The sequence below is a fragment of the Solanum lycopersicum genome, chromosome 4 (assembly GCF_036512215.1).
Source record: "Solanum lycopersicum chromosome 4, SLM_r2.1".
NCBI lineage: Eukaryota > Viridiplantae > Streptophyta > Magnoliopsida > Solanales > Solanaceae > Solanum > Solanum lycopersicum.
Window position 1 is genome coordinate 46,623,208 of NC_090803.1, and position 72,089 is coordinate 46,695,296.

Genomic DNA, 72,089 nt, shown 5'->3' on the forward strand with positions numbered 1-72,089 from the left:
CAAAACCTTACTTTCTCACATATTAATTGTTTAATATTTATAAATTTTGTTTATAACTTAGTCTCATGCTTAATTATAAATAACACTTGATTGTTTATTATCGCTGTCACCTAGCCTCGCATGTTTAAATTAATAAAATAGCCTTAATTGTTTTATACTTGTTATCACTTAGCAAACATATTAATGAATAATAATGAAGTGACCTTGATAGCTACTTGTAACCCCCACATAGATTGCATGAGATACGGCCAGGACCCACACTTGTGGACCTCGAGGGATGCCTAACACCTTCCCCTTGAGGTAATTTGAACCCTTACCCTAATTCTCTGGCTCGTTGACCTTAGTTAGACTTAATTAGGTTAGATAGGTGCCCTAACGCGCCTTAGTTCGTTAGGTGGCGACTCCAAATTCAAAATCCCAAAAGAGTTGTTAGGTCGTGCACAAAACCCGCTTTCCGCGAAAATGGGGCGCAACACAAATCAAGGAAACAATTCAATTCCAAGCTAATCATCACTACATATAATCATATAAAGGCTTATGAAAAGGGCTCGTTATCCCCCACTTGGGAACAAGCCACACATGTCTTTATAAAATCAACTCCTCATCATAAGGAAACACCAAAATCTACAAAGCAAGTAATAATCATAAGAAATTCTGGAAATTTTCATAATTTAATAAAGAAGCACATACCTGAAAGGGACATGAGGTGATCACTCTTGATCACCCTTGGATTTGAGAGAAAAAAACCTAGCCTTGGCTTTAGGAACATCTTCCTCACTATTGGTAGCAATTATCTTGCTTTCCCTCACATTAGTTCTTGCCTTAGGGAAATCCCTCATCATATGACCACTCACCATATCCATAGAAAGAATTACTACCAGTCAAACACTTACCCTCATGCTTCTTACCACACCAAGGGAAAATAGGTTTGGAATACTCATTCCTCTCTTGAGGTCTAGGGTTAGACACCCTTTCATCCTCATACGTAGAAGCACTAAATGACCTTCTGCAGAAAACTTTTGTAGATTCTTAGAACAACCCTGTCCATCGGAACTCTCCTTGTCCATGATAATTCTCTTTTTCTCCTTCCTAATCTTGTATTGTTCTATTTGTTGAGAAAACACCATAAGTCGGGAGATATACATATCATAAACAAGTATGGCCATACAACATTATTCTTCTACTAGTTCGGAAACCCCTGTCATGAACCTATTCATCAAGTCTCTAGGATTTGCCACCAAACTTGGAGCATACTCAGACAAAAGAGTGAACTTCAAAGCTCCTTGACAATCAAACTACCTTGCCTAATGTTTATGAACTACTCCAACTTATCCTCTCTCAATTCCCTAGGAAAAATCCTATCAAGGAAAGCCAACTTAAAAGTCTCCCACTCTATAGTGCCCACTCTTAAATGTCTACTATATTCTTATTCTCATACCAAATTTGGGCAACATCTTTCAATTGATAGGTAGCCAACTCCGCCTTTTCAATAGAATACACTCCCATGATTGCAAGAACCTTATACACCTTATCAATAAACCAATTTGGATCTTTCTCAACTTTGGAGTCATGGAACTCTGGTGGATTCATTCTCAAGAACTCTCTTACTCTAGTAGCACTCATTTCTCCTATAGGATTTGCCGTATCCACCTCGCATCTATTATCTTGGGCCGTTAAGTCTTGAGCCAACAAAGTCATAGAAGCGGTAAATTCCTCAAGCATAGCATTCCCTATTGGAGGGTCATTAGGAACTTGAGGAGGAACTTGTTCTTGCACATGGGTAGGCACATTCCCTTACACTTTGGGAGGAATCTATTGCTCCCCATTCCCTTCTCCTTCCCTTCTATAATTATCCCTAGTGTTAGCTATAACCTACAAAATATCAGGCAAACATTAAAAGAAGGGCTTACTCAAGCCAAACTCCATGGCACGACTTTAAGAATAAAGAAGTGAAACTTTCCTTAGCACCCCATAGCCTCATACTAATAGAAGTTTTGCGACTCACACCGATGAATAAGACTCTACTAGACATGGTTTTGAAACATCCTAAGACCATTTCATAACCTTTTGCTTTGATACCAACTTTCTCACAACCCGCATGTACACCCTTAAAGTTAGGGCATTGTTAGGTCACAACATGGCGTACTTGACCTCTCGGAGGTCTTGTACAAGACCTTGAACATCATTAATTGCATATATATGAAAAGTAAATGGAATTAAACTTTTATTTCAAAATATAATGTGGAAGTCATTTTATAAAACATCTAACATATGTCTCAAAAACCATCTATGACATCATGAGTACAATAGTCTTGTGTCACTGTCCATAAAATTCTAAACATGAAAGAATATAAAAGACAACGTAGTAGTTATGTCCTCAGATACTAGGAGGACTCACCAGTCTTCTTTTCTTTCAAGCCTTAAAAACTTTACCCTTGAAATCAACTCAATATCCTCAAGACCCTACATGAACAATATGTAGGCAATATATGTTAGTATGATAAGTACTAAGTATGGAAACTATCATTAAAAACATAAGATATCTCAAAGGGTTAGTAAATAATAGACATAATCTTAAGAGCGAAAAGCATAAGCATAACATGAATAACAAAAGCGTAATACAGCATCATAAAGTATATAAGAGTTCATATTTAAATAATTGTCCTTTTTACTTAAATGAACTACTCACAAGCCACCTCCACGTATACTAGTGCAAGACTAAGGTAGCAGCTCAGACTACTACAAAAGCTAGTACATCTCTTTGGTCATTCTTGATCATAGTCCACTTTCATAATTAATATCTAAGTTCATCATATCATATAAGAACTATGCCCCTACGTCACCCCAAAGCATACTTGTGCAATGCATGTGAAACATCCCATACTACCTCACACACTAAGCATATCTTGAAGTAACCCTATCTTTATTCATATCATCTTAAGATTTATCTAATATACCTACTTAATATTGACAAGTAACTATCATCTTAAGTCAATCATGTCATGGAAAGTAACAATAGCACTATTCAACCTAAGCATACATCATGTAGTGGTAATGTCATAGGTAGCTTTAAGTCATACTTGTGTCATGTATGGATAGCATCCCATATTACCATCCATACTAACTACTCCTCTAAACTATCTTACTCCAATCTAACTTTTCTTGTAACTTTGTCTATTAAGCTCAACATACTACCATAATAGACCTACTACCATGGAAATCATCTCGACATACTAACCAAGCTAACTAAAGGAAGGATACAACCATTATAGCCACCATGCAACCAATCATGTAGATGTAAGCTAATCATAAGGGAGCATGAATCCTTAACCCTAAGATACCATGAGAAACTAATCTCAAGCTATGACATGAAATTCACCTTTCATGCAAATCAAGCTACCATGAAATGCACCTTGAATGCAAGTCAAGCTAATATTAGGAGAGTATAGGCCTTTCCCTTAATGCTACCATGAAATGATTTTGGCCTAACCAAGTCAAGATAACATGATCAAGTAAACTTACAACACAAGACCAAGCTAATCATGGGAGATCTTGCTTACTCCATCCCAAGTTAACATGAGAACCACCATTCCCAAGCTACCTTGATCAAGCATCCTTGCAACACATGACCAAGCTAAACATGAGAGAACTTACTTCCTCCATCTCAAGCTACCATGAATTTCACCACCTCAAGCAACCATGAGTAATTCAACTCAAGCTTCCATGAGACTCAACATCTTAAGCTATCATGAGTATTTCAACTCAAGCCTCCTTAAGATTTACCATCTAAAGCTACCCTTGAGACCTACCATCTGAAGCTTTCATGAGACGACCATCTCAAGATATCATGAGAATTCACATCTCATGTTATCATGAGAATTCATATCTCAAACTATCATAAGAATCACATCTTTAGTTATCGTGAGAATTCAAATCACAAGCTATCGTAAAAATTTATATCTCAAGCTATCATGAGATTCACATCTCAAGCAATCATGCTTTGGTCTTATCTGACCAAGTCTCTTACTCATGAAGTGATCATATAACTCAACTTCAAGATAATCTTAGTCAACCATGCAATGATTCATTTTAGGTTCTTAAGTCAACCTAGGGTTCATCTATGTGACAGAACTTGCTTCTCCTAATCATGTTCATGTCTAGGTGTAGAAGAGAAAGGAAACATCACCACAATCATCCTCATCATGACTTTAACCCAAAATCCCTAACATCAACGGCATAACAACCCATAAACTATTACTACCTTTAATTCATTATGATTAATTTCAGTTTCATACTTTGTTCATTCAATTATATTATTAAAAGATAATTCTTGGTATGCATGATCACATAGGTTCAATTCAAACTTTAAAAGTCAAGACCAACCTAGATCAATTAAGCGTAGTTCGATTCATATCTAGGTGATTCAATCATGATTAAATACCATAGAATACAATTGAATTAAGAAGATTAATATAAAACCTTCATCTAGTCTCTAATGGCCTAAAATTACCATGATAACCTTCAAATTCAATTACCATACTTCACCATGAAAAAAAACATATAATCATCATATAAACATAAGTGAATGTTACCCAGTATTTGGGATCACTAACACACCTTACCTAGAATGCAATCGCAACCCTCACTAGATTGGGGTTCTTTCGGTTCACAATTTATGGGAAACTAAGGGGCTTCATGGATGGAAGAATCCATGAATGAATAAGTTTCACATACCTTAGATTAGAGCCTTTATCTTAGCTTGAATCCTTGGAGATATCGTCCTAAGATGTTGCACCTCATTCTTCTTCTTCTCTAATGGTGTTCTTGACAATTCGAATGTGAGAGAGAGGTTTGGATTTTGAGTCTAGAGTCTAGGAGGGTCTTTTATTGTTGAAATACTGCTAAAATACATAAAAGCACCTAATTTAACCTCTCATGCATTTATTTGGACATGGAGTGAATTTCCCAATTCACCCTTAACAGTAAATTGTATGAAATACGGGTTGCATCGACGAAAGGCCACCGGCGGGGCGTCGACAAGACGACGGACCGTACTGGCAACCGTTGTCTTGGTCAGAGACTGCTCCAAGGAGCCTCTCACTCAAGAGGTTAAGTGTCAATCTACGCCCCTCCATCGACGGGGCATCAACCAACACACGAGACGTCGATTGCCTCGTCGATTGACACTGCCCAGACGTTGTCTAGGCCATGGTTGGGGTCCTCTTTGAGGGCCTTTGTGAGGCCCTTGGGGAGTCGTGCTTGAAATATCAACCCCAATTACGTTCGCCTAGATGTTAGGAACTATCCCTATCAATTTGAGCTAAAACACTACCTAAAACCTCATGAAACATACTAAGGCACGCCAGCACGTCTCAAGGTTATCTTTCAAATGTCACCAGACGTTCTTGGATGTTTCACCTCCAAACTCTCTCAAACTCCTATGTAATGCCTCTAAACACCATAATTGACCATTTTAGGACCTTATAACCTCATGACACTCATGTTAGGCTCTAGCTACAACTAAATCTCATTTGAGGTGTTACACTGTCCCAACAAACCTCTTTATTATAAAGGCTTTATAGACTGTCAGATAGTTAGTTTTCAGTCTCTCATCTTTGTATTTAGATATTTTTTTATGAGACTTAAGTTCCATTTTCCCAACTTATTATTCTTTCAGTTATTAAATGCGAATGTTTTATTGAGTTAAGTCTTCCGCTGAGTTAAGTAAGCCAGTCCAAGGATCCATCCGAGGCCAACATTGGTCTTCGAGTGCCAGTCATGTACAAGGTGTAGGCTTGGGGTATGACAGTTAAGGTATCTAAGTGAAATTTTCTACCAACTTTTTAGGGGGTCTTTGGCCTAAAATATAGGCTTGAGTCATCTACGGCCTCCTAAAGTTATCCGCATATTTCATTTAGACATCTTAACTTAAGCTAGTACCTATGGAACACCTAAGTTGTTCAAAATGTGTACTTATTAAACACAGAATGTTGATATGGCAAAAAAAAGTGAGTTTCACCCACTTTTAGCGCGTGAAGAAATCTGAATTAAAAAAAAACTTACTCTTTTTCTTCTTCCATTCAGAGTTGACATTATAAATAATTAAAATAATTTTTTAAATATTTTAGAAAAACAATAATTTTTAATCCCAAAAAAAAACCCAACGCCGCTCCCTTTTTATTGCTTTTAGTCTTCTCCTTCCCCACCTAATTTATTTCAAAAACTACATTTTGTATCTATTTTTTTAAAAAAAATCAACTAATTGGATTTGCAAAAAGAAAGAAGAAAGAAGATTTTTGGACATCATAGTCAACAATATGGTCGACGATCCGTTCAACTTCATATCTGACAACCTCCAAACAAACATTACTACTCAAATTAAAATATAATCTATTTAATTTATAAAAAGTAATATCAGAGAATTCCATAAAATTAATTTGGATCTTTTCGTTCCCTTTTACAATTGATTGTGAAATGGTTATCTATGAACAAACTCCGCTTCTTCATCACTCTTGTACGAGTCTCTCTTTGTATCTTTCTCTCGTGTATTAGGTATGAAAAATATGTTGTTAAAGAAAAAGAATCTATAAATAATTTGATTAAGATACCAAATTTTGTGATATTTGAAAAAAAAATAATACAAAGAAGAAAAGAAGGTCGGCGGGGGGGGGGGGGGGGGGGGGAGAGAGGGGATTAGCATGGGGCTGGTCGTAGAATCGATAGAAAATACATTTGAAAATTGAAACAATTTTTTTAATTAAAAATTATTTTCTATAATTTTTGAGGTCCACTAGTCACATGTCATTTTTTCATTGATCATTTTGTGATGTTTTCGAGAACATATCATATACACTTTACATTTAATTGTTTATCAAAAAATTGTCTAATAGGAACAAGTTTTATATAATAAAAGTATCCAATAAATAATAATTTTAATTAAAATGTCTAAGTGAATTGTGTAAAAAAATTTAAATGATCGTGAATGACTTAGATCTACACGTACAACACACATGTTTATGAACTAGTATACATTGATAAATAGATATTTGTTTTTCTTGATAAGTACAAAGAAAGTGAACAAAAGACATGTTATAGAAGTAAAAAATAAATAAATAAGTTAATCTCCCACCGATCCCCCAGGGACCCAAACCTGGCTACAGCCACCTCCTTTGAGGTACAAAAGCAAATGTCAAACAATGTCAAGTAGAACAACTTTACTTTTTCTCATTATATTATTGTTAATATAATATGCTAAAAGGAGCAGCAGCAGCCCCTAACTTGTAAATATATACTTTAATCTCTTCTTACTCAACCTCTTCACCAGGAATAATTCTCTCTTCTTGTTTTCTTTGTCAAACAATTTGATTTTTCATTTGACTGCTGTATCGACCAACCCCATCTGCCAACTATCATTTTTATGTATAGTTGATAAGCTGTGATCAAATTGTTGATAATATTTTTGTGGGTTTTGAGGTTTGTCAATTTTTCGTGTTGTAATTGGGAAAAAAATGTTAGGGAGGGAGTGTTGGTGTTGGGATAATTTATGTGATTATTACCCTGTTGTTGAATCAAAGAAATTTTCTTTGCCTTCACCCCTTCCTAAATGGCCTCAAGGTATGTCTTCTTCAAATTTTGTTGTTTTTTTGTATGTTTTATCAATTTTTGTTGTTCTCTTTCATAAAATCCCTGTTTTTCAGTCTTGATCTTTTTGTCTGTCTGCAGTGCATGTTGAATATGATGAAAGATCAGTTGTTATTTGAATAAGACATTAATATATATGGTTCTAATTTCTTTAGTTGAACTCAATTCTTGTTTACTTATATCTGTTGTGCTTATTTATGATCAAAAGGGTCAACAAAATGAAATTATTACTTACTCTTAAAATCCTTATTGGGAAGAAGAATTTTGGACAAAAGATTATTGTTTTGGAATTTCCTGCTGACTTTTTGTTTCAAGACTTGGTCAAATATGGTGTTCTATTCTTGAAAATTCATTAACTTGGTCAATTGTTTGGCTAGGAATGGGAGATGTGACTTGTTTCACTGTTTTAGATTTTCTGAGAGCTTTCACATTTGACTAAATTTAGATAACTTTGATAGAGCTATTTCGATTTCTGTTTCTATGTATTGTTCCTCGGACATTGCTTAACATTATTTTGTGGTAGTTACTGTTTCTTATTCAGAATGTTGTGTCTTGTTTGTGGGACGTATGTGAATTGAGAAAAAGAGAAGCTCAGTTTGCTAATGGGGCATATTTTGTTTTTATAGGCAATGGATTTGGAACAGGAAGAATATGTTTAGGGGAAATTGAAGTTGTTCAAATCACCAAATTTAAGAAAATTTGGGGTTGCGGCTCATCGTTTGGAAAATCGGACTGTGTTTCGTTTTATATGCCGGATGGAATTCCAGAAGGATATTATATCCTTGGTCACTATTGTCAGCCAGATGGTGAGCATATAACCGGTTATGTTCTTGTTGCCAAAGACTTATCTAATGTCCAAGATTCAGCTTCAAAGCTCCCGGCTCTTCAAAAGCCTCTGAATTACACTTTAATTTGGAGGTCGGACTCGCAATACAATGGAGGTGGTTATATTTGGATGCCAAATGCACCAGTTGGTTATAAATCGATAGGATGTTTGGCTTCTGTTGAGCCTAATGAACCTGATCGTGATGAAGTTAGATGTGTCCGAGCTGACCTGACGGAAAATTGTGAGGCCTCTGAAATGATATTTAGTTCAGATTCCTTTTTCCAAAGGAAACAATTTCAAGTTTGGAAAACTAGACCGTGCAAGAGGGGCATGCTTTGTGCAGGGGTTTCTGCTGGGACGTTCTTCGGTAGTACAAGCTTCAGTTCTGGAGATGAGCTTGATATTGCATGCTTGAAAAATCTCGACTCCTCTCTACACGCAATGCCCAATCTCGAGCAGATCCATGCCCTCATCAAGCACTATGGACCAACAATGTATCTCCATCCAGATGAAATTTATTTGCCTTCCTCAGTTGCATGGTTCTTCATGAATGGAGCTCTCCTTTACAAAGATGGAAGGAATAATGGTACAGTCATCAACTCAAAAGGCTCAAACTTGCCTGCAGGAGGATTAAACGATGGTCAATATTGGCTTGATTTGCCAAATAAAGATGATGCAAATAGAACCAGTGTCAAATGTGGGAATATCGAGAGTGCAGAGCTCTATGTTCATATCAAACCATCGATAGGAGGAATCTTCACAGATATTGCAATGTGGATATTCTGTCCTTTCAATGGACCGGCTACTGTCAAGATTGGATTATTGAGTTTTACTTTGAATAAAGTAGGAGAGCATGTTGGTGATTGGGAGCACTACACACTCCGTATCAGCAACTTTTCTGGTGAGCTCTGGAGTGTGTATTTCTCAGAACATAGTGGTGGTGAATGGGTAGATGCCTGCAAACTGGAGTTCATAGAGGGTAACAAGCCAATTGTATATGCATCGAAATATGGCCACGCGAGTTTCCCACATCCTGGCTGCTATCTTCAAGGCTCTTCTAAACTCGGTTTTGGACTGAGAAACGATTGCGCCCGTAGCAAGTACTATGTGGACTCTAGCAGCAAATATGAAATTGTAGCTGCCGAGTACCTTGGAGAGGGAGTTGTTGCAGAACCACCATGGTTGCAGTATATGAGAGAATGGGGTCCAACCATCATATACGACGGACGATCAGAAGTGGAAAAAATAATTAAGCATCTTCCTTTTTTCATGAGATTTTCAGTGGAAAGTTTCATTGAGCTATTTCCAACTGAACTTTATGGTGAAGCAGGGCCAACAGGACCAAAGGAAAAGGACAATTGGTTGGGGGATGAAAGATGGTAGGTGGTTTGACATAGCTGCTCATGTCCAAAATGCACTTGGCAACCATTTGATGTACACTGCAGTAGGGGGGTTCAAATGAAAACCTTTCTTCTGCATCTGTATCCAATTCTACGTAATAAATTGTATAAACAATCATAAATTTTTCATGATAGACAGTATAAACGAATTAGGGCTTGTTTGGTAGAACGTAGAAGAATATGATAAATAGAGTTCTTATGCATTTTCTGGTTTGATATATTAAAAATAGTGTGCAGTATTGTATGATTTTCATTTAAAATATTTTTATACAGAAATACCCTCTACAAATCTGATGAAAAAGATGTCAAAACAAAATAAAATGGAGATAATAATGCTTGTATTAAATCCTCTTTGCACTACTTGAACTTTCATGTGTTAGTAGTAGTATATCCCTCAACACATGATAAAGAGTGTATAAAATAATCATAGGAAAAAAGTGTACCAAATAAGATACTACTAATACATAAATGTGTTTAGCCAATGCATACATTATTTCTTCTAATACACTCTACCAAACAGACCCTCTACCAAACAACCCCTAAGAGACGATCTTTCGAGTCACCTCTCAAGATTTATTTTAACATAAACCTGCAATACTGAAATTTTTGTATTAAAAAAATATGCACAACTAATCAGATAGTATGTTGTGGATGCAATTAAAGATAAATTAGTCAACAATAACCGAATAGTAAATCTTGGACAAAATATGATGGGCATCCAGCAGAAAAAAGAGGGATTTCCTTCTTTGCAATATGATGTAGCAGTTCAGACAAAAGAGATATCCCTCTGCATTTTTCAAAATACAAATGATGACAACAGTTTCACTTAACAAAGAGCCAAATCTCAGTAGAACATTTCCATCTCCCTTACCCCAAAATGAGTAGATTGTTTTCTCAAGTCATGGCTGAAACCTAAAACTGAATGTTTACCAAGTCCCTCACAGTGTATTGAATCGCCCCAAAAAAGGCTGAACTATAATATAAATACATGGATGGCATTACTTTGCTGATCTAACACCCTCCCACTTGATCTCTTGAGCACACTCCCCGCAAACGGTGCTGCAACCCCACTTTGTGCCTTGACTTCTAAGAGTAAGCAAATGTGATAGCTTTGTGCACTTCCTATGCACCAAACGGCATCTAGAACTCCCCACTGCAAATACAAGATTACGGTCCGCTGGCGGAAAAACGGTGGCCCTGGGAACAAATGGCTTTTGCTTTAACAATGATTCAGTGGTAGAGATATGCTGCTGTTCAACAGGTTCATCAGGCAAAACTCTCCTCTCTTCCCATTCAATAGATCTCCGATACACTTCCCACGCCATTTCCTGCTCTTCTTTTGATAGCTTTTCATCTTCATTCTCTTGCAGGAGACTTTCATGTTCATGATAATTCGCAATCCACCTGAAGAAATTACTAAATTCTTAGCAACATTGTTCTTCTATTGATAAAGTAAATAATAATTTAACAACTAAGATGAGTTTCCACAACAGACTAAGACTCTGTTTGGATCGGCTTTTGACTTGTAAGCCAGTCATAAGTTAGATATCCTAACTTATAACTTGGGCTTATTTTATCATTTTCGCTTAAAAACCAAGTGCTTATAAGCACTTCTATAATTTACCCAAACACTCTGAAGTGCTTAAAAGTCTAACTTATGGCTTATTTTTATCATTTTAGCTTCAAACCAAGTGCTTATAAGAACTACTTTAATTTACCCAAAATACTCCAGAAGTGCTTAAAAGCTATTTTGGCTTAAAAGCACTTTCAATAAGCCAATCCAAACAGGCTCCAAGCACACCCAGAAAAAAATCTAAGCTTGAATGAGTTGCTAAAAAAACATCCAGAAAAATACATAAGCAGGGATGTCTTCAAACCCAAGAGACACTGCAGGTTATGGTTTTAACAACCAACCACTAGATTATTAAAAAGAGAACACCTAAAGAAAGTAAAAAACGGAAAAGAGGAGAAGAATCGACGCATCATATTAACACAAATAAAAAAAAATAGTCATTCTAAGATAGAGCTAATACTTGGATTAATAGGTGGTATACTTGGTTCTAAAGGAAATATAGAGTCAACTTGTCAGCATCAGTACCGAAGGAAGAACTGCAAAAATCAGTATGGAAATAAAAGAAGTAAAATATGGAGAATCGCTGAAAACAAAAGGCATTTGCTCGAAAACTTCTAGAGCATTATGAGCTCAAAATATGAGAAGTAGGTGCTCCGTAGAATTGTTCATTTTTTTTTCATAGGTTGAGCAGGGGCACCAATGCCCGGATAACTTACATATCACAACAGATCTTAAGGTACGGAGAATCGCTGAAAACAAAAGGCATTTGCTCGAAAACTTCTAGAATATTATGAGCTCAAAATATGAGAAGTAGGTGTTCCGTAGAATTGTTCATTTCTTTTTCATAGGTTAAGCAGGGGCACCAATGCCCGGATAACTTACATATCACAACAGATCTTAAGGTACGCAGGGGTTTATCAGACACTAAAAAAGGAATAAGTGATCCAGGTCAACCAAGAAATCAGCTGGTAGATACACTTTTCAATCTGGAAAGATGGATATATCATAACAAGGTTTCTAGAAGTGATGACAGTAATATAATCTAACTCCAGCTGGTGGATTGTTTTTGTTTAGTTCGTGACTCAGCTGGTGCAACACCGACATCAGACAACAACCGACTTGAAAACAGAAACAACCAGTTTCATTCAGCATTGACAGATCAACAAGGTGATATTAAGAACAATGAAGGAAGCTATGAAAGAACTTACAGACACCCTTTTTTTTAAGGGAATAATAATTATGCAGAGAAAGAAACAGGAACAGAGTTTTTTTGGTTGTTCTTTTTTTGAAGGGAAAAAAGTACTTCGTTACTGTTTCTTTCTGCATAATTCTTTAAATATCAACACACGTATTCACTTAGAGAAAGGAACCGAGCATACTTAAACGGACCTAGACAAATAAAAACAATTGGGTTTTTCCGATTATAGCAAATCAGTCACCCCCACAGGTTCTGGATATTTTCTCCTATAAAGTCTAAAGCACGCAAACTATTACACTATTAATTAGAACACTCATCTATATATAGTTTAATGAAAATGTATAATTGAAAAATCTCAGAACACAAACTGATTGCACAAAACTTCCAAAACACATTGAAAATAACAGAAGTTATGTTCTGAAGAAATTACTGAACACAACGAAGCAAGAAAAGAACATCGTACCGCGGATGATGCCTGTCAATCAAACTTTGCATTAGCTTGTCAGAAGAAGAACTTCCATTTGGAAAGGTTAATTTTTGTTTCTGAACACTTCCAACATTTACATTTGAGTTTGCTTCACCAGCATGTTCTCTAACTTGCTTCAATTCCAGAGGTATATCACAGCTTTCGTCATCTCCAAATTCAAAAAGGTGCAACATTTCCTCTTTAGATATAGTTCTATGTACTTGTTGCCTATCAACCACCCGTGCTGCAAGACCTTCCTTTGTTACCTGCTTAAATCATCCACTTAAATAATTCGAGAAATAAAAGCTATTCTGACATGAGCTGATTCTGGATTCTTTCTTTTACCTGGCGCTTGTATATCTTTTCCTCCATCGTTCCATGTGCCAGTAAACGGTAAGCAAAAACAGGTTTTGTTTGACCATACCTAGAACCATACAAAGCATTCAGGCTAAATAAATATTCTAATGGAACCTGGGTGTTTGTTAATGAGCAAATTTGGAAGACACACCTCCAAGCTCGGTATATAGCTTGAAGATCATGAGTAGGATTCCAAGAGCCATCAACTATAATTACACGGTTGGCAGCATAAAGATTGATACCAAGAGATCCAGCTCTAGTAGATATCAGTACGCACTTAACCCTTCTATTCAATGGACTGTTAAAACAGTCAACAAGTTTCTGCCTTTCAGATGATTCTGTTCTTCCATCAATCCTATTATCCAAAATTGGAGACCAAAAACTCTCAATAACACAGTTAGTGAAAGCAAGAAAATGAAGACAAACCACATCAGCAGAAACAATTGAGCAAAATAGCATTCACCACTATATCCCCTTATCGTAATTTCTTTTGACAATTCGTACTATTATATTCCTCAGCATTAAGGAAAGCTTGCCACTTCCGAAAGTAATTTACACAAAGGAGTAAGTCAGAATCTAGATTCACAAGGCACCTAAGAAGTCTACAAGTTCATCTACTTTCCCTTATTGTAACCTTCTCTCTTTCCAAAAAGAGTGACGATGTAGGGCTTCCTGACCATCAAAACTGGAAAAACTTTGACGAAGATGTAGTTCAAAATCTGGTGTAATATTTGATGACAAATGGACCTTGGGTCTAACTCGAGCCCAAAAATTACGCTGTGAATATGAGAATTGACTAGTGCTATATAAGGAAATAATCAATTCCCTCCATGAATGTAGGACACTTAACATCCCCAACACGTCAAAGACTGGATTTCTAGAGCACGGACAACAGAATATGAGTTTGATCTATTATAAGAAATGGACCTTGTGCCTAACTCAACCCCAAAAACTAGCTAATGATACGAGGACTAACCAAAACCATACAAGGAGACAACAAGTGGAACACTCTATTCTAATCATTTTTAAATCTTCTGTGGTATAGTGCGAGGAAAGAAGAAATGTTGGCAATTTTAGTTTAGATGGAATTTTGAGGACAGTTTCAATAAGACAACTTTTAAAATAAATTTACTTATTTATTAATGTTCAGTGCACCAATTATTTTGTGTTCCATTTTACCATAACCAGAAGGAAGAGATCCGTCCCTCAAGAGCTCATGTGATGAATAAGAAAAGCTAAACTAATACGTAAACTAACAAGATTAGTAGACAACTATATATACTTTTTTGAGAGTGCGCTTGGATAGCTAGTAATTATAACGACAATCTCTGAAATATGAGAAGTGTGTGCCGCATAATATGTGAATCAGTCGGCTTGTTTTCTTTCCATTGTTGACTGGGGAAATATTACTTTTTTTCTTTGACTAGATGATTGGAATCACTCTAAAAATAGGTCAAATGTTCTTATGAAGACGATGAAATTTGCAAGAATTGTATCTTTCAAATGATATATTGTGAGATATTCATAAGAAATGCAACAAGGATGGTTCCCGCACCAAGGTTGTTAGAAGATACTTCTGGTAAATAAATGTGTGCCCCGATAACATGTCAAGCTTTTAGATAAGATGAAGACACTTTACCATAATATTATAGCAGGATGAGATCCTAGTCTTGGTATTGGACAATCCTACATCATGAGTTGAATTAGAGGCAGAACCTTTCATATTATTGTATTCCTAATGTTGGACTTCATATTATGTTATCCAAGCTCCAGATCACAGGCATTCGTATGAAATATGATGTTAAATTGCCCCACATTGATTGGAGAGTGGACATTTGTCTCTTTAAATGTTCTTGGGCAATCCTTACCACATGAACGGGCTTTTGAGGATGGTTAAGCTTAAGGTCCACTTTTTCAATGTGATATACAAACAGGCGAATATCAAGAGTTCAAGTTCCATTTCCACCCATCAATAAAAATTAAAGTCTTGTATTTGAAAGGACGTGTTGAAAACATAGTAAGCAAATAAAAGTGTGCTCATAATAGCTCCAAGTGTTAAAATGAGATGGTCACACACTTCAACATGGTACAAGAGTAGGCTGAGGTCTTGGGTAAAAGTCTCACCACCACCCTTCGTTAGAAGATATTCACAAGTATGGCCCATCAGAAAAAGAGAACAAGGCTCTTATGCAAGGTAACGTGTTGAATCACAGTGTAACAAATGCTAAAGGGAAACAGTAAAAACATGTACTCAAGTATTAACAATAGCAACAACGAGGTAATTTTCTTCATCATCCAAAATAGTTTATTTTTTGAGAAAGATCAATGTCCAAAATAATTTAAACAGGGTATACACACCTGTACCAGTCTTTCCGCCGTTTCCAGTACTTCCCCTTTTTCCCTGGGCGCGTTAGTTTTGAAAGGTATTGTTCAATGAGATCTAGGGTTGACAAGCTCTGACTAAACACGAGTGCTTTGTCACCAACATTAGAGCTCATTGTCAGGATGTCGAGTAGCAAAACCATTTTGCCACTATAATCAACTTCTTTGCAATTATTATCTAGAAGATCACTCCACCAATCCTGCAAAACAGAAACAGTGAGCTGGGAAACTAATGACACTTCAAAAAAAAAAAAAAGGAACAACCACCACGTATAACATGAATTGTAAATGTAGATACAAAGAAGTGTATCTACTACAGATAGATGGCAAGAGTTCCCTGCACATCCACCAATTAACCATACCAGAAAAATTACAGAAGTTAGAAAATTGGAGCAAGAGTATACCCCATGGAGGAAGCCATTATGATTTTTTTTGAGAGCTTCATTGTTGCTATTCGTCTTCTCTGCAGAAACTGACAAACAGATATTTATATGTGATAATGAAAATAGGCTAGTTGTCATTTCAATAACATATTAATGGAAACGCTTAATACAACCCAATGTTATTTATTATCCTGGACTCACTTGAATCAGGCCACAGAAAAAATGGTTATAGAAGCCAGACATGGCTCCTGGCATCAGAACAGGAGCAGGTGAAATATTTCCACTAGTGTTGGTCACTTGCAGACATTGTACGCGAATTCAATACATCATGCAGTTGATATACTTAATAAACACTACTAAAACATCATAGAGAGACTAATATGCAATATATAGGATCAGGAAATACATCCAACTACATGTAAGCTCCACTCAAAGATTCCTCAGGATGCCTCAAAAGGCAGATCTATATCAATATGCTATAGGCTCAAAAATTAAATCCTTCTAATAAATCTGTAACTACCAAAAGAAACTAATTGCTAGCTGGTACGTTATATCCAGAGTGAAGGAAAACAAAAAAAGTACCTCCAGAAACCACATTATAATATGTGTTCTCATCACTTGAGCAATCATCTGCAAGAAGGATCTCAACAGGATCTTCAGGACGACTAGAGATTCTGTTTTCTCGCGTCAATTGCAAAATCCCAGGATGGTTCCATATCTATAATCAACAACACTTCTTGTTAGCAGATATCTATAGTTATATACACATATATGGAAGAGCCACTGTAAAAATGTTAAGTAATAAAAACACCAAAAACTTTAATTTTCCAACGAACTCTGCATTATTCATTTTACAAAAATGACGGATGTTTTCATCCAGGCTTCAGAAAACAAAATTTCTAATTATTTCCTTTGCTTTTTTATAAAAGAACTATTCATAAAGAAAATGAACCAGAAAACAGGATGACCGTGGCTAAAAAGCAACGATCAATTAACTAAAGCTCAACCCGAAACAGTTGAGGTCGGCTATATTAATACAAGGTATTCCTTTGCTTTATCCAGCTCAAACCACTTGCTCAATTTTTAGAGTAATCACCACGGTAAAGACATTTTCATGTTCATTGTCTACTTATTACAAGAAACAAAGAGAAGAAAAAGAAACTTCTATTTATTTCATTTTCTTTTTCATAGCTCAATCCCAAAATAGTTGAGGTTAGCTCTATCAATCCTAGGTTATCCTCCGCTTTTTCCAGTCACCCCCCCCCCCTGCTGAATTTTCAGAGAATTCACCATATTGTTAAACAAGTTTCATGTAGATATTCCACTTACCAAAACTATCCCGTTATCCGAGCTGGGCAATAGCCATACTTTTCAAAGTTCACATAGGAACAATCTATATCCAATATTATATTAAAAGCACGAAGATCCTTAATAAAAAATTGTTCTTTTTTAACCTATAAAAATGCATTTCATACTAGAGAAAATAGTCATTTAGGTATTTCTTAATATCTAGTACTTAGAAATCATCTAAAAATTTGCTTATTAATTCTCTCCTTATTTGAATCATGTAAGAAGCCCTAATTTTCCAAACTTTAAAATAATTATTATTTTACTTTATTCAAATTCTTTCAGATATCATCCCTTTTGAGATCCAAAGTTACCCGAAATGTATGCACTTTTTATAGTCGAATTCTAATTTCTACTAATAATATATAGGCTAATTTAGTTTAACAAAGAAAAATTAAAATAGAATTTCAAACAACCACAGTAGCCATGATGTGGACTGGACAAGGATGGAATCTATATCTAAGGAGATATCTGAATGATTGGGAGAGATAACAGAATTCTATAACTCAGTAGCAAGTTTCAACAATCTGAATGACGAATTGGACAGACTAGAATGGAACACAAACAGTAAAGGAATTTTTTCTGTCTATAGGGAGCTAAATGTAGAAGTGGTGAAGGAAAGAAATTGGCCTTGGAAGATGATATGGAAACCAAAAATTCCCTACAAAGTTAACTGTTTCATCTGGTTCTTCCCAAAGAAGCAGTGTTGATAACCTGAACAAAAGGGGTCACCAACTAACCGCTGGCTGTTTTTATGTGGGGAACAAGCTGAGACAATCAACCACCTTTTTTTGCACGGCAAATGGACAGATCAGCTTTGGAGAATGTTCATCAGTTGGAAAGGGATTAGTTGGGTGAAACCTGGAAGCATTGCAGACGTCCTAAGATGCAGGAATATGGATGGTAATGTGAGCAAGAAGGACGAAAAATGGAAGATCGTCCAGCACGTATTTTGGTGGTCAATTTGGATTGAGAGGAACAAAAGGTGCTTTGAGGGGACTCAAAACAACGTTCAGAATCTTAAAATGAATTGTTTAGGCCTTTATTATTTTTGGTGTGAGCAAAAAGTACTAGCTCAAACAGAAGATATTTGTGATGTCTTTAACTTTTCTGTAAGGCACATAACTGAATTACAAGTTGTAATGAAAGTTGTAATACTTTTGAAGGAGTACTACACTATGGTTGTAGTATACCTGTGGATATATAAAAGTAAAGTTACCATTATCAAAAAAGAGAATTTCAAACAAATACTTCTTCTGGATTTTGGTAGATATAGGAGTTGAATAAGAAATTGCGTTGAATCACTCAAGGTTAAAAGCCCATCACAAACTCAAGAGATAAATAAGCAAAATTAGTAATGAGATCAATATGGACCAACACAATATCATTGGGCTGTAAAAAAATTGAAGATCAACTATGAAATACATATATTATTTGCAATACAGGTGTACTTTCATCTCTACTTTACACTTCTCTTATAACTTTAGTTTGGTGTTTTATGTTGCGCATTCATCAATATTTACATTGACATAATATTTTATCATGATTTCTCGACATTTCAAATAATTTGTTTGTTTTTAAGTAGTATTTGTTTTCATTCTTTACATTTCAAGGTCTAAAATTTAAGTACACTATGTATTGCAAATCAATGTCTTGGCTATTCGAAGCATTGATCTTCACAAGTAGAATTAAATATTTTAACTCAACAAGATGCCCAAAAAAGTAATATCTTTGATGTCACAAGAAACTTGAAAAGTTTGTTTATAATATGTTTGTAGTAACATAAATACGGGAAATAGGCACTGGGTGTTTACACCTAACTAAATGATTACCTTTAGAATCAACAAATCAAAATAATTATGTATATTACTTAACCACGATTAATTGTTAAAAAGTGTTTATGCAAAATATGCCTTACATTCATTGCCCTAGTATAAACACACTATAAGAATACCTCCTTCAATGCTCTAAAGTTTTAAACCATTCACTTTGGACTCGGTATATTTTGAGGTTGAAGTTGTACGGAAAATATTAGGAAAACAAAATAACTTTATTTTGGAGTTCCTGATATTCCAATCTGCGTAATGCATCGAAAAGGGACATTTTCTGTGAAGTCTTGTTATTGGAGCTTAGACTCAAATAATGGATATGGAATGGCATTGGAAACTAATTTGGAAAGAAAATGCTACCACAATATTTCTTAATAATTCGCATGTATTTTCTTTAAGTATTCTTTGCATACATACTAAGCATTTAAGTAAATTTAAATAACTAATTCAACCAAATTATTTTTTTGACAAACTAATTTAACCAAATTATTAAACGCTACAGGTTTAGAAGATACCTAATTATATTAAATTCCACTATCGTTTATGTATATTTATATTTACGTAATTTGTATTCCTTAAATAAAAAATTGAATTAATTGACGCAACATCCACTTCACTTTTTTTACATAAATTTTAGAGTTTATTTTGGATCTTGAGATATTGAAATTTGTCTTAATATTTTAAATTTTAATTTGCAAAAAAAACATAAAGGAATATTTATGAATAAAACACCATCTATCTATATTTAAATGATATATTTATTTATCTATCTATACAATACATTTTCATATTAAATTAGAACTACTTTCATATTATATTAAAAGTGAAAAGACCCTTAGCGAAATATCGTTCACCCTTTAAGAAATAGATTTCTCACCAAACAAAATAGTCATTAATTATTTTTCTAACATCCCAGATATTACATTAACTAAAGTTTTGTGAAGTTACGTTAGGAAACTTTTGTTTGAAAAGCATTGGAGAAGATATTATTGGATTTTGTATCTACATTATTACATTGAGACCCTATTTATAGACACTACATTAGTCTCCTTCTCAACTAGAACACTACATTACAATCCCTTTTCATATAGACTTCTATATATTATTCATTCATATTTTTATTCCTATTTCTATTCTAAAGTAAGACTTTATATACTATCCTTGTTCTTATTCCTGTTCTAACCCTCTCCCCCAGTGCAAATAGAAATATGTACTTAACTTGTTCCAAATGTAATTAATATGAGGATCAGTGAAGGACTTGGTGAAGACATTTTCAAGTTAATAACTCGCTTCACAAAATTGACAATCAAACTCAAAGTGCTTAGCCTTCTCATTAAACACTGAATTTAATGAAAAATGTGATGAATCACAAATGATTAGCTCCACTATTAGTCATGCCAAATTCCTAAATTATTGTGATGAGCTTTTCAAACCAAGCTCGAGAATTGCAGTCCATAGAGTAACTTGCATAATCGAGATACAATGCTATGAGCAACAAAACTAGGTGGTTGCACGATTGCTAAACAATAAATCAATCTAGTATATATAATATATGAATCATCTTGAAATCAATACATGAGTCGATATTAAACAAGAAAGTCGTTAGAAATTGGCCCAAATATGCTCATAGGTCGGAGTATTAGATTCGATAGTTGAAAGTGCTAACAATCTGAGAAATAAAATTATATTGGTAGGGACGGAATGATGGTACAACCCTAAACATATAAGAAAGTAGAAGGTGGCACGGTACTAAGCATATCGGATATGAAAAAATTAGTCACCGAAAAGATGGCATAGCTCTACATAAATGATATATGAGAAAGTGGTCACCGGAATGATGCGCATTGCAACACAAATCAGATATAAGGTAATCCAAAAAAGTGCATGGTACTATGCAAATTAAATATGAAAAAACCAGTTACCGAAAAGATGCACGATGCTACGCAAATTAGATATGAGAAAATAGTCACGATGACCCAACTTTTGCTAACATGATCGCCAGGCCGATAAGAAGAATTATATTGGTAGCCCCTCGCTGGCAACTAAGCTCTTTGATTCTCTACCAAGATCGTAGAGGCTCTAAAACCAAGTGAGAAATATAGGATAACAATATTATTGAATTGTGCATCTATATTATTACATTGACCCTATTTATAGACACTACATTAGACTCCTTGCCCAACTAGGGCACTACATTATAATCCTTTTCAGCTTTTCTCAAGTAGGATTCTACATATTATTCCTATTCATATTCCCATTCTAAGTTGGATTGTATATACTATCCTTGTTTCTATTCCTATTCTAACATATTCCTTTTAGGCATAGGAATCTACATGTCATTAAAACCTTTCACAATTCAATGGCAATAAGAAACACAAAGATTACTTTTAACTTTTTTCAGATTTGGGAAACCTTTATATACAAAAAAAAAATTATACATTTGTATTGCGGGAAAGGAAAGTTTGGTAACCATAAAAGCTTGTAATTTAATTACTTTCCAGATATTTAAAACTTTATTTAATTATTTTCCACATATTTAAAACATTAAAATCAACTGAAGTTTTTGTGATACAAAAGCACAAAATCTCTTAGCAAAAAAACGTTCAACTTATTTAGCTCAAACATAAATCAGAATGAGGCTATTTTATGGAAGGAGGTAATTGTTTACTAATCACAATCAATAAAAAGGTGTGTTTGAAAGCTTGGTGTAATCATTAGGAGAAATAAATAACTAAGATTATACTTATATGGATCATACTAATATTTAGAGTGAGAATTCTAGAATGAGAAGCCTACAACCATTCTAGAACGTACATTTCTAGCAATAGGTGGAAGGTATAATTTTGAATACTACATCCATTGATCCTTACATCACCACCTATAGATAGAGGTGGTCATTTAAGTAGTATGTGCACTCAAATAAATACTGTATGCACAAGTAAAGAGCAACTGCTCGAGTGAGCAAGAAGCCTGTGATCAAGTGAAAATATAATAGAGCAACAAATAAAGTTGATAAAAGTGTGAGGGAAAGAAAATAGTGTTTGTAAAGAGTTGGGCCGAAGATGGTACTCACTGTGAATGAGAGAGTAGTCACCAAAAAAATGCACGGTGCTACGCAAATTGAATATGCGAAAGTAATCATTGAAAAGATGGCATAGTGCTACTTGAACAGTGACGATCATCGTAAATTGACGCATGATGACATGTTTGACTCAGTTTTCTTCTCCTGGATATGGGGTTCATGCATATATCATTAGCCCTACTTTTGTTAACATAAGCATTAGCCAGAAGCGCGGCATATATAGGCCATAGCCGCCGCCGGCAGCGAAAGCTCTTTGACTCTATACCAGAATCATAAAAAGCTTTGATCCATGAGAGAAATATTGGAGAAGAATATTATTGAATTGTGTATATACATATTACATTAAGATCCTAAAAAAAATTTTATGACAAGGGAAACCCGCAGTCGCTACCTTTGAGTGCGCACAGGGTAAAATCGCCGCTCCTATGCGATAGCTCGCAAACCACGAAGGAGAGATAACCCGCACCAGGCTCGACCCATAAGGAAAGACAATACTTTTCCCAATAATAATTTACTTACTAATCATATTCCTATTCATATTCTAAGTGGGATTGTATATATTATTCTTGTTCATATTACTACGATAATAGAAATGAATGTTGTCTAGGAAATACAGAAGCCAAAGGAACTTCTGAATTGTCTTGGTTTGCCTTAAGCCCTTAAGGTGCGAGATACAAATCAAAGCAGGTGTGGCAGACGTTCGAGGTTGAACGGAGATAAGCCACTTGGAGAAGGCGGTATCTTTCACTTGAAGGAAAGAGTGACTCTCAATAGTAGTGTTTAAGACTCTCCCTATTTTTCTTATGACTTTAGTTCATTGAGTGTGAATGTGAAAAAAAAAAAAGCTAGAAAGAGTTTTAAGGGGCTTTTATGGAAGGTTGACGAGGATAGGAGGTTGTCTATTTGGTGACGTTGGACAAGGTTATGCTGGAGAAAAGTAGCAATGGAGTCGGCCCATGTTGCTTGGATTCTTCAAAAATGTCAACAAGTGTGTCAGATTTGCTAAAAGTATCTAACACACCCAAACTTAAAATCACACAATGATAGTTTGCTTTTGAAGTGGTTATGGAGATACGGTAAAGAAACAGGATCTTTATGGAGAAAGGTAAATTTCTAACAAATATGGTTTGTAAAGCTCTTGAAACCCTAATCCTATACTGCCCTCTCACGAGTAAGCCTCTGCAAACGCATAGTAGATTATGGCCTACAATTACAAATATCCAGTTAGGCTGCAAAACTAGTTTCTGACAAGATACTTGAGTAAGTCATACTCCACCTATAACTCGAATACTATGATCATTTTACCTTCACAGCAGACACAGCTAGTAATCTTGTCTCAGTTCAGGAATGGTAACACAATTGGCACATTTCATTTAGAAAATGTTGACTGGAAAAACTGCAGAATTGTTCTCCCATTTAAAGATTTAGAGATGGTATCCCTCAAAGATCAAGTGGAGGAAATATGGTGCGGAATGTACAGCAAAGTTGAAAGTTAACCGTTAATCAATGTTACAAGACCCTCAAGGATGGGGGAGTTAACTTTGACAATTGACCATGGAAGCAAACTCTAAAAGTTTAAAACCCCTTGTAAAATAAACTGTTTTATATGGTTGGTGGCTAAAGATACATGCCTTGCACATAACAATTTACAGAGACAAGGATTTTTGTTATGCAGTAGGTGTTTCATCTGTAAGAAAGAAATTGGAAGTTGCAGCTTGCATAGCTTGGTGATTTGACAGATTTAGACGTTATTCTTCCAAATTTTAAAGATTGTCACTGTTATTACGTAGACAGTCAAAGAGTTACTAATTGTTGGAACTCCAGCAGCATTAGTAAACCAGTAAACAAGATTATTTTTTGACAAGAAAAAAATCTTCTTTACTGGTTTACTGAGCAGCATCTCTGTGTGTATATGCTGCTATATATGGAAGGAAAGAAATGTGAGATAGGGAAGAAAGTGTACAGCAGCTTAAATACAAATGTTAGTGGATTTCGACTTTTTGGTGCTATCTACAGTATATAAAGGATAAAGATAGTACATTAATTTCATATAGTCTTTATAAGAATAGGACCTTCATTGTGAATATCCTACTTTTTATTTTTTTCCAGAAAGAACGCCAACCCTAGTACTATCCTGGCATCAAGTTGGTGCTAAGTTGTTGCATTTTTAATACATTATTTAGAATCGCTTTATGAGTATTCAGTGAATATCTGCAGAATTAGTAAATATAAGAATACAAACATGTGCAAAGGCATATTTTCATATAGCTTGAAGATATCGTTTCGCATTCTATTGATACGGTAAACCATGTCGTCACTTGCTACTTTTTACAGCAAGCTAATTAGCTGTGGATACATTAGTTTCATCCAAAAAACAAGTAAACTAAGAAACATGCCAACAAGAAAGTACCTGAGCCAAGGCTTGGTACCCGGCAAAAAATGATCTCTTCATTATCTTCTCACCAGAAACCTTGTCCTTGGTGAAGCCATGAACATCTAGAAATCTTTTATACAATTTTCTCTGTAAAGGAGAAAGCTTTACAGACATCACATAGACAGTTTTTGGTGGCAAATCCATTTTCACGACATTCATGTCCATTCTTTGAACAAATCCTTTTAACTGTTCATAGAGAATATGAGATCGCTGATTCATAATCTTAACATCATCAGCTGTAGAATTGGTGTGTTGACCATTTTCTATCGGATTCTGAAAGCTGCACCAGGAAGATAATATCGTCAAAATACAAAGAAAGTAAGGACGGTGCAGTTAAAAGGAAAGATCACTTGCCGGTTTCTAAATTCATGACTGCTGCCAAGAAATCCTTCCCTCACAAAATCAACCATCTGCCATGATATCAAAATAGTAAGACTAGATTTCTATATTAAAGTCTTACCTGATAAACAAATTCATCACAGCCTTACACAATAGTACTCCATCAAATTGTTTTGAAGAGGAGATCCAGTTAATGCAATCCTTCTCTGGCACTTGACTTGTTTCAAGGCTTGAGTAACATCAGCTCTGGTATTCTTGATAATATGAGCCTCATCACAAACAAGAATGTCAGGTCCGTCCTGGCAAACGGAACATATTTGAATCAGATGAGAAAAAAATTGCTCTACTTAAACCAAAAAAAGAAGGAAGTTCAACTAAAAGAAGGGGGGAAAGTGGGGAGTGGGTGGGGGGCAGAGGACTATAAAATTTTAACCCCAACAGCATGGAGAAGCACTCACAACTCTAAGTTATCTAAGAATCAACTACATTCATTTCAAACAGAAAAGAAGAGTCCAGCTCTCTTTCTTTATATGACTTTTAGAGGATGAAAGGAGTTTACACGCATTACCAAGATTTCAAAATAAAGTTGGGTTAATTGAGATGAAACTTATTATGCTCAACTTCAACCACAAGCATCCATACACTAGTTTACCTTTAATTTTTCTTGTCAAAAAATGCAGAGGAGAAGAGACATTCAAAAAAATTGAGAAGGGTAACAATTAAAAGACGACAAATTCCTATCAAGATGGTGCTGATGATGGTCATGAAGAACCTAGAAGTATAACGACCACAGTAAAAATGACAGATAAGGACAATAGGGGTTAAAATCGATCAAGAGTGCCGATGTATTGTCTATTATGCCCAATGGATGGAATGGAGATGGCGCAATATCCTCACGTCAGGTTGACATCCAGAAGCCTTCCTTAAATTCAATCAAATAAGTTGAACGTAAGATCGGATTTGCACAAGGGTAAAGAGAAAGAGAAGCTACTTAAAGAAAGGAGTTGAGTCAGGCCCATGTCAGAATAACATGTATAAATTATCCTAATTTTCTCGATAGAACTGCTAGTGCCTTCACAATTGGCAATGTATATAGGTTTTGGGCAGTGTTTAAGTACCTCTCCGATGCTTGTAAAGTTTCCAACTTAGCACCTTTTTCTAAGGTGGCCAAGTTTTTAGTGAATAGAATGTTGCTTGTCTCAAAAAAGAGCATAATATTAAGCCAAAAGGACATGAAAATGAAGTAACTGGGGGAGATTCTTCACTCTCATCTCCATCAAAAATTCACAATTATCAATTCTAAGGGTAACAAACACTACCTGAAGAGCCTGACAAATTTCTCTGGCCACGTGGCGCTCTTTTATATTCTTCCCTAGTGTCAAATTTCTGAAAGCAGTGTAGCCAATTAAGAAAACGCCACCTTTTACTCTCCATTTTTGGAGTAGCTCGGCCCTTCTCTCCCTGTAAAATAGAGTAGAGTAAAGTTGACTAAGATGCCACCTATAAAATGACTCAGAGGTTTTAAAATGAATGTTCAGAGTACTTCAATACAAAAATACTAACAGCCAATTAGAAAACATTTAAAAAATCCTAACAGCCGATCAAAAAATAGGACATGCAAAGAAAACACAAGAAAATAATAGCTAAATATGGGACTTCATTGAAAGAAACACACTTACACATGCCTAAAAACCATAACAGGGCATGATAAAACGAAGAGCCAGACATCATAAAAAGAATTCTGTCACCGAAAACTTCCAATAATATATATAACACTCGATGACAGTGTTCGAAAAAAGCGATAAGGCCCTGCTTCACGCTTTAAGCGATGATGCGCTCGCTTAAAGCGATGAAGTCTAGTCTGTGAAGCGTAGAAAGCTCACACCGCTTCGCTTTAAGCGATGAAGCGCTCGCTTTCCTAAAATACTGCTAGATGAAGTGGAAGCATCACTGCCAAGAATACAAGACAGGAATCTTTAATTCAATCTGATGACTCATAGAAACAAGAAAATCTTATGGGTCCACCGACCTCATTCTGGTGGCTAAAATATCCAAAATGACAGAGCATCATTTAGTACACCAACAATAACATACCAAGTGTAATCCTACAAGTGGGGTCTAGGAAGAGTATGCAGAATTTATTCCTATCTTTGTGGGGTAGAGAGGTGGTTTCTGTACCCTCAGTTCGAAAGGAATGTTTTAGAAGACCAGATTGTAAAAGTTTGAATCATTTCTGGGTCCAATGAAATTCATAGGAATAGAAAAAAATTTGTATCTCTCAATATTATGGAAATGGCTATTCCTTTGGGCCAGAAAGACTTTGTCATACCCTATAGCAGGCAATCCACCTCTGAAGGTAATGCAAACCCCCAACTAAATAGCATTATTTTTGGTGTAATGGAATCCTTCAAGACAATCTGATAACTTGTGGAAAAGAAAAGCTGGTTGTTCTGTAAAACACATTTGGTGACAAAAATTAGTAAATATGAAAGAGAATCACTATGATGACTAGATTGCAGAATAGGGGCTCTACTAAATAGCACACATTTGGTGTGCATTAGTGGAACCCACTGGCTGTTATATTTTTTCGTTTTCTAAAGTAGTGCCTTCCCACTGGTGTTGCATCACTTTCTCCTTTTCCAGTACTTATAGGCCCAAGAATATTTTGCATTTTACTCCGGGGATGATTGAAATTTTCCATCAAATCAAGTGATAATCATCAAGTAAGATGGCCAGCAAAACAGAAAACATGAATACTTAGATGATACTGATCAATAGAAATAGAAGAAGAAAACAAGAGAAGCAGAAACCCATGATCTTGAAATAACAGAGAACCAAATTAACAGTACTAAAAATACATCCTCGAATCTCCTTCATTATTTCCAGCAATTTGGATGCATAAGTTCAGTTCCAGATCAGCTAGACCGATATCACCCTACAAGTAAAAAGATCTCACAAGAATAATTTTTGCCAGACGCCAGAATAAAAAGTTCAACTAAGAGATGGGTATGAGTTTGAAGCATTATAAGCTACTCATCAACTATCTTCATCAATGATGCCTATTAAAAATATAATCCTCGGCAATCACCCTTCTACAGGATGTCACATTTCAAGACTCTCATCAGCAGAGAGAAAACAAAACCATAGTCCAATTTTATGCAACCTTACTTCATCTAGCTAGTTATTAAGAGAAAGGCAGATATTTAATTAACCGTAGTCCAACTTTAAACCACCTTATACTTCATTTAGCATGGCTATTAAGCGAGGCTAATATTTGATTGTACTAAAATGGAAGTAGCATAAAGTTCATGAAAAGTTAACTTCATGATTAATTTGAACATTTAACAATATCAAGGTGGGTACAGAATCCAGATATAAGATAGAAGAGTGTATAAAAAAGGTTCCCAAACAATATACTGCCACAGGGCTCCGGGATAAACCAAAATATAGCAGGTCACATAGAAATGAGACTAAGGAGAAAAAATTGCCTAGTCCTATTCTTCTTCTTCTCTTTTTGTACCAGTTAAAATCGCTAAAAATAAACTCAAGGAAAACTTAGATCATATGGCAGAATCACTAACTGCCAACCATCAATCATAAACAGCATACTTCTACTTAAGAACTGAATTTCTTAGGCAATATCCCATGTTGTAGGGGCTTCAAAGAAAGCTTGTAGTTTAGGGGTGTGTAGGTCTGAAACCCTATACAAGGGGCTAGCGTGCAATGGCTTTCTCAGATAGAGGCTCGCTTCTTCAAGTTCAAGTTCTGCTTGATGCTTCTCATTTTGATAGGAGTAGGTTCTTGCAGCTCGCGAGGAGATTATACAGTAATTTTCGATTAGAATTGATATGCATGTCAATTGGTTTTCTGACTCTGCTAGAATTTGAACCAGAGACCTCGTGATTTACTTCATTGAGCATTGGGCAACACTCTTGGGTGCAAAACCATCTCATCTATAAGCTTAAGTTATAAGAGAAAGCACACTTTTATTTACTTAATTATATTTTCAACATGTCCACTAATGTACAAACTTGATTCTTTTTTGCCAAGCACATAATGATTCTTTTTTATAAAGCTAGAGTGAAGTGTGTTACTATCTCATCTAAAAGCTTAAGTTGTTGCATAGTGCATTCTCTATTTGCAACATATAATGAACATTTTTCATCTGTCCAAGCCTTGGTGGATAAAGTCACGTGGTACCTATGTTGATCGAAAGTAGTAGGCACCCCATGAAATTAGTAAGGTGTGCACACAACTGGCTTGGACATTGTTTTCTTTTTCAGGACTAATGGGTACTAAGACAAACAATAAGGAAACCATTTGTTGTCATCCTCCTTAAATTTCAAGATTTGATTTGCTCATTCATAACAATTTTCTTTAGCAAGCAACGACGAGAATAGATGCATGAATCTGGCAGAATGGGATAAAGAAATGTTAAGAAAGGAACAGAAGAAATTGGGCATTAAGATTTTTAGAATGCACAATGGAAGCCTCCTTCAAAAGTGGCTATAGAGGCTCAATGCAGAGGACAGGAATTTGTGGAGAACCTTAATTAATATCACACAAATATGGGATGTTGAATCTGTGGACAACAAATGAAGTCAAAAGCCCCTATGGCAGCAGTTTCTGGAGAACTACGAGAAATCAATGGCATGCTTTTGGGGGGTAATGTAGAGATTGTGGTGGGAGATGGAAGAAAAAATGATTTCTGGGGAATATCAGTGGGTCGGCAAGAATAGCCTTAAGTCCAATTTTCCAGTTTTGTACTCAATAAGTAGTCAAAAACAGGTTATGATCAAACAAATGTGGAGTCAACAAAATTGGCATTTCAATTTCAGAAGAACTTTCAATGATCTGTACTCAAAAACAGGTTACAATCAACCAAATGTGGAGTCAACAACGATGTTATTTGAATTTCAGAAGAGCTCTTATTCATTGGGAAGTTGGAGCACAATCTACATTGCTTAATTTACTGGAATCTTTTGATGGCTTATCTGACTGCCCAGAGACTTAGATGGAAGCTGAATTATAAAGGGGCAGTCTCAGTTAAATCAGCATACTTGAAGTTGAATCATAAAGGCACTGAAAATGAGAATGTGTGCTGACCTTGGAAGCAGGTCTGGATAGTGAATATACCTGAGAAGGTATCAGGTTTTGTCTGGCTGGTAACTAGAAAAGCATGCTTAACCCAAGAAAGATCACAAAGGAGAGGTCTTCAGATTTGTTCAAGCCGCCTTTTATGTGGACAGGATGGAGAAAGTAATGAACCTCTGTTTTTACATGACAAGACAACTACAGATCTGTTGCACATGTTCCTTTGTATTTCGGGTATTAAATGGGCAATGCCAAGTTCTACCTTGATGATGCTAAGCAGCTGGAGAAGTATTGGGAGAGAGGGAGGTGATGAGAACCGCTGGCAGGTCCTACCTGCTTCTATTTGGTTGACAGTATCGAAAGAGAGGAATTCAAGATTTTTTGAAGGTACTAGCATAAATTGTCTTAATTTTTTCTTTTTTTGGTGTAGAAAGAATATGAGGGAAAAAATAAGAGACGTGGTAGATCTATTAGGCGATGTGTAAGATTATGGGTTATTGGACAGGGTGTTCATACTCTTTTGGGATTTATTGAGTTCTTAACGTAATATCTTTACTGGTGTTATTTCTTTTAATTCAATTTTTACCCTTAAAAAAACTGAACTAAATTCTGGAAAGATAGATGGTTGGGCAACAATACTCTGCAAGTCTCTTATCCTCGACTCTACCAAATGCCACCAACCAAGACTTCTTTGTGAGCCAATACTGAGACAAAAATGCACTTTTCCCTCTATTCAGAAGAAACCTTCAAGACTGGGAAATGAATGATCTCCTCACACTCCTTCCTACTCTAGAAGAATACAGAAGTGAAAGGCTTCATACAGACACAGAAATTGTCCACGGAGGAGAAATACACGGTCAGATACAACTACTGCCTCATGAGCTCTCAGAATGAGTTGCTGGACAACTGGCCATGGAAGCATGTTTGGAAAATTAGGACTCCCCCTAAAGTAACATGCTTCACATGGCTTCTTCTCAATGATGCTGTGCTTACTCATGATAACCTTTGCAAAAAGAAAAAGGTTCTGGTCAGTAGATGCTTTTTGTGCGATAGTCATCTGAAAATGTCAACCACCTTCTTTTGCATTGCCCTTTGTAGCACACATCTGGAACTGCTTCCCCAATATGTTTGGTCTACATTGGGTCTTACCTAGGAACATCAAGAAGCCTACTCTAGTTGGATTTTGTGGAAGGTTGATAAAACAATCAAGAAGATCTGGAGGCTGATTCCAGCAGTAATTTTTTGGTGGTCTGGAATGAAAGAAATTGCAGATCCTTTGGTGGGATCTCAACTCCAAGACGTACTCTAAAAGCTAGATTCCTAGTCAGTCTGTTTAGTTGGAAATTTTAGTCTCCTGTTAATAGTGTTGACAGTTTTTTGGATTTTGTTAGCTCTTTGATTCTAGCTTAGTACTCTTGTAAGGGAACCTCTTTCTTTCTACACTTTTGCCTTTAGCATCATCCTAATGCTCCTTAATGAAATCCTTTACTTCATCATATAAAAAAAAAAAGCAAACTAGCATAGCTACTACTGGAACCTCTAGACATCTTCACAAAGAAGTAGCCCAACAAGAAGAGAGAAACAACTAGAACTGACAAGACAAATTGACCAAGAACATGCACACCATTCATGAGCTCTTAAAGAACATACAGTAAGCTGCTGCTTAGTATAATTTGAAGATATTACCACTGAGGATTCAACAAGCCTGAACAATCATATGACTCGAATTAAAAACAAAGCAACCCAATATGAGCTTCAAAAGAATTATAAAGATGAGGAACCTTGGAACTTCTTCAAGCATAAAGACACGGAGAGGCTTCATTTCTGATGGTTCCCATTTTATAAATTCCTGCCGCCAGTTATGCAGAACACTTACAGGCGTGACTATGAGAGCAGTTCTCAATCCTAAATCCACACACCTCATAGCAGCATACAAGAAAGAAATCACCTGTAGAAACAATTAACATGATAGATTAACCACCCAAGGTCAAGAGAACAATAAACTCTGCCAGTTTCTTAAACAACCATTGGTTTAAAAGTCAAAGTCCACAGAGAATACACCCCCTGATTTTCAATATTTCAAGTGAAAGATGATTTGATTGAAGTTTTACTTGATTGAATACTGTTTGAAAACCTTTACTGTCCCCAATATCAGTCAAACTTGCATGCCAGCATAAAACAAGTAAAAGTGAATGCAAGATATAGTTCATAGTAACAGCATTTTCTCAGTGTCCCTCCCCCTTTCAGAATAAAAACTATGTGCGGAAAAGGGTCTAAAAATGCCCTTAACATATTGAAAATGGCTTGAAAATGCCCCAGTTCACCGATTGGTCAACATTGCCCGTAACGTATTCTCTAGGTTTAAGATGCCCTTTTTGAACAAAATCATGGCATGGCATTAGTGGAGTTTTATATTAAACAAGTGGTATTAAATTATGGTCCACGTGAACTTTAAGCCAACCCACAGAACACGACCCGTTCACAATGAACCCAACAAGCAAACCCCAAAGTAATACAAGTATATAACCTGTCAGTTCCTTTTCATTTTACACCTCCATTTTCAACTTGTTCCTAATACTGAAATATCAATCAACAAACCTTTGAATAGGTCCTTCAATTAGAATCTAAATCATAACTGACAAAAACATTTAAGTGAAATTCAACGTGTATTAGGCCAAATGCGTTGAACCAATGGATCAATGTTAAAAACAGAGGCAATGGTATAAACAGAGAATGAATCCACATATCTAAATTTGACAGACATATACCTTATCAGCACATACTGATGCTACTAATAAAAGTCTCTCTCCTCAATTGGTCCATAATTGAAATCATTTGATCTCTGATGAGACCCATATAAGTTCTTCATAAATTATAATCAATATACTTCTCGTAAATTAACCTTAAAATACCAAGCATAAACTTTGAAGTTTCAGTCTTCCTCTGATTAAAGTTATTTTCGAGGCTTAAAACACATCTTAGCTTATTCCATATTAAGCCATATTTACGTCTTCTCCATCATCATACTCTAAGGTCAAAACCCAGAGGAACCTCTTTCGGCATTCAGAGATATTAGGAATATATTGAAAATGGAGTGTAAATTGAAAAGATTGAAGGGTTAGTGTATTTCGAGATTTGCTTATTGGGCTCATTATGAATGGATCGGGTTCTGTGGGGAGTTAATACTTCATATGGTCACTCAACTATGCACTCTTCTCTCAGAAAGTCACTCAACTTTCAATTTTCACTCAAAAGTCACTCAACTATGCACTTCTTTCTCAGAAAGTCACTCAACTTTGAATTTTAACTCAAAAGTCACTCAACTATCCACTCTTTCCTCAGAAAGTCACTCAATCTATTAAATTATTTTTTTTAACTAAAATTTGTTGATATTAATTATTTTTATAACAAATCAAAATTTTTTAAAAATAAAAATACCATTTAAACTATTTAGTGATCCACCCACGTAACCCGACCCATTGAAAAACATGATATGACCCATTTTATTTTGTCTTTAATCCTAATTCAAGGTTTAAAGAGAGGGATTAATTTAGGATTAAAGATAAAATAAAATGGGTCATATTATATTTTTTAATGGGTCGGGTTAGGTGGGTGGATCACTAAATGATTTAATTAATTTTTTAAAATTTTTGGTTTGTTATATAAATAATTAATATCAATAAATTTTAGTTAAAAAAGACAATTTAATTGATTGAGTGACTTTCTGAGGAAAGAGTGTATAGTTAAGTGACTTTCTGAGGAAAGAGTGGGTAGTTGAGTGACTTTTGAGTTAAAATTCAAAGTTGAGTGGCTTTCTGAGAAAGAAGTGCATAGTTGAGTGACTTTTGAGTGAAAATTGAAAGTTGAGTTACTTTCTGAGAGAAGAATGCATAGTTGAGTGACCATCTGAGGTATTGTGGGTGGGGTTAAAAGTCCATGTGGACCAATAAACTTTTTTTTGAGAAGGTAACGATTTGTATTATAAACCAAGTAGTGAGAGCCCCTTTACGAAAACATACAAAAATCTAGTTACAAAAACAGCAAGCCTAGCATGATTCTAATATTTCTAGGATTGCTTCTGCATCTACAAGGGAACTCTTTGTACACCAAAAACATAATAACAGAATACAATCTGTTTTGATCATTTGTAGGGATCTACTTCTATCCTCAAAGCTTCTAGCATTCCTTTCTCTCCAAATGGTCCACCAGCATGCTGGAATTTGTCCTCCAATAACTTCTGTTCTCTGCCTCAATTCCTGCTTCCTCCCATCTTGAGAGAGCAACAATCGTGCTAGGCATTGTCCATTGAATGCCCCTGAGATTGATGAAAATCTTCCATAGTTGTCCAGTGATTTTGCAATGTAAGAACAAATACCTAACTGTCTCAGCTGCCTCCCCACATAAACAACAATGTGTCACCAGAATGTTGTTTCGTTTCCTCAGATTCTCCTGTGTTAGTACTGCCTCCTTCTCTAGAAGCCAAGTGAAGCATCCCACCTTGAGTGGAATTATGGTTTTCCAGATTTGTCTCCAAAGCCAATATTCTTTTAAAAGGTAACAAGTCTTGTATTATATTCCAAAAAATCAAACTTGCCAGAACTTGTTACAGGTTTACTAATTACAAATGAATATCAGGAAGATCTTCAATCCTAAATAAACAAAAATTACAAGGTGCCTAAAGCATTCATTGCTGATTCTAGATCTTCCATATACTCCTGTTTACACCAAAAGTGAAATAAAACCAAGCAATTCATCTTCATCTTCTGGATGTTGTTGCTTTTGTTCTGGAAGCATCTGAGGTTCCTCTCTTTCCACACAGACCACCAGATACATGTGGGGATGATCTTTCATCTTTCTTTGTGACCAGAAACGGAGGCAAAGCTACTCCATATCTTCAGGGCCTGGACAATATTTCTTGGCATCACCCAAAATAGGTCCTTCGAATTGATGAAAATGCTCCACAAAATATTAGTGATCCTACAGTGAAGAGAGAGGTGGTTGACTGTTTCAGCCTCTTCTCCACGCAGGAAACACCTAGGACTCAGTTGGATACCCCTTTTCATGAGGTTCTCCCGAGTCAAGACAGCCTGCTTCACTAGTAGCAAAGTGAAGCAGGACACTTTAGGAGGTATTTTAACTTTCCAGATAAGTTTCCATGGCCTGGCCAGCCAGTAACCTGATGGGTGAAAGAGTTGAACTTTTTGTAAGCTTCCTTCACTCTGAAATTTCCGTTGCAGTTATGATTCCAAAACAATCCTCTTGGGACGTGGAGGTTCCTTTGAATTGTTCAAGGATTCCAAAGAAATCTACTAACCTTTGGATGTCCCAATCATTTAGAGGTCTTCTAAAACTCAAATTCCATCCTGATTTGACCAAACTTCTGCCACAGTGTCTTTTTGTTGTTGGTTCAGAATGTAGATATATGGGAAAAGAGGGTTTTTGGGAGCCTTGTTCTAACCAGTTGTCCTCCCAGAAGGAGACCTTCATCCCATTTCCTACTCTAATGCTGCAATTTTCTCTTAATTTTAGCCAAAGGTTTTTGATGGCCCTCCAGATGCTAGTTCCATAAGTACTAGTGACCATTTTGGTAGACCATTTACCCTCCATTTCATACTTCTGCTTGATAAGTTCTTTCCATAGTGCTTGTTCACTAGATGCTAGTCTCCATAGCCATTTCATCATATAAGGCTTTGGTTCTGAATCTTCAAATTCCTTACCCCAACCCTCCAATCAATTCATCCCCTTAACCAAGTGGAATTTCTTAGTGTCACTATTTCCTTCCCATAGGAAATTCCTCCTTATTGCATCAAGTCTGTCAATGACCCCATCTGGGATAGGAAAGACAGACATCATGTAGGCAGGCATGGAGTCGAGAACACTATTGATGAGAGTGAGTCTCCCGCCAAGGGAGAGATATTGACTCTTCCAGCTGACCAATCTTCTTCCATACTTCTCTCGACCACCTCATTCCAGATTCCTGAGGACTTGCATCCTGCTCCGAGTGGCATGCCAAAATATACGGTTGGTAACTCACCAGTCCTTCCCCCAAGTGTACCAGCCAGAGAGATTAGATTGGTGACCTCATTCACTGGGTATAGGAAGCTTTTTTCCCAATTGATATGCAGTCCTGATATGGCTTCAAATAGCACAAATATAACTCTGAGAATCATCAGTTGATTTCTATTGGCATCTCAAAAAAACAGAGTATCATCAGCATATTGTAAGTGTGTGATCTCCATGTCACACCCACCCTATTTGATACTCTGAAGCCCCTCAACCTAGTTTCTCTTGAGCAATCTTCAACATATCATTGAGTCCCTCCATAGCTATAATGAATAAGAAAGGAGACAGGGGATCTCCCTGTCTTAATCCTCTCTGTGAAGAGAAGAAATCTGTAGGAGAGCCATTGATGAGAATAGAATATTTCACAGTACTGATACAAAACTTTATTTATCTCATCCATCTACAACCAAAACCTCTTTTGGATAAGGTCTCCAGCAAAAAAATCCAGTTCAGATGGTCATATGCTTTCTGAATGTCCAACTTGCATAAAATGCCTGGCACCTTGCTTCTAACCCTAAAATCGACACATTCATTAGCCATCAAAATAGCATCCATGATCTGTCTTCCTTTAATGAAAGCAAGTTGTTGTGTGTACACTAGCTTGTGCATAACCCTTTTAAGCCTCTCAGTTAACACCTTGGAGATTATTTTATACACACTACCAATTAAGCTAATGGGTCTAAAATCTGTGAGATTCTTCGCATCCAAAATCTGTGAGATTCTTTGCACCCATCTTTTTGGGAATTAACGCCACATAGGTGGAGTTGAAGCTTTTCTGGAAGAAACATCTCCTAGAAATTTTTTACTGCAGCAATGACTTCCTCCCCCAACAACCTCCCAACAGTGGGTATAGAAGGCCATGGTGTAACCATCAGGACCCAGAGCTTTGTCTCTGGCACAAAACTTTACACACTTCCATATCTCTTGGTTCTCAAATTCCCGCTGTAGCATCCTATTGTCTTCTTCAGAAATTTTGTGCCCTTCCCTGCAGCCACCAGAGGGTCTCCATGTCTCAGTTTCAGAATATAGCTTCTGGTAGAAGTCTATGATTTCTTTTTTTATTAACTTTGGATCTTTGTTGCTTCACCGTCCACATTTAATTCGTCAATGTTATTGTATCTCCTGTGAGAGTCAGCAGTTTTGTGAAAGAACTTAGTGTTCTTATCCTCCTGCTTCAACCAATTAACCCTAGATATTTGTCGCCAAGATATCTCCTCAAATTTTGCTAAATTTTCAAACTCTACAAGGAGATCAGCCTTCAGTTGAATCTCATCTTCATGAAGAGCTCTTTGATCTTGCACTTCTTCTAATTCTGCAATTTGATTGAGAACACTCTGTTTCTGAGAGGCTAAGTTTCCTTGGGATGTTTTACTCCATTCCCTTAATTTATCCTTAAGAGCTTTCAGTTTGAAAGCTAGGATAAAGTCTGGCCTCCCTTCACATACTATAGAGCTCCACCATTCCTTCACTCTATCCAGGAAACCCTCTGTTTGTAGCCACCAATTTTCAAATTTGAAATAGGACCTCATAGGTATCCAATTCCCACTTCGAAGCATTATAGAATTATGGTCAGAGGTAACCTTGTGCAATAATGTCTGTTTGATGTTTCTGAATACTTCATCCCATTCATTAGACATGAGAAATCTATCTAATCTGGATGTTGTGTCATGGCTGTCCCCTTTCCTCCATGTATACTTGCCCCATACTAGGTGGGGACCCAATAATCCATGTCCTCAATAAAGTCAGATAGATCTGTCATTGCTCTAAATATTCTCGAGCAATTCTTTTTTTCAGATGGGAATCTTGCTGTGTTAAAATCTCCACAAACCACCCACGGGCCATCAAATAAACCTCTAGCAGAGCCAACTTCCCACTAGACTTCCTCTCTTTGTTCCCTACTATTTGGAACATAAATGCCTGTGAGAAACCAAATTAAGTCTTGGTTTATCCCACTGAGCTTACATGTAATGAAGTTAGCTCCTAGGCTGCTAATTTCCCCTGACCAAAGTCTCCCATCCCACATAACTAAAATACCCATCCATTGGCCCATAAATCTTTCACGAAGCTCCCAATAATTCCCTCGATTTTCGTCTCATGAAAGCAATAAATGTCAGCTATCCAACTATGAATTAAGTTCTTGATTGTACACCTTTTGTTCGCCTGGTTCAAACCCCTCACTATCCCCCCTTACTTCTTGTTCCCTTCTTCTGAAGATGCCCAAGCTCTTTAGTTCTTTTACCCCTTTGACTGCTGAAGTCAATTAAGCAATTTCCTTCCCCTTATCATTGTTGATCCGGCTCATACTGTCTATCTTCATAAATAGCATTGTTGCTTCCTCTTTCCATCCCTTAATGTCAACCCAAAAAATCTTTGGCGAACTTGAGTATATTCTGATGAATCTAAATTGGCATGTCAAAATCTGGATCATCTTCTTCCTCCAGATTCTTCCGATTTAAAGGAACTGCTTCTTCTATAGAAATCAGACTGGAATTATTTTCCTCGATCCTTTATGGGGTACACCCTTGCATGAAAAAATAATCAAGGGCTGTAGAGTTTCTAGGACTTCCTGAGGTCATATTTTATCATCTCTCTCCCTTCTCTCTCCTCATGAATCTTCTCTTTTTAATATTTATCCTTGGCATCTTCCCTGTTTCTAGTTCTTCTGGGCAATTTTGAAAAATTGTGGTGGAGGAGATATTGTTTGCTTCAAGTTCTACCGTAAACGGATTAATTAAAGAAGATGGGCCACTTTCTTTTGTTTGTTCCATTAAAATACTTTGGGCCATCTGGGCCCACCTTTTCCCCCTTGTGTACCAGCCTATTCCTCTTAAAAGGGGACTTAAAACCTGCACGTGAGGAATTAGCTGGCAATTTTGAAATTGCAGGGTCATAGGACGACCCCACGTGACCTGACACTCCTGTAAACCCTAAAAAAAAAATTCATTCACCTTAGGGTCGATGCTTTCAATAGACCGCTGGTCCTCCAAAATCACTACTCTGCCCCCGCCGGAGATGATTCTGGCCGGCGCCTCTACTCAATTTCACCCATTTAAGATGATTTCGCAACTCAATTTCTTCCTCAATTTGAATCCAACCACCACAAAAGTTTCCGATCTCACGGATAACTTTTTGGGACCAAAGTTGAAGGGGTATGCCCACTACCCTAATCCATACTTGGTTCAACCTTTCAGCTGTGGCGGTTGAGGTCGGCGATCACCATTCCAGAGAAAATTTATGAGATTTCCAGAACCATTCCCCACTGATAGTATGGTCTGTATCGATTTTATTAGGGAACTCAAAGAGAAATCTGTTGTGACCCAGCTCATTATGTTGCTGTCGTGATAATGTTTCCATGAGCTCACAGCCCACCAACGAACATCCGACAGAGTGACATCGGGGATCTCCTCCGGCAGACTTCCGACCACACTTTTTCTAGAAGTTCGTTCTGGCTCTCTGTAGTGGTCTCAGAGATAATAAAGTTTCCTTTTTGTTGAATCTTTGCAGCATTTATTTCTCTTGTTGTCCATTTATTATTCTTGACAGAATCAGAATACAATAAGCCCTCCCCTTTTACCTGTGAACCAACTTAGATATCTTTTGGGCCTTTGCATTAATGAATCGGGTTATTTTAGTTGATATGTCCATCCAACCAGAATTTAAAGACCACTCTGGAATAAAGATGACGGCTCTCCTCTTTCCCTGTGTTTTTATGATGCTAATATACCTTCCATCTTTATTGAAATTCTTTGAGCAGAAAATTTTTGTGGAGTGATCCCATATCTTCCATCTACGAACAGAGTTGCCTTGGCCCTTCGAAGCTTCCGTAAGGGCATAGACAAGCCACTCCATTGTCTTCTGGCTCACAGTAATTCTTGTCACTCTATTTCGCCCTCTCTACCCAGTCATACCAAGTTTCTACTTTGGAGACTACCCTTGCGATATCATAGGATTTGAAACCCACCGTGAAGTAGATGGTATCATCTGCCATGGTGGATGTTTAGAGAGAAAGGGAGAAAGAAAGAAATGATTTGGAAGTCAAAAGGTGGAAAAAGGATTCCGACAATAGAAGATCGTCGTAGAAGGGGCTTTTAGGCCCAGAAGGGACCTCTAGAAGTTTGTCTTGGTAATCGTGCCTGGTAGCAAGCTATTGAACTGGACACGTCATTATTCCAATTGAGGGTTAGAGGAGCCCTGTTCATGACCTTGTAACCTGCGCTCACTTTGTATCTTCCTTTGTTGTGCTCTGTCCACCGTAGGCAGTCCTCTCCTTCCTTCAAATCTTGAAATGATTCCAACCTTTTAAAGAATTCAACTAATCTACAAACTTCCCAGTCATTTAAATTTCTTCTGAAAGATAGATCCCAACATTGGGGAGACCACATTTCAGCCACTGTTCTGTCTTTTTGCAGTGTTAAGTCAAAGATGTCAGGGAAGATCTCTCCGACAAATTTTGATTACCAAGCCATCTATCTTTCCAGAATTGTGTCCTGAAATCATTGTGTACTGTTATAGTAGTATGATTCCTTAGCAAAGGCCATCAGTTCGTAATTGATCTCCAAACAGTAACACCATAGGGATTGGTTGCTTCCTTGGTGAACCATGAATCCATCTCTTCGTACTTCAGTTTAATCACCTTGCTCCACATCGAGTGTGGTTCATGAGCATATCTCCACAACCATTTCAGCTTAAGAGCCTTGCTTTGGTTCTACAAATTTTTGATGCCTAATGCCACTTGGTTTATTAAAATACCCACTAGTCCCATGTCATAATTCTGTTAAAAGAGGGCATTTGTAAATCTAAAGAAGACGCAAAGGGCAATTTTGATGCAATAGGTAGAAGGAGCATTTTAAAACCATTATCAATACGTTAAGGGCATTTTGACCCTGATGAGTAATAAAAGGACAAATGATACATAAAGTTAACCAAAAATAAAGGGCATTTTAACCCTTTCCCAAACTATGTGGAACCAGGAAGTGTTAAAATCCATATACAATCACACAGACAATGAGAACTTCCAAAAGTTTAGTACTCTTAGGAAACAAAATGATAAGTTAGTCAGAATCAGGAAAAAAAATACTGCACAGCAATGTTATCATGTAATTCAGCCAAATAATACCTGAAACGTTTTACCTAGACCCATAGTATGAGCTAGGATGCAACCAAGACCTTTATCCCCAGCCTTGACTTTCCTGATAGATTGAATAATATTTTCCCACATAAATCGAATCCCAGCAACCTACAATGACAAAGAGAGTCACCAATAGTTACACTATCAGAAATTTCTTTAGTACACATAACACTAGATACAGAACCAAGAGCCAAATAATGAGTTTGGATGATAACAGACCAATACTGCATTTCGGGTACAGCTACATAATGCAATCAACAAGACTCTACTTACATTAAATTAGGAAAGTAAGATGAAATCTCAGTCCATTTTCTAGTGATTCATATAATGAATCAAGGCAAATCTACTAACTGAATATGTAAGATTTTGACTCAGAGTCAACATCCACCATCCATCCATCTATAGGCATCAATGTATAATCTAGCAGTCAGCACTCAACACACAGTGAACAGGTTCTCCTAGTTATATGATTAAAACAACATACACCAGAGGTTGGCAGATGTTGAGTAAATATAGAAGTGATGACAGAGTGGAACTGAACTTATAGAAAACTGAAACAATGCATGCAAAAACCTTTCTGATTCCATGTAGAAACTTGCAGCTAGTTGATTGATTGATATCTGCTGGATCAGCATACAGAAGAAGGAAAAAAATGAGAAAATGACGGAATCAGAAAAGATGTACATCATATGCCAACTTCTTTTCCACTGTTTTATATATCTTTGCTTTTATCCTACGTTTAATGGACCTGGGTGCTGGTGCCAAATTTTCTTTTTCTTTTTATGAAAAATGTCAAATTATGATCCTTGTGAGATGTCAAATTTGGTTTAAAAATTTCACAAGTACATAGAAAGTACTGGATACGGGTACAAAAGATTTGCCTAAGCAAATGTATGAAATTATTTGAGTTCTACTTGGGTATAACTAGTATTACTAAAGTAATGGAGACATGTCACTTTTCTAATTATCTGGAAAAACCAAGAAAAACTATCTTTACTTGGTAAAAAGCCAGTTAAACAAAACACGACAGTAATATAGAAAATTTTCCAGCCACCATGCAACATACCCACTGTCCCAAAATAGCAAAATCTTTCAGTTGCTTTGGTTTTGTGATTTTCACATTGTAGTCTCTCTATCTTCTTCCCACCCCCATCCCCTCCCCCTTCCTCACACTACACCATAAGATGATTTAGTTGTTTATCTCTGCCATGGATCTTTTCAGATTCCAACCTTGGCTATCGTTGAAGTATAAGTTTTTTATGCCAAAAGTAAGAACGATTTGCCAGAGATTAATTAGGTGTAGACAAGATATGCAAATAGGTATAATACTTTTTTACCAACAATTCTATTACATTTTTTCAATTTCTTTGCCCGTGAAAGATCAAACTCACCGAGACCTCGACTGAATCTAACACAATTTCTACTAGTTCTAGGATCTGCCAAAGATCCCAATGGAATAGGATCATGTCAGAAGTGCTCCTCATCAAAGTGAAGGGTCTGAATAATGTAGCATTTAGCAAATAAAGAACAGAAGACCAAGGAGCTTCATCATTGTTTTCTTAGTGATGAAGGAAAGAGGGAAAAACAGGGTCAACTTTCTCATTCTTGCAACAGATTAAAGTACTATTCACAAGTTCAAAATATCAAAATTGTCATGATGTGAAATCAGTATACTACTTGGGAGGGCAAGAAACTAATAAACACGAGATCAACAACTGCATAGAACAAGACCTGGTGAGATTTTAGTTTTGCGGAGATACTGCGTGGAATCCTGACAGCCTCTTCCCCTTCCTCCCTCACCACATTAACTATGTAACCAGTTTGAATATCACCAAGCATTTCCAAGCTACCAGTTTCATACGAGCTTTTGCTACAACCCCCAGAATCCATGAACATAGTCTTGCTTGAAAATTTTGCTCCCAGAGATTTGAGGCGTTCTTGGCGTTCCTGCAAGTATACGGGCATTAACAGATGCCTTAAGAAGCAAGCGTTGACAGGAAAAAATGTAATTGCTAGGAATTTTACCTTTTCAATTGCAATCTTCCTTTTTGTCTCCTCCCCTAACTCAGTATCATCCAGGATTCTTCTAATTTTCTTTTTAGGCCTTCTCTTGGTGCTGCTTCAAGAAAATATAGTCCTTCCATTATTTCATTATATTAAGAAACACAGTCCTTCCATTATTTTCAGTCTATTTTGTAGCACAGAGATGAAAATGGTAAACGCGCTGGGAAAAAAGGAGGTTCATCAACTTTAACATTGCTAATTTCAAAAAAAAAAATGAGGAGGCTCATCAACCATTATAGAGCATAAATACTAATATAAAATCATTAAGTCCATTTGGGTGCAACAGAATTGGACCTCCATATATGAGGCAGAAAATACCCTTTTTTTTCAAACTAATTGTGCAACAAAATGCTCCAGAAAAACTCTCATTGGTGTCATCAACAACCGCGGAAAAAGAGAATAGGAAAACAGCAAACACATTAAGCATTAATACCCCCTCGCCACAACACTTCTCAATTAGAATGAGACACAGCATTTTCCAAAACATGGGTGAAACTGCTTAAAATAAAATCTATTTATCTAGAGAATGCAAACTTCTTTTGTATTATTAATAAACTAAGAGTAGCTCGATCGAGCACACATGCTGTATGAGCTTAATTGATTGCCTTAATCATGCAAAAATACACAAAATTAGGGCAAATTCTAAAGATATGCAACTTAATGATGTAGGGATACACATTGACATAATTATTAAGTACATGGTGTACCTTTTATGCTCGTTGATATCAGCATCTGAGTTATCTGAATCCGTGTCTGTATTTGAATCTACCAAACCTTGAGACTCCATGATCTTCTCCAACACTGAAACCAACGGAAGCAGGATACTTGGGGAGCAACAGCAGCATTGCCACCCAGATGTTTTAATTCCTGTTAAAATTTCTTCACCAAGGTTCCTCCTTATACACACACTACAAAATAACCTTTTGCATGATTTACAGCTTAACAGATCGCTGCAACGCCCACACCATCTGCAGTAGCACTCTGAGCAATCAACATCCTGTACAATGTAACAAGATGTAGAGTGAGAGAAACAGACCACTGTGAATCACATCTAGTTATTGACTGAATTTAAAGTCAACCAACATTAGTAAAAAAAATAACAGGTAATGACATGCATATCCCTGATTGCAAATATCCAACACTATAGCAATCTCTTAATGCGTCTAAACAGAAACACAGCTAAAAAAAATTCCAAAAATGCTATTAACACATAGATTGCATAAAAAAAATTGATAGGAAAAAGAGATTATGCAATCTATGTGTTAATAGCAATTTGAAAAAATAGCTCTACTATGCTATCTTTATTCTAACTAAGCAAGGATGGTTACAACTTACCTGCATCTTTGTTTTCATTGAAGTTTTGCAGTCCAGGCAAAGGACAACTCTCAAAAGAGGATGTGCATGGACTTCAATAGCCACTTTATCACAAGCAGTGCAGCGAAAATTTTGCTTCTCATTGCATACAGGAAGGGAACTAACTGGAAGCACATTATCTCCATCTCTTTGTGGATTTGATTGATCTTCTGTCTCGCTCAAACTACATGTAGGAGACAACATTTTCCCAGGAAGATCCTCCTCATCACTATCTGGTATAATGATCCGAGCCTTTTTACTTTGAGGCTCCATCTCTTCGAAGTTGTGTAAAAGTTTCAATCCTTTGGCCTCAGCATCAATTTCATGTTCTGAAACTGTGGCATCAATAACCGATGTAACTTCATTGCTTTTTGGCGCATCCCCATCATCAACGGTGGAATACTCTTTCTTGTCAAAGCCAAAATCTTGAGATAAATAACCAGTAGTGACATCTGTTGTATCTTCCTGTATCTCCTCCTGGTTGAAATAACAGAGTACCAAATGAAGTAGAATATAAAATAGGAAAATCCAATAAATATGAATGGGTCGAAGAAAATTAAACAGCCAAGCTTGTGCAATCAAACTACTTTTCTGACTTGATAGAAGATTTTGCATAACCGTTGTGAACTTCATCAACATTACTGCCTGAAGAAGAAAACTTAAGGTACACAGTGAACAAGAAGACCTTGATAGTTCTTTGGTACCGTAGTCATATATAATCAGAACAATGCAATTTTGGATAGCACACCCACTTACATACATTTCCTATACAGACTCAAATGAGTAACACAAAGTTCAGGTTAACATTCAACCTTTTTCCTTTATCCAATTATGACAGGTACACAACGATAGCTACTCTCAGAACTTTTATCTTCTCATTCTTCTATCCTTTTCTTAATAAAGAAAACACTAGGCCCCTTTTATAATTTTTGGACATATTTCTGAAGTTATGCTTTCACTAGTCATTCTTGAAGATCCAGAACTGATTATACAAATCTAGTTTTTGTTGATTATTAAAAAAAAATAGTTATTGCCATTGATTTGTGTTGATGTGATTAATTCACGGATAACACAATGGGGATGCTCTGGGCACAGAGGACACTATCGGACTTTTGTTGTGAATATGGATAGGCTGGCTAGGTGAGTGAAACTTAAGCACCATTCATGGCAAAAAAAATGGGCGGCGATGTGAAGTCTGTCGGCTCCCTCCATGGAAGTAGTGAATTTCCAGAGGTCAGATCTTTTGCTCATAATAGTTCACACTCAAGTGCAATGGTTCAAGCCCTTCCCAGATGATACACTTCTAGAAACATATGAGAAGCTAAAAAGATGGTTTAAAGCATGCAATTACCAATTTCTGTCTGTTCTTGTGTCTTCTCTGTTTCAAACATCTCCTAAGCTTCAGATCAGTTTTTAGATCATCTTCCTCTTTAACCTGGAAGACAGAGAAGTAAAAAAAGAATTGTTAACAATGGAATCAACAGCCCAGAGACAACATCAGAAGTTACCTCTCATCAGCTGAAAATTTAAATTAAGACACAAACATACATTGAACTCTTTAATTAAAAGAAAAAGGAAAGAACATGTTTGGAGAAAAAAGATAAAATGAAAAAAAATGCAATGATCCGGCTCCATATTTTCAAGAAATGAAGTGTCAATGTCAAAGAAAAGAACTAGAATATACCATGCACAGACCTTCTTAAACTTCCTCTTCTGCTCTTCAGAAAGATTTAACTCTCTTTCATTTGCAATGGCATCCGCAACAAATGGATCACCAGAACTGTCTTCAATATCATCAATCTCCTCAACCTGAGATTCGATTGCATATAAGATAACTGATACTTTTTAAGTAGTCTCCTAGACAAATCAAACCAAAGATCCTCTGAAGTAAACGACGGCATATAAAAACACAGTACTGTTATAATGCGGCAAAAAGTTTCTCGAATATAGAATACCATGTGAATATTTTTTGTGATCAAGAATACCATTGTAAGTTTACAGTATACTTGCCACAACACTGGTAAGAATCAGGAAATAATATCATAATGCCCACTTGACAATTATGAATAGCAAAGGGCAAAAGCACATTAGCACCAAGCATCCATCCCAAAGTAAATAGATAACTTCAAAGAAAAAATACAAATTTTGGAAAATTCACAGATTAAATGGACAACATTTGCCTTGTTATAGATTATACTCTCTCTGTCCCAATTTATGGCACTTTTCAGATTTCGAGATTCCAACAAGTCTATCTTTGACGATAGACCGTAAATTTTTCATATATCTTTCAAATTATTCTGAATTGTCAATGATGGTGACCTATACTTTTTACGCAGTTTATAAATATACAAATTTTATTTCAAAAATATTGAAGATTTTATGCATAAATTCCTTGTGAAACTTAAACCGTTTTGGCTCCCAATAAACGAAATGTGCCACATAAGGATCATTGACTGTTGAACAAGCTATACTAGGATTAGGATGTGGGGATTAAATAATGGAAGTATTATCTATCAGAAATGTTTTTATTAGTAGATGTTTGGTTTATTGGAGTAAAACTGGATATACCAGATACAATATCGAACATGTGTTTAGTTTTACAAAAGTGTAGACATAAGACAAACTTGGCTTCCTTGAGAGACTTTGTAGACTAGTTTTGGAAAAGAGCATTGTTGTTATTTATTTTTGCTGTTTTTTATGATGTTAAATTTTGTTGTATTAATTCAGTGAGATTGTTTTCTGTGGTACAGATAGTACTAGGATTGCTTATACCAGACTAAAAGGCTTAACCAAAAGCGTGAAAGAAATATCTATCCCGGAAATCCTTATCCACGTAAAGCAAACGGCTGCTTAGCATTCAATCTTTACTTGCTTTATGATAAAAGTGAACAACCCCCCTCAAGAGTGTTATTTTAAATCCTTTTCTACAATCTATTACCCTGTTTTCTACACCACTATCTTTCTGAGACTCTCAAGTTTAGGAGAAATATATTACAACAAAATAGCTACTACTACGCCTCAATCCCAAACAAGTTGGGGTTGGCTATATGAATCCTTACTGTTTCGTCGCTAAAAAATTAGCTTATGTGACACTAAAAGTTTTCTATATCTCAACTAGCATATAAAACTCTGACAAGACCAAAAGGCTCCAAGTAAACATTGGACCATAAGTAAGTGTACTAACATGAATGGACCAAAAGTCTCCTACTGAACATTGGAGCTAAAGCAAACATACTAACATAGCTAAAACGTAATCCCAATTAATTAGAATAGCTATATGGATCTTTCACTTTCATTATGCTCTATTTCAAGTTAGATCCACATGGTTACAAGAGATGGTGGGTCCTTCATGAAAACATGTTTCCATGTTGTTTTAGGTCTGACTTGCCCCTTCCTAACACATTTAATTATCATTATTTCACCTATACAAAAACAATGCATCCAGAGGTTGATGTAGGACATGCCATTTGGGAAACACTCACTTCCTCCTTTACGTGTGCTACCTACACCTGTTGCAAAATGTGGTCATTTTAAGCCTTATCTTGTAATGACCATGCATCTATATCTTGTGACACTCATCTTGTGGGTATTTGAACTTTATAAAACCAATATTCACTAGCAAAACATTGTTAGTCTTATTTGTGTGTTACCTAGCACTCAGGTACCATCCTATTTTACTTGAGTAATATCTTCATCTTGGAATTTCAAGCCTAGGTATCTGAATTAGTTTGCATTTAGGCACCCAGCTTCGGGCTTGTCTCGACACAAATTACTTTTCTTATCCCGAATAAATTTGCAGTGCATATAGTTTTACTTCTACCTATTCTATAACCTCTGCTCTCTTTAGTACATCTCCATATTTGAATTATTGGTTAACAATCTTTCTAGTTTTGCCAATAAGCACAATATCATTTGAAAATAGCATATTATGGGATCTCATCTTGTATATTATTAGCTAACTCATATATAACTAGGATACCCAAGTATGAGCTAAATGTCAACACTCTCGCTAGCTTCGCCAATTAGCACAATATCATCTGCAAGTACCATAGGCCATGTAATCTCATACTGTGTTGTTAGTTAGCTCAATCATAAATAGGGTAATTACAAGATGATCCCAGTTTAAGTCAACAATTATAGCAACTCAAGTATACCTTCTACCACTATTCTCTAAACTATGACAGTTCCTTTGTACATAGCTTTTATGGCATTTAGGGAATGAATCGAATAAACTCGTTACTTAGATAGGGTTTTTGATTGGTCTTTTTTAATTTAGTTATTCGAAAAGAGGGCGCACCTACGTATTTTGTAGAAAGGGAAGGTGGAATCATCGAATGACGAAAAGAGGCAGTTCAGCAGAGAAGGAATGGGATCAAGGATGGCATCTTTGTAGGCAGAACGAAAGGCTTTTTCGTCATAATTACTATAAATATAGCTCTACCTATAACTATAAGAAAGGACATTCCTTTTTCAAACTCTAATAAAACAAAAAAGACTTGGTCGTGATTTTTTACAAACAAAAATAGTCAAATGCTTTCCTAAAAAAATCGTATCAAATTGATTATATAGTTTAAAAAAACTAAAAATACATCAAAGAAATTATTAATTAACATAAATATATTAAAAGGTTATTCATGTAAATCCCTTACAAGAAAGTATATTCATTGCTGAAAATGTCTGAACTTTGCTGATGTCTTGAAAAGAATAAACAGGTTCAACTAACTTTTAACTTTCAGTAACTTTTTGTTGATTTAATGACAAGCCTACAATAACTTCTTATATTCTGTTTTTTGACAAAATAACTTTGTTATACTCTTAATTGCTAGAGATCACCAAAAAGTTTTTCCCATATTAGTGCCTTTTTTTTTCTTGTTTTGGAAGTTGAAACCGGCAAGTTCTCTGTATTAACAGACAAACAGCACGTAGGCTGTACTAAAACCATATTTACAAATGCACTTCAGCTATTAAAAGATAAACTGTCATCCTAAATGCTACTCAGAACATCAATAATATCAACAAATTCTTCTGAGTAAGTCTGCTTACACCAAAAAATCAAAAAATCAAGAGACAATTCAACTTGATCTTATGCAAAGAGTTGCCCACAGCCTCAAAGCATCTGGAATTTCTTTCTTTCAAAATTGTCCACCAAACACTAGCTCGGACAGCTCTCCATCTATACCTGTCAATTCCATGAGAACCGGCTTCCTCCCAACTGTGTAGAACATCAATGACCCATCCAGGCATTGTCCAGATATTCCTGTTAAGGTTAATGAACATTCTCCAAAGTTCTTCCATAATTTTACAATGTAGGAATATTTGTGCTTCTTTTTTATTAGTAATCTTGTCGGTTCCTTGTTCTTTACATATTATGTCTCAAATCATTTTCATACTTGCAAACTATCCACTGTCCCTTCAAGGAGTTATTTCATATTAGAGGTGTAAATTGCCAACGTCCAATGACAGGCTCCTCAAGCTTGCTCAACCCATAAGGTTTCAAGCTTGAACTGCTAGAATATGGATACAACCAATCCCAAGCCTCAAATTACCAATTTGAAGATGAATGACATATAGGCCTATTTGACTTCAAAATTTTGTTCAATTACAATCTTGCTTCAATATCACAATCAAGATATCCTATATCACTCCAATGAGATTGAGTCGATCATAGATGGTTTAGGGTCCATCTAGTTCCTAGTTTAGCATTGGAAGGACTTTAATCTTTTTCTTGTTTTTGTAAATATGGTTTTTCAGTACTACCTAAGTACTGACTGAAATACCATGTTACTAGTGTCAAAAAAACTATCCAAATATTTCAAATAAAAGAGATTCCATAGATATAAACTGTAAAGCACTTGGTTAGTTCTATACACCCAACATAATGCTAACTATAGGCATCATCTCTTTCATCTTAAGCTTCTGTACCTCTTACAATAATTGTCACTCCATTTCTACTCAACCTCTCAGCTCCTAATCTTACTCGCTGTTTCATTGCATCCTTTCATAATAATGGTGGTGTCAGGGCTAGCTCGTAATGACTATAGATATATAATAACTCAGCTCATTTAGGATTAGGCATAAGAAAAGGAGAACACTGTGACATTCTTTCATCAGGCCACCACCATTTCCTCCTCCCTTTGCACGTCATGACAAATCTACACACTAGCTTCTCATGCCTCCTTTACTGATGCAAAGTCCACTATTAGCATCAACTTGCTTTCTTCTCCATCTCCTATACCTCTTAGAAGGTAGCTCTTTGAATTACATAAGTGTAGCTATTATTCCGAGATTTTTATTCTTATTAAGAGTAGCTGGTCTGAGGATAGTTAGTTTTGGTCTTTGCTCTACTTCTACCATGGTTGATTGAAAAACTATTGTACCTTGGTTGGTCACCCTAATGGTGCTCTGTTCTTCTGTATCTTGAGCATGAGTTGTTTGTTTTTTTGTATCTTGAGCATGAGTTTTTTGTTCTTTTGTATCTTGAGCATGAGTTGTTCACGTATAGCACCAAGTCAAGCTCAACTCAATAGAATTGGTTCAGTCAAGCTCAAGCCAGCTAAATTTTTTCTTGGTTTTTTCTTACTCAACTCAACTTGTTTACACCCCTAGCACTATAAATTTCTCACACTAACTGCCCAAATTATTCAGCAATCCACATTTATTTCCTTTCTCCCTCGTTTCCTTTGACTGCACGCTATCAATGATTCCCGTCTATAAATAGATCTTTGCTCATATACCTTTGCGCTCAAGAGATGATAACTTCTTATATTGCTCAACGGAAAGGATATTGTGATCAACGTTTCTTTCTTCTTCTTTTTTATAACTGTGGTGTCCGGGCCTGCTTTGGTGAACCTCAACTAATTCCACAGGTACCTCTCACCTCCACAACCTCTTCTTAACCACTTCATTGGCCACTAGGTACACCCTTGGGTGCCAAAGGAAACATTCTGCCATGTGGTGTTAAGTGGAAAGGGTCAGTGTCGGTAATGGAGATTGTCACATTGTCATCCATTGGGTAGTAGAGGTCAAGAGGATATGGAAGAATGTAAGTCATGTTTCAGAGGCAACTTCAATGAGATAGAGCGGTATCAAAATAATCAGTAGGAGAGGGCAAGGAAGATTGAAGGCCAAGTTTCAGACGCAACTTCAGGGAGATATAGTGGTGCAAGTGAGGCATGCAAGGCCAAAATTAACTAAAGAAGGTTATACATGTATTAAAATGCAAATACATACAATAAGGGCATGTCATGTCTCAACAAATCACAACGAAATACATCAAATTGTTTTACCTCATCCACTCCAGGAAATTTTAGTCCTAGCTCAGCAGCTTGCTGTGGTGTACTAGCAAGGTAAACAGAGGACCAATCTTTGCTGCCAAATGAAGTAGTACCCATAGATGATGAAGAGTTATCAGAGCATAATTTGCTAAAAGAGCCCCAATCTACACCACTGCTCCCTCCCTGAGCCTCACTGCCATCATTCCCAGCAAGTTTTTTTGCCAAGAAACCACTGGCACCCTCCTCCAAGACTTTTCCATGTTTCCTGCCCCATAACAAAGCCAGTGGCCAAAGTCACAACACATACCTTGTTTATCACTGAGTAATTGGAATAAGATAGGTGGAGTAACTTGCCTTCCTACAGGTCTGTGGATTTGAAGATACTTCTCAGCATCAGCAATTGCTCCAGTGAGGTCACTTGTCAGCTCAGAACCAACCCACTGAGTCCTATTTTTCCATGCTTCAGTGCAGCAACCGTGAGGAGCCTGACTCTCTATCCACTTATAGAGACTAGGGAGTTCAATTCCAGCACCATCCAGTTGTTCCTAATCATATCAGCATGTTCAAGTTAATTAAGTAGAATTTGGAACTAAGAGCTACAAAAATCAAGCATACTAACAACACCACAACATAACAAGAAAAATTATATCACATAGTAAAAAAGAAAAAGATATTATATTTCCTTTTCATACTGATTTTTGTTGTGTTTTACTTGAGCCGGGTGTCCATCAAAAACAGCCTCTCTACCTTCACATGGTAGGGGTAAGTTTTGCGGCCGTACACATTACCCTCCCCAGATTCTACTTGTGGGATTACACGGGGTTAGTTGTAGTTGTTGTTGAAAAAAAATGACGTGGAGTATATGATCAACATAACAGCACAACGTGGCTCCAGTTATATATGGAGAAGATATGTACCAAGTGAACTCAATGACATTTGGGTTAAGCAAGAATTTTCTTGGAGATATTAAGGAAAAAGGTAGCAGAGAGGAACTACAGCATCTTAACATGGACAAAGAAAAAAGAAATGGTTAATAAAGAACCTGCACATCCAATGCAAAAGCAATCCCCCCATGAACCAGCAACTACTGCATTGCATTTCTCTGTATTAATACTTCAGTCTCCTGGTTTATTTCCTTTTGAAGGGCTTATATCTACTTCCAAACTAGTGGTTTACATGCATAAAGTACAAAAAAGTGACAAGTCCCTGGGGCTTAAAACGAAAAAAAAAAGTGAAGCTATTGCATAGCAGCGAGGGGTTTACCCTGTGCGTACCCAAAGGGTAGCGGATGTGGGTTTCCCTTGTCATCAAAAAAAGGAAAGAGAACTCCAATTTTTTCAATTGATAAGCTCAATTTCCTTTAAACGCAAAAGAGCAGCAGTTTTTTTTGGTAACCAAATTGCTATGTATAACTTTATCCTAGATGATTTATTTCTTTTCCCAATGAAGTGCACCGTAGCTTAATTGTCAACAGCATATGGGACAACAGATATGAAAAGTTACAATAGTATATAGGTAATATGGAAGTGAATCCTCATATGATGAGCAAAACCAGTGTATTTATTGAGTAGCCAGAGATTCCAAATTAGGGTACATCAAAATCCGTACATATTGTAGCTTAGCTTTGGCCCTTCCAATCAGTGTATGATGAGCCAAACAGCATCTAACTTGGTGATATGAGATTCTAAAAAAGGCCCAAAATACATTAAGTAACTAACTCTAGCTTCTGTGCCTTTTCCAGTTTATAAGATGCTTGAATAATAAATTTTTAGGTCAATTGGGTGTTGCCATGTTATATAAGTAGCAAGAAAACTGCACTTGATAAAAGACCTTTTGCTGACCAATTAATTATGGAGGCATTGACAGTCAAACTAATCCAAACATTCCACAACATAATGATTGAACATACTCTCTTCCAGTTGGTTCATCTGTTCTCATCTACTTACTTCACCAGTTCTTTTATATGTGAAAAGAAATTGAAATGACTTCACCAGTTTTCTATGCCTTGTGAAGCAGTTCCATCGAGAGTTGTTCCTGTACGAATTTGTCTCTTTTGCCTTCTATATAAATTTGTTACAAGTTTCTGCTTATCTAATTTCAGACACTACCCAAATGAACCCCAAAACCTAGGGCTAACAGTAAGTCTACTGAAACCAATTGCATCTCCTAAACCTGACAGCATTAGCCAAGTTTAACTTTGGCATGACACTCATAAACAAAATATCAACTGCCACTTCCAAGTAGTTGATAAATTAATTGACTACCTCCAAAAGGGGTGATATCTCCTGGTCGAACAGTTGGAGTGACAACGTGAGGAAGTAGGTAACTAAGAACCAACATTCAAATTCAGTAGAAAAGACATTAGGTGAGTTCTTCCTGTTGACCTAAGCATTGTGGGCAAGGTTACTCAACCCCTATGCAGGTGGATTTCAATTTCAGTGGAAAAATACAAGGTGAATACTTCCTAATTGAACCCTGGCCTAGTGGTCAATGAAGTGGGTTATAACCATGAGGTCGGAGGTTCAAATCCCATAAGAAAAAAACACTAGGTGATTTCTTCCCAACCGGTTATTAGTCAAGGTGCGTGCAAGCTGGACCGAACACCACGGTTATCAAAAAGAAGAGAACTCTTTCTAATTGCATAAAGCATAGTAGACAAAGTAACTTGACAGCTATGCTAGTACGAGGTACAAGGTACTTGTGCCTCTCTACCCTACCGCTTCTTCGCTACCCCTCTACTTTCACTACTATTATTATTGCTATTATATTAAAAAAATGTTGCTACTCCTCTATCAATTAAACTAACAGCAAATGCTATCCTTTTGTGCCTTGTTTTCATAAAGTTCAACCCTGAGTACATTGCCCAATACATTAGTGTAAACAAAACATCCTCGAGCATGATTCTAACAGGAACTAGCAAGAACAAGATATCCCTTTTTTGTTCATCCAGAGCTTCGAGATAACAAAGCAGGTGAAGCTCCTTTTGTTTGCAGTCATCTCTCAAAGCTGATTTAATTCATAAAGATAAAATCAACAAATTCATTTGACAGATAAAGAGTAATTCATACCAATAAATGAGCACTTTCAGTCTCCAGTTCATCGAGAACAGTTTCCCACTCCTCTTTGAAGGTTGCCATTTCATCAGCTACAGCATTTTCCAACTGAAATGACCAAATTTCAAAGTAAATGATAGGGGGGGTAATAGTTTTATATAATTGCAAAAAATTAAATCAAACCAAAAAAAAAAAAGGAGGGAAGCCCAAAATGCACCTCATCTCCTTTAAGAGTTTGTGACAACTCTTCTCTAACATCAGCCTCCACTTTAGAGACTGACTCTTCTTCTAAAGCCTCTTGAGCCTCTGCAGCCTATAACATTCAACCCCCAACAAAAACAAACAAACAAAAAAAGCTAAAACAAGTCCAACCCAGAAAATTCAATGTCAAACCAAAAAAAAAAAAAACAGAATTCCATACCTTACTCTCAGTTTCTAAAAGCTCAGCAATGAGCTCTTCAATTTCCTTATCAGTTAAGGGTTCCTACAAACCAAATCAAAAAAATAAAATACCACTCTAGCAACCAAAAATTAGAAAGAAAAAAAAAACCAAATGGGTCGGTAATGTTTAACCTCAGGAAGCGAGTGTTGATTGTCATCATCATCGTCATCCATTATAGGATCATCTGAATCATCATCGTTGATAAACGAATCATCAGAAGGATCAGAAGAAGCCTTTTCTACATCTTCTTCTTCCATTTCAATGTGTTTTTCTTCTTCATCTTCCATCTCCCCTCTTTGTGTGTGTTCGAACTTGGTTTTGAAAATCGATACGAAACCAAGGGAAGAACAGTTCTTGGTTACTGGGATTTGGCGGAACCTCGAAAGTATACAGTATATAAGAATGGAAGAAAATGGGGCTTTGGTAAAGATGATTTGGACAGTGACGACGTCGTTCAAATCTATATTTAGCGGTTTACTACTCCAGTTCTACCCTACACGTGGATCCGGTTTCTTTCCTCTTTCATATAAACGTGTAAACGGCTTAACTACTAGACAAATAGTGATTTTTTTACCAAATTAAGCAATATTATATAAAGCAATTTATTAAATAATTATATATTTACAAAAATTACATTACTAGTAATTTGTTAAATGTATTACCAAGTAACATTCTAGAATATATCTTATTTAAGAATTAAAGAAGTAAAATTGATAAAATTGTTGATGTTAAATGTGAGTTTTTGTCGAAGGCTGGTTACGTTAATTCTCATTGAATAGGTTGTAGCCACAGTTATATATAAATTCCTATACATGTTATCAAGAAAGTATTGTAAATAAGGTAATAGTCTCTAAAATGAATATATCTTCCTAAAATAGTATTCTTACTAAATCTCATATTACTCTCGCACAAGTTGCAGCATGAAGATCATAAATGCCCAACTTGTGAAGTGAATACAAAAATTGTTATTTTCTCAGTGTCTTGGTAAATATGTCTACTAGATGCAATTATGTGACCAATTGTTATTTCATCACGAACAAAGTGACAATCGTCTTTAATATGCTTTGTACGCTCACATAAAACTGAATTTGCAGATTATAAAGAGCGGCTTGACTATCACAACACAAATGAATAAAATCCTTATGAAAGATGCCAAAGGATCGTAATAAAGGCCTTAAGTCATTTCAACTCACACAATGTTACAACCATTAAACAATATTCTGCTTCGGTTGAAGAACGAGGGACAGTATGTTGCTTTTTAGTTTTCTATGAAATAGTTGAATTCCCTCAGCAAGATAACATAACCAGTTATAGAGCATCGTTTCATCGGACAACTTGCATATTTAGATCACAATATGCATTTAAGAGCAAGTTGTTATCAGCTCACAAGAAAACTCTCTGGCCTAGATTGCCCTTTAAATACCTCAGTACATGAAGTGTTTCCTCCCAATGTTAATGTTTATCCTTATGGAGATGCATGAAAACTCCCTGACCTAGATTGCCCTTCAAAAATCCAGTAAATTTATTGTTTCCTCACAATGTTTCTGCTTAGGGCGATGCATGAACTAAGACAATATGTGAACCAAATAATACAATTCAAAACGAGTGATGGTCAAATAAATCAATTGATTGATCAATCGCCTATAATTTCCAGGTTCAACAAAATCAGTATCGTTGTCCAATGCAAGTTTGTTATTCTGCTCAATTGAAAAATTGACAAATTTGGCGTTAAGAAGACCTGATTCATTCAAGACATCGGGGACATATTTTCTTTGATAAAAAAAGACTACTTAGATTTCTGGCCACTTCTATTCCCAAAAAATATTTTAATGGCCCAATATTTTTCATGTGGAAACACTCATGCAAATATTGTCTCTTGCAATGATTAGATCGACGACATAGACAAGAACATGTAACAAGAATCGACATATGATTGCACATAATCAAATGCCTTTAAAGCAATAACGAGTTTGGTAAATCAATTTATTGGCGCTTTTCATAGTTCATATAAGGATTCGCAGAGACGACAAACTTTCTCTTGAGTCGTGGTTTCAAATCCAAGTGGAAGTTGCATATAAACTTCTTCATATAAATCATCATGCAAGAATGTATTATGAACATTCAGTTGATGTAACTCCTAATTTTTAGCTACAACAATGCTGAGGAAAATTTGTATAGTTAACATTTTGTCACATGAGCGAATGTTTAGTTATAATCAATGTCGGTCACTTGTTTGTTACCAAGAACCACAAGTCGAGCCTTATTTCGTTCAATTGTACCATTAGAATTGTATTTAATTTTATATACCCATTTACATCCGATAATTTTCTTACCGCGAGGAAGAAACTCTAATGTCCATGAACCATTCTTTCTCAGCGCATCAAATTCTTCTTTCATAGCATGTTATCAAAGAGGGTCATGTACAACGTTAGTAAATCTTATGGGTTCAATACCTAGAAGAAAAATTATTGCAAGTCACCTAGTTAGCTATAGAATACGGCGTACCTGAGGACTGTGAATTGGGGAGTGACGAGCATCGCGTTGGGGTATTTGTGCACCTAGTAACATGACATTGAGTTGTAGAACATACATAATCTTTTAGTCTACTAGAAACTTTATGTTCTCGATGTCCTCAATCAAGAACATCACCCATAATAGAAGTTACTATAACTATAATAGCAGAATTTATGTTCATATTTCCTCTTGAGTAGGACCGGGCGAAGCAATCTCCGTGCTACTATTTTTATTGATGTTGGGCTAAATATCAAAACTCCCCCATTAAGTCAATAAAGGTTGAGTAATCATCCTACACAATAGGAGTATCCAATGAAAGTACTAGTCTCGCAAGAAAAGATTTTTTTCATCAAAAGTGACATCACAAGACACAAAAAGATTTACAGTTTTCAAATCATATACACGCCATCCTTTTTTGACTAGAGGATATATCCAAGAAAAATGCATCAATGACTCCTAGAACCAAACTTAGCTTTATCAAAAGACTTACAATGAGCAAAACAAACACATCCAAATACTTTTAATGGCTTATATGAAGGTTCTTTTTCAAAGAGTCTTTTCATTCAATATAAGAGCGAAAGCTCGATAAGAAGATATACGGCAATCAAGACACATTCTCCCAAAATGAAATTGGCAAATTAGCTTGGAAGCGGAGTCCACGTGCCATATTCAAAATATGGCGATGCTTCTGTTCCACTCGTCCATTTTGTTGAGGGGTATCAATACAAGTTGTTTGATGCACTATGCCATGTTCTACATTGAAAGAATGAAGACAAGTGAACTCCTTACCATTATCACTTCTAAGAAGTTTCGCCCTTCATCCGAATTGAGTAATATGACTAAGGAACAAATTTATTTTATCTTGTGCTTAACCTCACTTTTCTCGGTAATTAAGTAGACCCACAAATCACAAGAAAGATCATCTAAAATAGTAAGAAAATACACTGCACCACAAAAAGAAGAAATGTGATAAGGGACATCACAATGAATTAATTTGAGTAAATCAACATTTTTATTTAAACAATAGAAAAAATATTCTCGTGTTTTTTTTTTGCTCTTAAATTGATACTACACAAGTCATCTACTCTATTACGACTACTAATATCAGGAAGAAGAGAAGCTATCTTATTGGACGGATGACCAAGCCGATGATGTCATAAATAAATTATCCACCTTATGAGAATTATTTGTTTGTTATTGTCCTTGAAATAATATGTTGGGTTGCATTGTTCACCCATACCAATCACTATTCTCAAAGTTCGATCATGTATCACACAAAGCTTATCAGAAAATATGACTAAATAATTATTTTCAATCATGAGCTCAAACACAGAAATCAAATTGCAGTTTAATTGAGGTACAAAAAGAACATGGTGTGATTCCATTTGGTTTGTGAGTACAACAATTCCCATTTTTGAAGCAACAGTTGTGGAACCATTTGGAAGACTAACCAAATATGGTGCTACATTACATAAGTCATTTCATAAATGAGCATCGCCACTCATAAGGTGAGATTCCCCTGTATAGAAAATCCAACAAATTCCAAGAATATTACCTATCAATTTTACATGGTTCTTATTATGGGAATTAAGCATAAACAAAAGTGTACTTCATTGGTCATTTGATAATGTCATCTAAGCATTCATATTTTCCTTTGTCTTACCATTTTATCCGGTTTCTTGCCTAATATTGGCAACTACTGCAACTCCACGTCATGTGCCACTACATTCAAAATCACCTAAGTTTCCCAATCATTCACCACAACCACATCCATTATTATTTCTTTCTTCTCGTCCGGTACCCCATCATTTTGGATAACCGATTAATAAAAAAAATTGTTTCATGATTAAATCGTTCACATTTAGCACATGGTGATTTGTCTGGGTCATTATATGGTATGCAACAATAGTTGTTGCAAGCAGTAGATAAAGAATACACAACAAAGACCACAACATATGAGTGATCCTCTTTAGCTCGATCAAGGTTCCAATGTCTCTCCTCTTGTATAATCATGGAATAAACTCTATTTAAATTAGTAGAGGTTTTGTGCTCAATATGTTAAAACATGTAGTCCTGAACACCTTATGATACAGTCCCATCAAGAATTGATGAACTTTCTCATTTTCTTGTTCTTGTGCAAGTTCATTCGCTACCCCATATGTACACCCAACGCATATGAACATAGGATTTTTTGGATAGCGAAGAAGCTCCTCCCACTTGATTTTCACTTTACCATAATATGTTGTAACAATTTGTCCTCCTTGTTTACAGGATGAAATTTTGCTTGGTGTATGCTCATATCATTGCCAACTGAAAATCGTTCTCGCAAGTCTTTCAACAATTATTTAAAGTTTTCATACAAGAAATTAGTGAACGAAGTGATTGATCTATGGTGTTAAAGACCTAGAAAACTAACGTCGAATTGACGACATATGAGTCATCAAGTTCAAATTCTTCTTCCTTGGGTTGTGTAATCTATCCATCGATAAAGCCCAATTTCTTTTTGGCTCTAAAAGTGTTTCTCACTACCTTATACCATTCGTCATAGTTGTCGCCCTTCAAAATTATATGAGTTATAAATATTCCGGTGTGATCTACTGAAAGCAGGAAAAATGGAGAAACCAGATCATTAATGGGAGTTTTGATGTTTCTAGATCCAGCGACTCCGTCTTTGTTAATATTCTTATGTTCGCTAACCATCTCTCAGTTTTTTTGGTTTACAACCCTTATACCATGTGAGTTTTTTTCATAAAGTGACAATGTTTACGTTCATTCCCATTGAATACGTTGTAGCCAAAGTTATATACAAATTCCTAAACCTTGCTAACCAAGAAAACTATTGTAAATAAGGTAATACTCTCCTAAATATATACATATTTCAAAAATAATATGCTCTTACTAAATGTCCTAATATTAAATGAATACACGATACTCGCAGTAACGTTTTAAGCTTCAAACATACATTCAAATAAAAGACATTATTTTTCATCACCTTAGTATACATGTTGTGAGTTTCAATTTCAAACTCACTCACCAAAAAACTCTTATGCAAACAACTATTCACAAAAATCTTAGCCCTTACAACTTCATTTTCAATTTTTGTTGGTTTATTGATGAGGAAAACACGTGAAAAAGGAAAAACATATAGAGATGTATTTGATGGATCAATTGCAGCTCTCAGTGGTGAATACAAGATCTGAAGGTTATAGGTATTCACTTCCTTTAACGTTAAACTGCTTGCCAAGAAGGGTTTCCTAATAAAAAGTTTATTAATATTTTTATAGTTTAGTTAGTAAATGAAATACTAACAAGAAAGATGAAAAAATAATACATTCAAAAGAAAAAGAATAACAAATAGCAACAGGAGGTATATAAAAGATGTAAAAATGTAAGAAAAATTAGTTTGTCTTTTTCCCAATTAAGAAAATACGTGATTTTACTCAAATCAGAACCCTCACGATCAAATTTCTAAATATGGCGGCAGTATTGTGCTTTCCAAAGCCTCCCTTAGAAGCATTCCTAAGCAATTCACCTAGCTCTCGTCTAAGATCAACAACATCATTAATAGAATTCAAAGGAATTTTATTTGGGGGCTAATGTTGAGAAAAGAAGAATTCACCTACTGAGCAGGATATCCAAACTTGTAAGAAAAAAAGATAGGGGCCTTGGCATGCATAGGAGTGAGACTACAATCAAATCCCTCTACACCAACCTTACTTGGAGATTGTACCACAACCCTACTAGCCTCTGGGGGGCAATATACTAATCAATTAGTACTATAGGCCTCACCCTAACCGGAGGAAAAGGCCTATATATAGGATTTTAAAATGTGTCTTAGAGGGTTGAAAAGACTCTACTGAGGGTCATAGGTGGTTTTTCCACAAAGGAAATAAGGTCAGCTACAACTGGCTCTCCTCTAACGCTCCATTAGGAGTATGATCCAAGGCCCTCTTCCTTTTGGAGAAGATAACCTTAAAGTCAGTGACACCATTTCTTATTAAAGCTTTGGAACTTTATAACCTCTCTTTCCATGATCCTGACGATCTAAAAGCTAGCATCCTTTCTCATACCTTCAGTTTTAACAATAATAGAGATGGCAATCTTATGTGTGGCCTCTCTAATAATGACATCTTTACCACCAATAGGGCCTACTATCTAATCTATAATCAAGTCCACCCTAATACGCCTGTTAACGATAACAAGAAGTTCAATTGGATTTGGAAGGCATGTTGTCCTACAAAGATTATAATGTTTCTTCTGGTTGTTGCACTATTATAGACTCCCACTTTAGACCACCTCCACATAATTAGTTGTGCCCCCTATTGCGTAATGTCAATGGCCACAACCCACAATGTAGAAGATATAAACCATATCTTCTTTAGAAATGCTAATGCCAACATTTTCTGGAAAACTATGGAAGACAGTAACACCTCCATCCACTGTATCAAGCCTTCCCTCTCTACCTTGACCAATTGAAAAAAATACTTTGGGAAGGAAAACCCTATAAATGTTGCATTACTTGGGATGTTTTGTTGCCTTGTGTTTTAAGAACATATGGTTCACTAGGAACAATAATCTATTCGGAAAAAAAGAAAAAGCATGTCATCTTTAGCATTGCCCTCTGCCACGCCGCTGAATATCATTTTCTTATTGCTACTAACAAGAAAAACAACGTATGAGATTCTATTAAAATGAACGCCTCCCCATATTGCTACTTTTATGCTCAATAGAGATAGTTTTATGAGCAATAGTCTCAACATATGATGTTGATAGTTTTATGAGCAATAGTCTCAACATATGAGGCATTGGTAGTGTCATTAGAAACAATAAGGGGAAACGGATTTTAGGCTTCGCCTCCCGAACCCCTTGTGGAAACTCTGATCTGTCTGAATTTAGAGCCCTTAACTATGACAACTTGCTCCATTCTAACCTGATCTCTAAATGCAAGTTACTAATGCAAAGGCTAGAGAAATCACCACCGCTCCACATATTCAGGGAAAAAATTAAGATGACAAACCTACTAAGCAAGCAAGACGCAAAGTATGAAGGTTGGACACCAACCTTTTTTGTAGTTTCTCCAGTGTTCGCATCCAAGGATGTTTGGACAAACATTTTAGGAACTATGTTCCCAAGAAAACTATTTTCTTGTAATAGTTATTTTGATGGGCCATCCGTGGACCTAAATTAGTATAATGTTGTTGAATGCAAGAGTAATTTGATGCGCTAATTCTACTATAGTAGAAGTGTGAGTGGAATTGGGTATTAACCTATCCGATTTCAGTCATATTCATATATTAAATGAGGGTATTTTTATTTGATTATATTTATTCCACTTCACTATATGTGGGTCACAGGTGTCCTCCATGCCCACTTCCGACCTATTTATCAAAATCCAATCAATCTACCAAAGTTCAAAGCTTTCTTCATCATCAACTTTCTAACACTTGCACGTTGTTGTAATTCTAAGATATTTGTGTGTTATTTTTTTCAGTGTTATGTTATAAGATTGTATGGATGCTAAAGTTTCATTTTTTTTTCAATTTTCTCTTTATCTCCAATTTTTTCATCAATTTTTCATATTTCGTTGATTGGGTTTACGAAATTTTGATGTTAATGAAGAATACAAATATTTAGGTGAAAAGAGTTGCAGTAAGCAAATGATAAAAAGAAGATGGGGTTCCTGTTTATATATTTGAAGTTTTGTTATGTAGGTTTACAAAGTTTTCATTTTTATATTGGTCAAAATTCGAAGAGAATCAAAATTAGGGCAAAAATTAAGTTAAGTTTGCCAAAAATTTATACTCAGATGAAAAAGACTAGCAAAACTAAGAGCAACCCTTGAAATCTAGAGAGGAGAGAAAATAGCACGAAATGCGTATGTTGTGGGTTTAGAAGAGAATCACTTTTCTAGAATTTTAACAAGCTTAACTCCATGCCCATAAATTTGTCTAAGAAACCACATATCTTAATGTTTGCATTCATTACTCTTACTCTATTTCTCTTCGATAAATGTTTGGAATTTCAAATGTGTGGAAACATAATTAAGTAATTAAATATGTGTTCTTTTTAACAAATTAGTCTTTAGATGAGATGATCACACGCTACATCATAGTATCGAAGTAGACAAAAGGACCTGAATTCCAGTCTCCCTGTCACCCATTATTATCAAAAAAATAATTTCCATGAACTTGGACCATGAAAAAGGTTTGCACATGACTGTCATTATGAAGCATAATTAAGCAAGTAAATGTCTTTCTCTGACAGCTTAGGCTTAAATTAGGTTATACGCTCACAAATTAAAACAAAATATAATTACTTATTGTGTGTTTTCGCATAATGTTGCATTGTAGTTTGTTCTTTTATCATTCTAATTTAACTTGTCCATGTGTCTACCTATATTGTTGCTTTATTAAAGTTTTTTTTGGTAAGTTATTGAACGTCGAGAGAAATAAAATATGTTTTTGCATGGATCAAAGTGGAAGTAAGACTTCGGGCATTCATCTCTGCTCTCGTCTATCATTTGGTGAAAAGAAGCTGATAGGAAAAACATATTTTCATGTTGTTTTTAGCTCTTATCGAATTTATTGATTTCTGAATTGCTCTGTTCAAACGTGCTAAAGTATATGTTAGGTTTCTGAATTACAACTTTATGATGACTATGTTTTCTCGTGAACTTGAGTTTTCTTTTTGCAGTAAGAGATTACTAGGCACTTGCCCATTGGTTTTATCTCTTTTACTGACTGAATCAATTTTTTTCTAATTTTGGTTTTGATTTTTTTGGTTATTTCGGTCGGTTTCGATTTTGAATTTTAATATTTCAGTTTTTGATTCGGTTTTCGATTTTCAGATTTAATATTTCGGTTAACCAAAAAACCAAAATTATATGTTTATATTTGTGAATTGTTACCTCATTCCCAGCCGGCCCAATAGCCCACAACCAAAAATCCACAATATTGATTAATTGATTAAAATCCAACATCCAAAGCTGTTAAGTGTCTCTTTCAATTGTGTTAGTTATTTTCATTCATTTAGAAATAGAAACCCCCCTTTTATTGTTTTTACTTTCCAAGGAAGTCATTGACTGAACTATAGTAATAATAGATTGAAGTTAAGTCTAGACTATTTTCCTCGTGGGAACGACCCCAACCTCACTAGTTGGGTTATTTACTTGACACGACCGCTTTACTTCTTATTTGAGAAGTAAGCTTGAGCATATACCGTGGTTTCACGGTATTATTAATACTTTTTCCTTAAGCTTAGTATGTCCAAAAGACTTTTTGTGCTAATGTTTATATAAGTTTCTCTTTATTTTGCAGGAAATCTGTCCAAAGATGAATGCGGAGATTTTAAGCGAAGAAATACAGAAGAGACCACCTACGTAGCTTGTGATTGCCCGTCGTGCTAGTGACGGTCCGTAGGTGGCAGCGTAGTGCAGCTGCTGAAGGAAGATGGGGAAGTCTGACCAAGTGTGGGGTTACGAAGCTTGTGACGGTCCGTCGTGTCTATGATGGTCCGTCCTGCAGGTTCGTCATGAAGTTCAGAGAAGTAATCCCAGTACCCATATTCCAAGAGTTGAAGTGTTTTGGAATGAAGACCCTCGACGGACCGTTGTGCCTAGACGGTCCGTCATACTTGCCGTCGAGGGTAAGTGAAGAGAGCAGTAGAAGAAATTGCACAAGTATGGGACGACGGAGTCCATGATGGTTCGTCGTGACCACGACGATCCATCGCGAGGTCCGTCGACCCAGCCGCATTTTGACAGATTTCCACCAAATAGAGTCTTTGTTTAATTAGGTTTTTATTTTTTATAAATAGTTTGAAAAACCTCGTTTTTTAGGTTCGACTCCGTATTGTTAGACATCATATTAGTAGACACTGTATTATTAGACTTTTGAGAATCATTAGACTTTTTGTGAGATTGTTGATTACTTTGAAATTCCAACTTGCTAATCGATGGCGCTTTGCGCCACAAGTTTGCTTCACCTACCACTCTAGTATTTAAATTTTTATGCATTGGGGACAATCACATGTTTTTTTGTCGGGGGTGGGGTAAATGGAAAGTGAGTGTTAGGGTGAAGTCTGAGTATCCCAATTCACTATCCTCTTTTGGGGTTTTCTTGCCTATGTTCTTTTTCCCTTAAAGACTGATTACTTTTTCTGTTGAACCGGCATGTCTATATCTTTTGTACATAGTTTATTTCTTGAGCATGATGGCTAAAATGATATCCTGATAAACTTGAAAATGATGCATGACTAGGCATAGTAACTGATAATTGTGTGGCTCTAAGCGTGACATACAGGTACACTATTGCATTACCCTAAGTGTAAAATTCGAACTAGGTGTCTGATAATCTGGTAGAGTGATGAGATGTCAAGTGAGTGTGAGGAATATTTGAATAGTCCACTATTTGTACTGAGCTAGAACTTGCATGGTTAGTCCTGCTAAAAGTAAGTTGTAATAGACAATTAGGAAAGGATCATAAGCTCTTATACAATATAGCCCATCTTTAGCCTAAATAAAAGAAAACCAAATGAAATTTATCCTTCTTTAATCCAAATGATCCGAGCTTAAATTATACCTGTCTTTTTCACCCCAACTAATCTTTTCTGGGAATAATGTGTTGGCCCTGGTCCCTCCTTGGACATGTGCACCTCAGCTTATGTCAAAAGCATAAGTTGAGGGTGGCTAATGCAATAAAAAACCTTCGTTATGGCCTTGACCCAACTTTGGGTATTGTGTACCTTGACTCATGGCAAAGCCATGAGTTGAGGGTGGCTATTATGAGGAATACTCTGGAAAGTGGGGTTGAAAAAACAAAGAGAGAGAAAGAACAAAAGTAAAGTGACTCAAGAATTAGTTGAAAGAAAAGTAAAGAAAAAGAAAAATATACAAGAAATACAAGTAAGAAAAGAAGATTGTCATTTACACAAATGAACAAAGAAGAGAAAATAGTAAGGTGAAAGATTATGAGAAACTGGGCGAGATAAAAAGATAGAAAGTGATATATTTAGCCGATATGTCAAGGAGGGCAAAAAGTCACTAAAGTATACCTAAATATACCCTACCTGACCCCGAGCCTATTTTACAAGATAAGAAAGTCCTATCGTGATCCTAAGGGTTGTATAGCAAACTTAAGGCAGTGAAAATAAGGGCAAGCTTACGGTAACATGTATGAATGAGTGTGACTTTGTTCTGAGAGCGAGTGTTAAGAAGTAATCCTTATACTCAAACTGAAATCATTGTGTGAAAAATGAGGACTTATTTTTAAAGTGAGGACACTAGTTGCAATACCGGAATTGTTAGCACCTCGGTGAGAAATTGAAGAGGATAGGTGTTAGTGCATAGTGAGTCTGTGTCATGTTCTGATCCCACATAATTCAAGCCTAATAGTGATAGTATGCATAGATTTGATGAGATTAATCGGGATTGATAGCCAAATGATTCCAAAGGATAAAACATGGATACTATTGTACAAAGATTTTGTATTGAGTCATAGTGCGTCGCTTGAGGAAAAAAACGAATTTAAGTTGAGGGTGTTGATATACCGTGGTTTCACAGTATTATTAATACTTTTTCCTTAAGTCTAGTGTGTCCAAAGCCTTTTTGTGCTAATGTTTATATAAGTTTCTCTTTATTTTGCAGGAAATCTGTCCAAAGATGAATGCGGAGATTTTGAGCGAAAAAATGCAGAAGAGACCACCTACGGAGCTTGTGACAGTCCATCGTGCTTGTGATGGTCCGTAGGTGGCAGCATAGTGTAGCTGCTGAAGGAAGATGGGGAAGTCTGACCAAGTGTGGGGTTATGAAGCTTGTGACGGTCCGTCGTGTCTATGACGGTCCGTCCTGCAGGTTCATCATGAAGTTCAGAGAAGTAATCCCAGTACCCATATTCTAAGAGTTGAAGTTTTTTGGAACGAAGACCCTTGACGGACCGTTGTGCCTATGACGGTCCGTCATACTTGCCGTCGAGGGTAATGAAGAGAGCAGTAGAAGAAATTGCACAAGTATGGGACGACGGAGTCCATGACGGTCCGTCGTGACCACGACGATCTGTCGCGAGGTTCGTCGACCCAACCGCGTTTTGACAGATTTCCAGCAAATAGAGTCCTTGTTTAATTAGGTTTTTATTTTTTATAAATAGTTCGAAAAACCTCATTTTTGAGGTTATACTACGTATTGTTAGACATCATATTAGTAGAACTGTATTGTTAGACTTTTCAGAATCATTAGACTTTTTGTGAGATTGTTGATTACTTTGAGATTCTTGCAAGTGATTATTGGCGATTAATCCAGCAAACTTTCGGATTTTACTCTTTCTCATTGAAGTAAGTACATGAATTCTTATTTAATATATTTGAATATTGTGATTATGACTGTGAGTAACTAAACTCCATAACTAAGGTTGTGGGAACTATAGGCAAATAATGAGATAAAACCTAACTAAAATAACGATTCTAGAATAGTGTCTTGCATGTATTAATAACTCTTTCGCTTAGAACTCTTTTAAACGGATGGTACTTGCCGTACTAAGGAGGTAGATAATAGGAAAAGAATTATCAACATAGATTTAGTGTATACTATCTAATAGGCTAGTATTGATTGGTATGAGGTAATAACTTAGTCAAATATCGAATACGATGCTTAATATGAGGTAAAGATAAGGGTTAAGATAGTAACACACGTAGCCGGACCAAGGTGCGGAGTGAGATTTTCTAGATGCCGGACCAAGGATTAAGAAATACATAACTTATCACTTTAAATGCAAGATACTAGGAAAGAATTGTTATAGTTAGAATTATCAAGTTATGAACCTGTAGGAAACATGTAAACCCTAGTTACTTTGATTAATTGATTTAAATCCAACATTCAAAGCTGTTAAGTGTCTCTTTCAATTGCGTTAGTTATTTTCATTCATTTAGAAATAGAAACCCCCCCTTTTATTGTTTTTACTTTCCAAGGAAGTCATTGACTGAACAATAGTAATAATAGATAGAAGTTAAGTCTAGACTATTTTCCTTGTGAGAACGATCTCAACCTCACTAGTTGGGTTAATTGCTTGACACGACCACTTTACTTCTTATTTGAGAAGTAAGTTTGAGCATATACCGTTGTTTCACGGTATTATTAATACTTTTTCCTTAAGTTTAGTGTGCCCAAAAGCCTTTTGTGCTAATGTTTATATAAGTTTCTCTTTATTTTGCAGGAAATCTGTCCAAAGATGAATGCGGAGATTTTGAGCGAAGAAATGCAGAAGAGACCACCTACGGAGCTTGTGACGGTCCGTCGTGCTTGTGACGGTCCGTAGGTGGCAGCGTAGTGCAGCTGCTGAAGGAAGATGGGGAAGTCTGACCAAGTGTGGGGTTACGAAGCTTGTGACGGTTCGTCGTGTCTATGACGGTTCGTCCTGCAGGTTCGTCATGAAGTTCAGAGAAGTAATCCCAGTATCCATATTCCAAGAGTTGAAGTGTTTTGGAACGAAGACCCTCGACGGACCGTTGTGCCTATGACGGTCCGTCATACTTGCTGTCGAGGGTAATGAAGAGAGCAGTAGAAGAAATTGCACAAGTATGGGACGACGGAGTCCATGAAGGTCCGTCGTGACCATGACGATCTGTCGCGAGGTCCATCGACCCAGTTGCGTTTTGACAGATTTCCAGCAAATAGAGTCCTTGATTAATTAGGTTTTTATTTTTTATAAATAGTTCGAAAATCCTCGTTTTTGAGGTTAGACTCCGTATTGTTAGATATCATATTAGTAGACACTGTATTGTTAGAATTTTGAGAATCATTAGACTTTTTGTGAGATTGTTGATTACTTTAAGATTCTTGCAAGTGAATATTGGTGATTAATCAAGCAAACTTTCGGATTTTACTCTTTCTCATTGAAGTAAGTACATGAATTCTTATTTAATATATTTGAATATTGTGATTATGACTATTAGTAACTAAACTCCATAACTAGGGTTGTGGGAATCATAGACAAATAATGAGATAAAACCTAACTAAAATAACGATTCTAGAATAGTGTCTTGCATGTATTAATAATTCTTTCGCTTAGAAGTCTTTTTAACGGATGGCCAACGATAGAACTCGCCTTAATGCTACTTGCCGGACCAAGGAGGTAGATAATAGGAAAAGAATTATCAACATAGATTTAGTGTATACTATCTAATAGGCTAGTATTGATTGGTACGAGGTAATAACTTTGTCAAATATCGAATACGATGCTTAATATGAGGTAAAGATAAGGGTTAGGATAATAACACATGTAGCCGGACCAAGGTGCGGAGTGAGATTTTCTAGATGCCGGACCAAGGATTAAGAAATACATAACTTATCACTTTACATGCAAGATACTAGGAAAAAATTTTTATAGTTAGAATTATCAAGTTATGAAACTGTGGGAAACACGTAAACCCTAGTTTGATTAATTGATTAAAATCCAACATTCAAAGCATTTAAGTGTCTCTTTTAATTGCGTTAGTTATTTTCATTCATTTAGAAATAGAAACCCCCCTTTTTATTGTTTTTACTTTCCAAGGAAGTCATTGACTGAACAATAGTAATAATAGATTGAAGTTAAGTCTAGACTATTTTCCTCGTGGGAACGATCCCAACCTCACTAGTTGGGTTATTTACTTGACACGACCGCTTTACTTCTTATTTGAGAAGTAAGTTTGAGCATATCAATACATAATCAACCGCTACTAGAATGTACTTCATTCCATGAGAACTCACAAAAGGTCCCATAAAGTCAATACCCCAACATCAAATAACTAAATCACTAGAATGGGGTTTAGAGGGAGCTCTTGCTTTCTTGAAATGCCGTCATCTTGTTGGCATCTATCACATGCTTTAGCTAACTCATGAGCATCTTGATGAAGAGTAGGCCAATAGTAACCACATTATAATATCTTATGAGTGGTTTGGATACCGCTGTGATGTCCACCAACGGGTGAGGAATGGCATGCTTCTAACACACTCAACATCTCACATTCTAGCACAGAACTCCGAATAAGCTATTCGGCACAACTCCTATATAAGTATGGTTTATCCCAAAAGAACTTCTTCACATAGTACATGAACTTTTTTCTTTGATTGAAGGACAAGTCCGATGGAAGAATATCACTAGCCATATAGTTCGCAAAATCTGCGAACCATGGAATCAAGTCTTGTGAAGCAGCCAAGACTTGCTCATCGGGGAAAGTATCATCAATGTCAGTCTTATCCCCTAACTCTCTCATAACTTCATCCTCTAGACAGGAAAAATGATCAGCAACTTGATTTTCAGTTCCTTTTCTACCCATCACTTCAAAGTCAAATTCTTGTAGTAGTAATACCTAACGAATCAACCTAGGTTTCGTATCCTTCTTTGCCATCAAATATCTCAATGCTGAGTGGTCAATATGCACTATAACTCTAGTACCTAGAAAATAAGAGCGAAATTTTTCAAAAGCAAAGACTACTGCAAGGATTTCTTGCTCAGTCACTGTGTAGTTCTTCTGAGCTTCATTTAGGGCTTTACTAGCATAGTAAATGGGGTGAAGGATTTTGTTCTTTCTTTGTCCAAATACTACACCAAGAGCAACCACACTAGCATCGAACATCACCTCAAATGGACTGTTCTAATCCGGAGAAATAATGATAGGTGCAGACACCAATTTTTCTTTTAGCTTGCCGAATTCTTTAAGACAGGATTCATCAAAACAAAATTTACAATCTTTCTCCAGCAGTTTGCCCAATGGATGTGCAATCTTTGAAAAGTCATTGATGAATCTCCGATAAAAACCTGCATGCCCAAGAAAGCTTCTCACACCTTTCACACATATAAGTGGGGGAAGTCTTT

General features: G+C 36.1%; 2 protein-coding genes across 3 annotated transcripts; one reads left to right on the forward strand and one right to left on the reverse strand.

Annotated features, from left to right (window-relative positions):
* The first annotated feature begins 7,023 nt into the window (after nucleotides 1–7,023).
* LOC101249631 (hypothetical protein At1g04090) lies at nucleotides 7,024–10,143 on the forward strand. Its single transcript, XM_004237468.5, has 2 exons — nucleotides 7,024–7,614; nucleotides 8,268–10,143. The coding sequence occupies exons 1-2, from the start codon at nucleotides 7,509–7,511 to the stop codon at nucleotides 9,848–9,850; spliced, it is 1,689 nt and encodes a 562-aa protein (XP_004237516.1). The 5' UTR covers nucleotides 7,024–7,508; the 3' UTR covers nucleotides 9,851–10,143.
* A 432-nt stretch (nucleotides 10,144–10,575) lies between these two features.
* On the reverse strand, nucleotides 10,576–56,246 carry LOC101246047 (protein CHROMATIN REMODELING 20). 2 transcript variants are annotated; one of them, XM_010321526.4, is made up of 25 exons: nucleotides 55,860–56,246; nucleotides 55,708–55,770; nucleotides 55,504–55,599; nucleotides 55,302–55,394; nucleotides 52,588–52,778; nucleotides 52,246–52,498; nucleotides 46,655–46,768; nucleotides 46,311–46,394; nucleotides 44,942–45,436; nucleotides 44,314–44,603; nucleotides 43,568–43,658; nucleotides 43,274–43,489; nucleotides 41,531–41,650; nucleotides 32,133–32,299; nucleotides 26,577–26,718; nucleotides 25,407–25,556; nucleotides 25,273–25,328; nucleotides 24,895–25,198; nucleotides 16,809–16,944; nucleotides 16,248–16,315; nucleotides 15,820–16,043; nucleotides 13,613–13,816; nucleotides 13,450–13,528; nucleotides 13,102–13,370; nucleotides 10,576–11,271 (listed from the first exon to the last, which is right to left on the reverse strand). In XM_010321526.4, exons 1-25 carry the CDS (start codon nucleotides 56,013–56,015, stop codon nucleotides 10,866–10,868), a joined length of 4,467 nt encoding a protein of 1,488 aa, XP_010319828.1. In that variant the 5' UTR covers nucleotides 56,016–56,246; the 3' UTR covers nucleotides 10,576–10,865. The 2 variants fall into 2 exon arrangements, with proteins under 2 accessions (XP_010319828.1, XP_010319829.1); XM_010321527.4 differs by having other exon boundaries at nucleotides 16,248–16,306; nucleotides 55,860–56,227.
* Nucleotides 56,247–72,089: the final 15,843 nt, after the last annotated feature.

Coding starts and splice junctions, on each gene's coding strand:
- LOC101249631 (XM_004237468.5), top strand. CDS start 7,509: ATGTTAGGGAGGGAGTGTTGGTGTTGGGATAATTTATGTGATTATTAC. Junction 7,615..8,267: donor CCTTCCTAAATGGCCTCAAG/GTATGTCTTCTT, acceptor TTGTTTTTATAG/GCAATGGATTTGGAACAGGA.
- LOC101246047 (XM_010321526.4), bottom strand. CDS start 56,015: ATGGAAGATGAAGAAGAAAAACACATTGAAATGGAAGAAGAAGATGTA. Junction 43,490..43,567: donor GGAAGATTGCAATTGAAAAG/GTAAAATTCCTA, acceptor GTATACTTGCAG/GAACGCCAAGAACGCCTCAA. Junction 13,817..15,819: donor CGGCGGAAAGACTGGTACAG/GTGTGTATACCC, acceptor TTTGGATAATAG/GATTGATGGAAGAACAGAAT.